The sequence below is a fragment of the Bidens hawaiensis genome, unplaced genomic scaffold (genome assembly GCF_021521415.1).
Source record: "Bidens hawaiensis isolate Kalapana, Puna unplaced genomic scaffold, B.hawaiensis_p1.1 tig00017272_1, whole genome shotgun sequence".
Lineage (NCBI taxonomy): Eukaryota > Viridiplantae > Streptophyta > Magnoliopsida > Asterales > Asteraceae > Bidens > Bidens hawaiensis.
Genome location: NW_027492619.1, coordinates 398859 through 470947, shown reverse-complemented (window position 1 = coordinate 470947; position 72089 = coordinate 398859). Strand labels below are relative to the sequence as shown.

General features: G+C 37.9%; 3 protein-coding genes and 1 pseudogene across 4 annotated transcripts in view; 3 read left to right on the top strand and 1 right to left on the bottom strand.

Moving 5' to 3' along the window:
* Positions 1 to 3742, top strand: part of LOC143553546 (serine/threonine-protein kinase BSK7-like) — a 4515-nt pseudogene extending 773 nt beyond the window's left edge. Inside the window, exons 3-10 of the transcript XR_013138850.1 lie at positions 530 to 665; positions 1036 to 1169; positions 1243 to 1348; positions 1425 to 1510; positions 1591 to 1779; positions 1986 to 2138; positions 2227 to 2340; positions 3252 to 3742. The product of XR_013138850.1 is annotated as a serine/threonine-protein kinase BSK7-like (transcript). The remainder of the gene's footprint in view (positions 1 to 529; positions 666 to 1035; positions 1170 to 1242; positions 1349 to 1424; positions 1511 to 1590; positions 1780 to 1985; positions 2139 to 2226; positions 2341 to 3251) is intronic.
* A 7242-nt stretch (positions 3743 to 10984) lies between these two features.
* LOC143553545 (voltage-dependent chloride channel 1, chloroplastic-like) lies at positions 10985 to 13628 on the top strand. Its single transcript, XM_077043526.1, has 4 exons — positions 10985 to 11433; positions 12088 to 12255; positions 12348 to 12554; positions 13231 to 13628. Exons 1-4 carry the CDS (start codon positions 10987 to 10989, stop codon positions 13453 to 13455), a joined length of 1047 nt encoding a protein of 348 aa, XP_076899641.1. The 5' UTR covers positions 10985 to 10986; the 3' UTR covers positions 13456 to 13628.
* Positions 13629 to 40643: 27015 nt separating this feature from the next.
* On the top strand, positions 40644 to 42924 carry LOC143553543 (rop guanine nucleotide exchange factor 3-like). Its single transcript, XM_077043525.1, has 7 exons — positions 40644 to 40912; positions 41138 to 41254; positions 41329 to 41483; positions 41728 to 41802; positions 41893 to 42186; positions 42273 to 42605; positions 42755 to 42924. Exons 1-7 carry the CDS (start codon positions 40654 to 40656, stop codon positions 42881 to 42883), a joined length of 1362 nt encoding a protein of 453 aa, XP_076899640.1. The 5' UTR covers positions 40644 to 40653; the 3' UTR covers positions 42884 to 42924.
* A 1197-nt stretch (positions 42925 to 44121) lies between these two features.
* LOC143553542 (mediator of RNA polymerase II transcription subunit 12-like) lies at positions 44122 to 55195 on the bottom strand. Its single transcript, XM_077043524.1, has 13 exons — positions 54928 to 55195; positions 53303 to 53470; positions 53166 to 53225; positions 52900 to 53005; positions 52748 to 52816; positions 52620 to 52673; positions 52352 to 52459; positions 52124 to 52273; positions 51714 to 52058; positions 49437 to 51625; positions 46091 to 48613; positions 45751 to 46027; positions 44122 to 45018 (listed from the first exon to the last, which is right to left on the bottom strand). Exons 2-13 carry the CDS (start codon positions 53425 to 53427, stop codon positions 44581 to 44583), a joined length of 6444 nt encoding a protein of 2147 aa, XP_076899639.1. The 5' UTR covers positions 53428 to 53470; positions 54928 to 55195; the 3' UTR covers positions 44122 to 44580.
* Positions 55196 to 72089: the final 16894 nt, after the last annotated feature.

Sequence of the window (72089 nt, the reverse complement as noted above, 5' to 3'; positions counted from 1 at the left end):
TAGAATTGTATGCGTGTTTTGCGGCTTTTGCCCATTGTTTTTGTTTCATGTGGCCATTTATTAATCTTTTTTTTGGATCATGTGGTCAAATATTTATTATTGAAAATTTGAAATCACCTATGTTTTTTTATTTTTCCTGGTCACATAAAAAATTGCAAAGATTGACTAACACACATATTTGGATGTAGTGGTTGACTTTTCAGTCAACTGTTAAAACATCTTTTAGTTAGGAGAATCCTCTGAAGATAATTTTATTCCAATAAATGAAGCTTTCTTGATCAACTTTAGTATTCTTGCAAGATGAACCCATGAATAAAAAAGGATTTTAATGGAAATTATAGTCTGTATATATTTGTTGACTTTTCAGTCAAATGTCAAAAATGGATTTTAATGGAAAATTTGTAGTCTTTAAATATGTTGATTGGGCATGAATGTCATTTTACATCCTATTCAAGATTTACTTGTACTTATCACAAATATGGACTGTTATCAACTGTAACTTGAAAAATGTTATCTTTAACAACATCAGGAAGAAGCTAGATCTGTGGGCCAGCTTCGTAACGATAGGCTGGCTAATCTTCTTGGTTGCTGCTGTGAGGATGATGAGAGGCTACTTGTTGCTGAATATATGCCCAATAACACACTTGCCAAACATCTTTTTCACTGTAAGGACCTCTTTGTTAATTTTTTCACAGATAATAAATCAGGCGGGCTAGGTAATGGGCCAAGACGGTTAATATTACGTGGGGTCCAAATGGACTATGTCAGGTTAACATGCTAACTTGGGGTGTAAACGAGCTGAGCTTGACTAGGCTCGAGCTCGGACCGCTTGTTTATTTTTTCTTAATTAAGTGTGTACATTTTTTATTATTTCATAGCGTTTCTGTAGGTGGGACATTATTCTATTCGACCCTTTTTGATACTTAAACTATTCAGTTTAACCCGTTAGTAATAAAGGATGACCCGTGTCACTAAACGGGGTGAAATTTCTTCTTCGTGTGTTTCTTTTAGTAAAATCTTTATTAAACAATGTAGGGGAATCACAACCAATGAAGTGGGCAATGAGGTTACGGGTTGTTCTACGTCTTGCAGAGGCTCTTGAATATTGTACAAGTAAAGGCCGTGCTCTTTATCATGACCTCAACGCCTACCGCGTCTTGTTTGACGAGGTAAAGTTTTGATTTTTTTTTTTTATAAAATTTTTTTGTTGAGTCCATTTATTTATGCATTAAATTCCTACAGGAAGGCAATCCAAGACTTTCATGTTTTGGGCTCATGAAGAATAGTATGGATGGGAAAAGTTATAGTACAAATCTTGCATTTACTCCACCCGAGTATTTGAGAACCGGTATGTTAACATCAATTGTAGTCATCGAAGGGTATTTTGGTAATTTGACATACCACTTTGCATGATTCTTCTGTAGGGAGGGTGACTCCAGAAAGTGTCATATATAGCTTTGGGACTCTTTTGGTTGACCTTCTTAGCGGGAAACACATCCCTCCTAGCCATGTTAGTATATGCATTTTGGTTATTTATAAAAACGTTGTGCGTATATTATTCTGTCTTGAATTTGATATGTTTTGACTTAGGCTCTTGACTTGATAAGGGATCGAAACCTTCAAATGCTTACGGATTCGTGTCTAGAAGGACAATTTTCTAATGATGATGGAACCGAGTTGGTGCGTTTGGCTTCTCGTTGTTTGCAATATGAACCTCGAGAACGTCCAAATTCAAAATCGGTTGTGTCTGCTCTTATTTCTCTTCAAAAGGAAACCGAGGTTAGTTTGACTTTTTTGCTTCGTTAAAAAGCTAACTTCGTTTGATGTTTAAAGTGGGCTCATGTTGAAACGTGACATTTTAGCATCAGCGTGTACGGTCTTGAATAAAACAATTTAGGAGGCTGCATGCAATAAAAATAGATTTTGGGTCAGTTTTTCTTATTTGACCCGTTATATAAAAGTTTACTTTTTTTTTGTACATTTAGGTTCCTTCATAACAGTTAATGGGAATCCAAACGACTACTTCATTCTTACCTCGCTCTCCACTTGGTGAAGCTTGCTTAAGAATGGATTACAATACAATTTATGAACTTATGGAAAAGCTTTCATATAAAGATGATGAAGGACAAACAACCGAGGTTTAGTCGTTGTTTTACACTTTTACCCCTTTGTTCTCGGAAATGGTCAAAGCATAAATTGCTGATAATTATTTCGTAACTTTTTCAGTTGTCGTTTCAAATGTGGACCGATCAAATGCAAGAGTCACTAAACTCGAAAAAGAAGGGTGATGCTGCATTTCGACACAAAGATTTTACAACCGCAATTCAGTGCTATACACAAGTATTTTTTCTGTTACCTCTTATGCATGTACAATTACACATATACATACATGGGAGAGTTCTTCTAGGCATAACACAGTTTTTGCGAGACTAGAAAGAAAAAACTAAATCGTTTATTTTTTCAATCTTAAAAAAATTTTATTATATGAAAAGTGGTTGAAATGCTTTTTCATTTTTCTTGAAATTCAATTATATGAACAGATTTTATATATTTATAGAATCTACACATATGTACTAATGTAAGTCAGGTATAGGTAAACGCTTAAAAGTTAAAAGAACATATAAACAAATTAATTTACTTGTTTTTTATGTACATAACATACACATTTGTGTGTGAAAAATAATAACCTTAAAATATATGAACCATTGATAAAATTTGTTTTTAACGATTTAGGTTCATTCTTTTTGTTCTCACGATAATTTAGTATTCTGAAATGAACCTCACACCATACCTATAGATATGCATATAAATATACATATATGATAAAATATATACATACACGTATATGAATCCACACACATATACCTATGCACACACGTGCCTAGCATATACGATTTAGGTTCATTCTTTTTGTTCTCACGATAATTTAGTATTCTGAAATGAACCTCACACCATACCTATAGATATGCATATAAATATACATATATGATAAAATATATACATACACGTATATGAATCCACACACATATACCTATGCACACACGGGCCTACAGGTACGTATAAGAACGTCTATTTGAGGAGCACAAAACGCCCGAGTACAATAAAACCAATCATCATAGAAAACTTTTGTTCGAAGTTGTTGCTTATTTTGTGATTATCAAATCAACTAGCCCATACATATACATAAACACTTGCATATATCTGAATCATTTTAAGTTGTAAACAATGTGTCAATATCTTTTTGTTTGTAGTTCATTGAACACGGGCCTATGGTATCTCCAACCGTATATGCTAGGCGTAGTTTATCTTACCTTATGAGCAACATGCCTCAAGAAGCCTTAAATGATGCCATGCAGGCGCAAGTTATCTCGCCCGTGTGGCACATTGCTTCATATCTACAAGCTGCCTCACTTTTTGCCCTTAAAATGGAAACCGAAGCCCACATGGCACTCAAGGAGGGTGCCGGTCTTGAAGCCAAGAAAACCGGACTCACTACAAATGGACAATAACAAAGTTGTTGCCATTTTAGCATACTGTAAATCTTTATCTTGGATTTTGCATCTTTTGAATCAAGTATGAGAACAGATGAAAGATGCTTCCTTTTATGCGTCAAAATGACGCTTTTGCCCTTTGGTTTGAAGTTGATTTTTTTGGTTACATGTTTAGTAATTAAGTTGTATTGAGATTGTAAAGCAAGGATTTCACATGTGTATTTTGTTTACAAAACAAACATTTTGCCTTCTCTTTGTTTCTTGTTATTTTTTTTTTTTTTTACTTTTGGCCTTGGATATGGATGTCAATTGTGTCGGTTGACAGGTTAAATTGTTTAACGCGAACATGATCCATATATTTATGTGTGTCAAAAAATCACCCCTAAAAGGCAAACAATTAAAATTGTGTAATCCAAACATGATCCGTTGAAGTGGCGTTGAACTCATTTATCTAAGCATGCCAACTGGGTTGACTAATAATAATTAGTTGTAGATGTGTTAATCGGGTTAGTGGGTTGAAACAAAATAGGTTAAATGAGTTACTGGGTTAACTTGTTTAACTAAAAAGGTTAAACATATTAACATGTACATGACATGTTTTATTAAACATGTCAACTCAAAACGACCTATTTAAAAATTTGATTATTTTCATGTCGTGTTAGTTTTGTGATTCATATCATGATAAAATTTGTCACCCTTAACAAACAAACATCTTATTTTCCTTTATTATTTTTCCTTTATATTCCCCTCTTTTTCATTGTGTTTATTTTTATTTGTTTATTATTATTATTATTTTAACATTTAACCCATCAAAAATAAAGTAGTAGTAGTAGTAGGGGTAAGGCATAAATTAATTGACTTTCTTGCCCTATTTATTCCCACATTTTTGGCTTTTAAAAAAAATCTCATGCAAATCTCATATTTATACTTAAATTTTTTACCGTACACCTCATTAGAAAATCTATGTACTTATGAGATAGTCAAATTAAAATTGCTAGGGTAGCCTAGAGATGATCAAAAAAACCGGTTCCGGAACCGGAATCGGTGGAACCGAACCGGACCCGAAACGGTTCCTACCCGATTTTTGTAGGAACCGGACCCTATCTGATTCAACCCGATGATCCGTGACCGGTTCTTGTATTTCTGAGTGGGGGCGAGTAGGAACCGGAACCGAACCGGAACCGGTTAGGAACCGATTCTAGCCGTTGGATCGATATAGCCGTGTTTTGGCCTTTTTTTGACCGTTGGGGTCAAAAATAGCCGTTTTTTGGCTCCCCCAAGCACCCCACTACTAGTATAAATAGGTATTTGGTGTCATGGGTTCATCACAACACTCAAAACGCAAACCCGAACGCAAAAAAAACAAAAAAACGCTATTACAACGTTTTGAGTCTCTAATCTCTTGTTTTCTCTTCTTCTATATTCATATTTGTTGTTATGGCTACCTCACAATCATCGGTTGGTCAAGGTTCCAACGCCGAACCAAGTTTCGTTCGTATTGTACCTCATAATCGTAATCAAGAGATTTGGTGCAATTGGGATTTGGTTGAATTGAGTGACCATTCATTGAAGGCTCGGTGCAAGTTTTGTGGGGTTTATTTAAACCCACTTTCGAATTCAAATTTGAAGAAACACATCGAAAAACCGTATTGCAAGGCGTTGAAAAAGAACGTCGATTCGCAACAAACGCAAATGGATAGTGAAGGCGGAATATTTACATACCAAATTGATCGAGTTCAAGATCGTATGGCGAAGTTTGTGATTCAAGAAGCTTTGCCGTTTAGCCACTTCGACAACCCTCGCTTAACCGCCATGATTCGAGATACGCTTCAACCACAATACACTCACGTAAGTCGTCATACTCTTAAACGTTATTGTTTAAAATTGTGGAAGAAGGCCAAAGAGGTACTAATTGCATATTTTGAAAATATAAATACGGGAATAAACTTAACTAGTGATGTTTGGTCGGCTCCACATGGTCTACCCGAATCTTATCTTTGTGTCACCGCTCATTGGGTAGACCCGTCATCGTGGGAAATGATGAAACGCACCATTGCTTTCGAACTCTTTGAGTATCCACATACGGGAGATAATTTGTTTGAAATTTTAGATTATGTTATAAAAACATATAAACTAGAAAATAAAATATTTTCAATGGCATTTGATAACGCGTCGAATAATACATCGGCGGTTGATAAATTACAATTAAAATATACGCCGATTTGCAATGGTGTATTTTTTTCACTCAAGGTGTGTTGCACATATCATTAATTTAATCGTGCAAGACGGACTTGCTTCGGATGAGGTTACATCGGTTATAAACGATTTTAGACTAATGATACATGAAGTTTTTAAGAAAAGTAAAAAAAGACAAATGGATTATAGAAAATTTTGTAAAGATACGGGAAGAAAAGCTTTGGGAGCTAATTGGGATGTACCTCATCGATGGAATTCCACTTGCATAATGTTTCAAAGTGCTTTGGAACAAAGAGAAACTTTACAAATGTTTCATTCTAGTCTTGTCGAGAATGATTTGGCAATCCCCTTTTCAAATGAGAAATGGGAAATTATCAATGACTTATCGACTTTTCTTGAAGTTTTTAAAACATCAACTACGAAACTATCGGGAACGTATTATCCGACAAGTCCCTTGGTTCTTTCGGAGTTATTTTTAATGGTTAACAATCTTAAAGAATTTGAAAATAAAAGTCCAATGTTTTCAAACATCATATTACCAATGAAGTTTAAATTAAAAAAATACTTTCTTGAATTGCCACCGGTTTTTACTTGCGCCGCCGCTTTAAACCCAATGTTAAATGTTACGGGGGTTGAATGTGTGATAGACGAAATTTTTTCAGCCTTAGATATGCATGAAATTGACCCAAACTTTTCAACAGAGGCAAAAAATTATTTTAACTTGAATCTTAAATTTATGTATGACTTTTATTTAAATAAATATGGGTCAAACATACACATGCCTGTGCCGGGGGGGTCTTCATCAAGTTCAAGTGCTACTAGAGTACGAGATCCCATGATTAGCCTTATGAACACCGTTCGCAACGTAACGGCTAAAAAACAAAGGGGTAACACCCCTTCAAGCGAACTAGGAAGGTATATTGCAAATGATTACTCTACCGGTTTATCCGAAGAGGAATATGGCACTTTTGATGTTTTGGCTTGGTGGAAGGTAAAGGAAACCGAGTTTCCGATTCTTGCCACCATGGCCCGTGATTTACTAACCGTCCAAGCTTCTACGGTAGCTTCGGAATCCGCTTTTTCTCTTAGTGGCAGGGTAATATCGGTGAGAAGAACAAGACTAAATTCGGAGTCGGTGGAGATGTGCATTTGCTTAAAGGATCACTTGGACTCAATCGATCATATTCAACACTTAACCACTCTCGAAGATGAAACACCACTTGATGTTCGAGTGCACGACGAACAAGAAGACATTTCTACAAGTAATTCCGAGGAAGAAGTCGCCGCTCAATAATTACGACGAACAAGAAGGCTTTTCTAGAAACAATATGTCACAACTTTATATTTATAAGTTTAATGTTTTGTTAGTTTGTTTTTGAAGATTTTAAAACATGTAACCTTTTTTTTTTAAACTTCTTAAAGTAAATAAAATGAATTTTATGTTAATTGTTTTGTTTATTTTTCATGCTATACAAATACGAATCGTAGTTTAGAATCCAAATCGCAAACGAAAAACGAAAAAAAAAAAAAATTTTTACACTGTAACCGGTTGGAACCGGTTACAGTGCAGGAACCGGTTTAGGAACCGGTTCCATAGGTTAGGGGTCCGAGGGTGGGAGAACCGGTTCGGTTCCCTAACCGGTTCGAGCTTAGAACCGGTTTCAAAGGGGGTTTTGAATATAGGAACCGGTTCCGGTTCCTAGTCCCAAACCGTTTTGAACATCTCTAGGGTAGCCTACCCTATTTGATTTTGTGACATATTTTTTTAAAATTGTACTCTATTTATGAGGCATGTAAAAGTAGTAATAATAGACCCTTTAGTTACAAAAATAACAAGTGAGTCTTTAAAAATTTGAGTTTAGGCTTAGCTTATTTATAAACCGAAATAACCCGCTTTCAGTAAATTTGAGTTTAGGCTTAGCTTATTTATAAACCGAAATAACCCGCTTTCAGTTTTCTTTATCTCAATCTTAATTACTTACTTAGCCTTTTCAATTCGTGTTATAGTAGTTTTTAAGCGTCGCAATGTGAGACAGAGATACGGGGGGGGGGGGGATTTTTTTTTTATAGATGATCCGCGACATGTTAATTACCAACGGAACAAATGGGAGGAGAAGTGTGCTAGGAGAAAAATAAATAAATAGAGTAACTATGATAGGTGGGAAACTGTCATCCCACGTACCATTTGGTCACATGTCTCATCACATCCTTCTAAGCCGATCCTAGTGGTTCAGATCCGGCCTAATGAGTTGAGTCTAATTGGACTCCTTTGAATTTATATAACGTGTTCCTCAATTAATTAACTTTTAGATAAAGTTTATCTATTGGGTTTCTTTACGGAACGGGTTTCAGGGTTGGCATGACATTCCGCACCCATTCCAACCCGACCCCGTTCTAAACCAACCTGAAACCCTAACTGAACTCGAAACTCAATCTGACCCGAACCCGAAACGTGTTTCGAATGAAAACCTGATTCGAAACTCGTCCTGTATGGATACCCGTCCGGATCCGAAACCCATGCTGGCCCTAGGGATGGTGGTGAAACCCGAAACCCGACACAATCAGGACGGGTTTGGGGTTAACTTAGAAAATTTTTTGTGGGTTTGGGACGAGTTTGGGATTTATAATATACATCATAACATTAACCCATTTACCCGATTATATATTTGATATACCTAATTCAATTTATATATATATATATATATATTATGTTTAATTATATTTATACATATAGTATCTTTTAATTTGTAATATAATGTCAATTAATTAATCCATGAGAAAGGTTCAAATAAGAAGTTTGTTTTTTCTAAGAAGGCTAGGAAGGAGGGTAGTTTAGTCTACTACCTTAATATTGAAAACCCACTTAATTTAATTTCAAAAACCCACTTAATTAAAACCCACTTAAATTTTCACTCATCTCCTACAACCACCACCGCCCACCACCATCCACCGCCACCACCTTGCCGGAAAAATCTTTGGAAATTTCGCCAGAAAATAAAACATAATGGAAAACACTATGAAAAAACACAATGAAAAAAAACACAATGGAAAAAGCACTACGAAAATAAAACACAATGACAAAAACACAATGAAAAACACAATTAAATAACAAAACATAAAAAACACAATGCAAAAAACACTATAAAAAAATAAAACACAATTGTATAACACAATTTTGTAAAACACAACTTTGGTAAAACACACCTTGTAAAAATCCCACGAATTTTATTTTATTTTTATATAACAATATGGTACTCATATAAAAGATAACAAAACACTCGTTATTAAGGTGAAATTGTTTTTAAAAAAAACTGTCGTATAAAAAAGTTATTGACGTTTTATAATGATGGGGGAATTTGACATGTGCCTTGCATGTAGAGGGAGAAAGTCAACAAATGTGTTATCTCTATTATGCCCTTATCCTTGTTTTACACTTGATGATCTCTCTAATCTAATCTCAATCATTCAAGTTTAAAATGAATAAACAAGATTATTTCATATCCTTCCTACAAAAACTAATTTTCTTATTATAACTCAACCCTCCATTACCTATGTTAATGTTAATATTCATTATGCTCGTAAAAGAAATCAATATTGTATTTGGCTTTTCATTTCCTTCCAATAATAAGTTGAAAAACAATACAGATAAAAGTTACGAAAATTTCAATGATTGTTCCTAAATGCAACCCACCGTACGTATTCTTGTTAATGCAAAATTTTTTTGGACGGGCATTTTATTAAGGTTTAGTGGGGAATCTGAAACCCGAAATACCGATAGGTTTGGGACATAGTTTAATAACTGGGTATGAGTTTAGAAATATTTAAACTTGACTCATTGCCATCCCTAGCTAGCCCGAATCCTGTCTTGGCCCGAAAAAACCTATTTTAACCTAAACTCGATCCGAACTGAATCCTATCATGTTCAGAAACCCTTTCCGATCTGAAAGCTTTTCGTAGTGGTTCGGATTAGGGTTGTTCACGAGTCTAGCCGAACCGAGCGAAGGGTTGCTCGTTTACAACCGAACCGAACAGCTGATATTTGAACCGAACAAAAAACAAAACGAGCCAAAATCAAATCGAACAATTTTCGATCGAACATAGGAATTTCGAACAATTTATATATCTTTTTCACTTTAAAATTTTCAGCAAGAAATAGGTGTGAAGCTGTAAATAATATATTTTGTAAACAAATTAGTAGTTTTTAGACAAACGTATAATATGTTGTAAATTCTTATGAGAACGAAGTTTAAAGGATATATATATAATGAACATGTAAACAAACTTTTAACATTCAGAAAACTTGAATCAAACTAATAAAACTATAAAATTGACGAAATTGAAAAATTTTAAAAGGGTTTAAAAAATTGAATACTTATATTTTATGTTTGTTGTTAAAGAAACACAGATCTAATCCCTAAGGAATATATTTGTTCATATATAAAATAAATTAAAAATATTCGTGCTGAAACGAATCAAGTAGACCTTTGCTCGTTTACAAACTGAACCGAGCAGGGTGGCTCGTCTACAATCGAGAAAAAAAACAAGCAAGCGACAAGTTGTTTGGACAGCACTAGTTCGGATATGGGTGCAACCGTAGGGTTTTGAAATTACGTAACAATGTATATATTCCTCAATTAACCAACCTATCGTTAGCTGGTAACCCATTAATTATTATTTTTGTATTATTAATATATTTATAAATAAAAAGTAAAAAAAGAAAAAAAGAAAAAAGGGGGTGATATGACAATGAGTAACTGGTATTAACCACTCCCTTGAAACTTGTTTTGTTCCTTGTCTTCTCAACATGTATGTTTCTTCAAACCCTAATAATAATCTCCATGACAGCCATCAAACCCCCAAATCCAGTTCAAACACTAGCCCCACTAACTCTACCTTCTGCTTCTTCCAGATTCAAACCCACCCACAAAATCCTCTGTTCTCAAAACCCTAACCCTAATCTTAATAAACCAATCCTCCCACTAATCTCCATCCCTGACTGGGCTGACGGCATCAAGGTCCGTCCTTTTTAACCCTTGTTTATATATATATATATATATGGCACGTCACCACCACCATACTAATTAACTAATTATTCAATTACAACAACAACAACTACATTAGTTATTAAATTAATTTAGTTTAACATGTTGTATTTACTCTTTCAGTAACTTAAATCATACTCATAGTAACCCGATTATTACCGGTTTGGAAATGATTGTGTTTGGTCAACAAAAGATTACAAACCAGTTTGTACATAATCATCCATCAGAGTTTTAAACCGAATGTTTTGCAACGGCGTATGAAACAACCCCGACCACTCTACACCCACTCCGACTGGATCCGTCACCGGAGCTCCTTACGCCACCTCCGCCATCTGCTCTCCAGTCTCACTTCCAGGGTCATCCTCTCCCTCATCCCCCCGGTCATCGCCTTCACCTCCGTTGCCGCAGTCGTCGCCACCTACAACACCGCCGTTCTCTGGCATCTGCTGCCGGACCTCTTCCCGGTGCTCCGGGCGTCCTCCTTGCCCTACCAGTTGACGGCGCCCGCGTTGGCCTTGCTGCTGGTGTTCCGGACGGAGGCCTCGTATTCGAGGTTCGAGGAAGGGAGGAAGGCGTGGAGCAAGGTGGTGTGTGGGACCAATGATTTCGCCAGGCAGGTCATGGTTAGTGTCCAGGAGGAGGAGGATCACGTGGTGAAGAACGCGCTTTTGCGCTATATCATGGCCTTTCCCGTTGCTCTTAAGGTTTGATCTTACTTGGTTATAAGTTGGAACGAACAGAGTGTTTGGTAAACTGTCTGGCAGGAAGTTTGTTTATGCTCGTTTGTTCAACATTAACATGTTTATGTTTGCTCATTAAATGTTTTAATACTTTTAACGGCTTTTCTAATCTTACACTATAGATTTAAACAAGATTATATAACTATGAAACAAAAATACATATGAATTAGAATGTTATAAAAAACTGGTAGTCCTTACCATTCTCGGTTAGCCAAATCAAATAGAACATTGTTTGTGTTCGTGAATCGTTCACGATCAATTTCATTTTATTGGTGAATGAACACGAACAACAAATTCTGTTCGTGAACCGTTCGCTTGTGTGATGAAAACTTAACGGACGAGCATGAACAGGGCCTTGTTTGGTGTACAGGCTTGTCAAAATGTAATTGGCCAAAAATATTTAAAAAAGTTTATGTTTATGTAAATGGAGGGGGACTTATTGTCACTTTTAAAGTGCCATAGTGTAATATTCCAAACCAACGCGTTAGTTGCATGTACTACAGTGTGTGACTTTTGTGAGAGCAAGAAATTATGATAAATAATAGAGAATCAATTTACCAATACTTATTTGGGATATTTTTCAGCAAGTTGTTAAGAATGTTTAAACTTTGAATGCAGTGCCATTTGGTTTATGAATCTGATATTGGAACTGATCTTAACGGTCTGCTCGAGGATGATGATCTGGCAATACTTCTGAGTTCAAATCATCACCCACGCTGCATTATCCAGTTTATCTCTCAAAGTATGAAGCTACTTGATTTAGAGGAGCCAAAGCGAACTGTATTGGTAAATTGACTCGATATAAACAAAAATGTTATAGGTTTGACTAAAAAGTCAAAATGGTATTTGGTTGTAAAAGTCTGTACTTTAAATTGCAGGAGTCGAAGGTTACTTGTTTCCATGAAGGTATCGGTGTTTGTGAACAGATTATGGGCATTCCTATTCCGCTTTCTTACACCCGGTTGACTTCAAGATTTCTTGTGTTGTGGCATCTTACGCTCCCGATTATACTCTGGGATGATTGTAACTGGATTGTGGTCCCTGCTACGTTTGTCAGTGCGGCTTCTTTATTCTGCATCGAAGAGGTCTCTCTCTCTGTTTTTATTTATTTATTTATTTTTTATTTGAAACTAGTTGACTTGTTAAGTTTAAGATTGTCGCACATTTTAAACTAGTTGGTTTTAGGCTTAATCTCAATGTGCGCCTGTTTGCAGTTTTTGTTATAAATTTGATATAGATTATGAGGATGCATTTTTATATCATTTCTTTTGACTTTAAAAGTCAAACGTTGCATTTTTCGATTTATATGTGCTTTATCGTGGATGCATCTCAATAGGGAAATACGTAAGTGCGATTCGGGTAATATGCAGGTGGGGGTTATAATAACTAGATTGACTCCTTGATATAAAGATTGCATTTTTATGTCTTTTCCGTTGACTTCAAAGGTCAAACATTACATTCTTATGGATCTTATTGCATACTCAATACAAGAAATTGTTAGATGTAACATAATAATCAAATATCTGGTTGAAAGTTGAAAAAAAAAATAGTAACCAATTCTGAAGTGTTTAGATGTTTATCAATCTTGATGACCTTAAAAGTCAAACAATATTTTTGTTGACTCCGAAGGTCAAACACTGCATATTATGGATTTTATCGCACACAATACTAAGAAATTGTTAGGTGTAAATAATAATTAAATAATTGTTCTTGTTGACCTTAAAAGTCAAACATTAACGCTATCAGATAAGAATTTTGCAGGTGGGAGTTCTGATTGAAGAGCCTTTTCAGATGCTTTCTCTAGACGAGCTCTGCGTACGCGTTTGTGAAAATGTAGAAGAGGCAATTAAAAGTGAGAAAAAGATTCAAGAAACTTTGATTATGAGAAAAGAGGCTGCAACCAGGAACCATTCGTTAAATGGGCACCCGAAGTCTGGCGATGAACAAAAGAGTCGTTCTAACTGTAACAGTCCGTCATCAAGATAAGTGGTTGCGCACTTATATCCTATTTGTGGTTCTCTGAAACCCATTATCGCATTCTCATTTCTTTTCACACGGATATAACAGAAATGTTGAATGTCTTGTTGTAGGCATAGGTCTTTTAGTATATGTATATGCTTAGTATTTTTGTTAATAACCAATTTAGCTCTTCTTGTTGAGCAATGTGTTTTGTGTTTGTTTTGAATACAAAGCACAACGAAAAAGTATGCTTATCTCGCAACCAATGACCACAAAACACAACTCAAACCATTACAAGAGAACGATAGTGTCTCTCGGTTTCTTTTCCATGGTATATACGACTATGCGTAACCGGTTAATGTTTTAAGTATATGACCCAACACTTGAATGAAACATGTATTGAGTTTAGAAAACTTAATATCCCTAATGCGTCATCATTTACGGTTTGGTTTTAACCATGCCCAAAAGTTTTGGTAATTTAAAATGTAAGCACAGGCACGGTTATCCTGCCTAATTTCAAACCAAGTTTTAGGGTTTTGCCATAGAACTTGGAATGGTTGTTGTTAACACTTAAGGTGATGCATATTTGGATTTGATGTAGATGATCCAACACTACATGGTTAATTGCGTCATGTTCGCAGGCTATATCCATGTAGCATCATCGTTTTAAGAAAATCTATTAAAAAGACTTGTTTCCTAAGATGCAGCCAAATTGTTTGTTTCAAATGGTTGAGGATTCTAGTCCATTGTGAATATTTTAAGAGTAGACTTAATATCTGAGTTAACCGTTATAGAAGAAAATAATATAAAAGTAACATTTATAAGTTACAACATTAGCATGCAATTTAATTTTATAAGATTATCTATATCTGTACTATATATAAATCATGAGTGAAGGACCTCTTAAATTTTAAGACGTACAATCACTATTGCATAACATACAATCACTAATGCATTCAATTTTGAAAATATAAGGGCAATATAATATTTGTGACATCTTGTACAGTTATAAATTGTTACTTTAGAAAATAGTTACAAAAGTAATCATTTAACTTCAATACAACTTTGTTAATTGATAAATTAGTTACACATAAACCCTCTATCTTTATCCATTTAATTGACAAATTCATTAAAAACTTTTATTTCTTCAATATCTTTTAAAATATTGGGTTTTAAACAAAAACGAAGTTACCATTGCAACATGCTTATTTTTGTTGACGTTTCAATATAAATTTTGTTTTATTTTGAGGTGTTTATTATAACGTACAAGTCAATTAAGCACACGAGTACAACTCAAATATGCAGTTATGAACCTAAAATATAATTACAAATTTAACTCTTCAACTATACTCAACTTTTGTAAATTTAATTAATAATTACTCTTCCATCCCCTTTAGTTTACCCATATAGTCATAATACTCCTTTTCTTTGGTTTTCATTTATATCTTTGAATATAATACGTATTAAGAAATTTCAAACACACAATTACGACGTGTTTATTTTTGTCGGCGTTCCAATGTAAGAATATTGATACGCATGTTATAACTAAAATGATTTCGTTTCATACAGAAAAAAAGTATCAATTTTGGTTCAAGTTAAAATGACATCAAAATAAGGTTTGATCATTTTTTTTAAATACTTTTATTGTTTCGGGTCAATGATTGAGGACTTTGACAGTTCAAAACGCATTTGAGTTATAACTGGATGTAAGCCAAATAAGTTTAGGTCATTATAAAAAAAAGTTTAAAATTTTGTTTAGGTCAAAACATGAAATAATAGAATGAGTTTGAGTCATTTAAAAAAGTTGTCAATTTTGGTTATGATTAAAACATGTTATAAGTATAATGAGTTCGAGCCATCTTAAAAAAATGGTTTTGGTTTGGGTAAAAACGATTCTATTCAAAATGAGTTTAGGTGATTTTAAAAAATATTAATTTTGGCTCAGGGTGAACATTAAATCTTTGGCCGTTTATGAAGGTTTCAAAAGACTCTAAAATAACCGTGACTAACATAGTAGATTTGGTTCATGTCAAAATGCCCAACAAAATGAGTTTCAATCATTTTTTTTAATATTTTTATTTTTTCGGGTTAACGATCGAGGACTTTGATATGTTAAAATGTATTCGAGTTATAACGGGATGTAAGCCAAATGAGTTTAGGTCATTATAAAAAAAGTTATTTTGTTCATATTAAGATGGGTAATAAGTAAAATGAGTTCGGGACAATAAAAAAAACTGTCAACTTTGTTTCTGGTTAGAGCATTTTATAAGAATAATGAGTTCGAGTCATCTTTAAAAAAAATAGGTTTTGGTTTGCGTCATAACAATTATATACAAAAACGAATTTGGGTCATTTAAAGAAAATATCAATTTTGCCTATAGGTGAACGTTAAATCTTTGGTCGTGCATGAAAATTTCAAAAGACTTCCAAAATAACCGTGACTACCATAATAGATTTGGTTCAGGTCAAAATGCGCAGCAAAATGAGTTTCGATCATTTTTCTTAAACTACCATGCCACGAGTATAAAACTTGGTTTTTATGATTCGTATAGTAATTGTAACGTGCAAAAATCAACATTCATTTTTTGTAAAAATCGTATCGTACCATATGTCTAAAAGGTTGCAACTACCAAAATTCGTTTAAATATATTGTCGTCACTGCAGCATCGCGCGAGTATACTACTAGTCTAAACATGAAGTGTTAGTATACTCAAATTAAAAAGGTAAGTAGTTGTGATTTTGTGAATTAATGGAATAAGATATCAACTGAATTAACAAAGAATTAATGGAGATAACATGGCTTAAAAACCCGTTACTTATCATGTAATTTTGATCTTGCCTTCGGTTAGGCTTTTCTTACCGGGTGTGCGTTGTTTATTCAAGCTTGCTATTCCAAAAAAAAAAATAAAAAATAAAAAAATAATCAGATATGGAGATGAAAAGAGAACCAACAATCAGGGCTGACTAAACATTTTGGAGGTTTAAAACCAAATGAAAATTGAGGCTCTCTTCAAATTTTATTGTTATAAGGCAAAACAATCAATTACGAGTATGTTTGTCTTTTAAAATAACTTAATTGTCATTTCATTATTTACTATGTTTTTTTTTGCCTAACATTGGACTAATTTTCATCATTTAATAATTTTTTATCTAATTTTGATCTAAATTGGAGGCCTTATTCAAGCAGGGGCTTAAAGGCTTTAGGTTAAGTTCGCTTCCCTAAAGACGGCATGCCAACAATATGCTTAACATTTTTCTTGCCCTATTCTAACTCTTGTGCGCTATATTCGCATGTGTTTGGGATTGCTTATTTTAGTAACTTATAAAAGTTAAAAGGGTAATTGGGATTGCTTATTACGTGAGAAGATAAGTGGATCAGTTCCAATATTGTAACTTAAAATTTATAACTCATTCTAAAAATAAGTAATTAGGAGGTAAAAATAAGGAATCCCAAACACCCCTTAAATCTATATAGGATTGCTCATGAGCTAAGCTAGCTTGAACTTGGTTCATTTAAAAATTGAATCGAGCTGCTCCTTATAGAACCAAAGGGATTTCAAGCGAACTATTATTATTATTAGGAAAATTGGTTTTAATAATCCAAACTATGCCCTATTGGTAAATAACCATCCCAATTTTATACTTGCCTGCTGGCATGTCACACCCTCAAAATCCACTAACGGAGTTTTACCGTCAGAGGGTGTGAACTGGCAGAATCGGAATCATCAGTTATAATCAAACCATAAAATAAAGTTTCAAAACCATGAAAACGTTTACGAGTAATTAAATGCGGAAGCATAAAAACCTTTAACCAAAAGTTGCGTCACGCAGGACGACTTAAAACCAATGATAACTGTTAAAAACAAGTTTGCATAACAAAAGCGTTTTCAATCAATGCATGTTCCTAAACCGCGCGCCCGCCTCGGCTACCTGAGAATAACATACTAAAAGTGTCAACACAAGGTTGGTGAGTTCACAAGTTATATAAAATAAATCGTTTAGCGTTTGCGTTCAGCGTTTTACGTTAAGCGTTTTGCGTAACCACGTTACGGCGTTTTGCGTTAAGCGTTTTGCGTAACCACGTTACGGCGTTTTGCGTTAAGCGTTTTGCGTAACCACGTTACGGCGTTTTGCGTAACCACGTTACGGCGTTTTGCGTTACCAGATAGTGTTATGTCAAATTATATATCGATAGGTAGCTAATCTATACAACAAGTATTACTAAGTGTTCGACACCGAAGCTGACTCGTTTAGTAAGTGCCTTGTCACCAGGTCCTCCAGACCATGGTACGTGTTAGCCAAAATTACACCCGCTCGACCTCCAGCCGAGTTTAGCGTTGGGTGGGGTTTGTCAAACCCAGTAGTACTACTCAACAGTGACTCGCTATTCTAAATATTAACCGGTTCGATGTGTAGGACTTCAAATGTTTCGTTTGCCACTTAGCCTTTACAAGTGATATATAATTTATAACAAAATCTTAAATGCGTTGTGGAGTATGTTATCTCCCCCAAGTGAAAAGCGTTTGAAAACAGTTTAAAGAGGGGAAAGTGAAACTCACTGTTTGCGAAGAATTTCCCAAAATAATCACCAAGATGCGCGTCACCGAAAAACTCTCTCTAACGTTCTAAAACAACAAAGAGATTTTTCTAAGTGTCGGAATATTATCGAGTCTCTAGACCCGGCACATAATACCTATGCACATAACATGTTTCGTGTTTCGTTCGTGAATCGTGTGTGACTTTAACAAGTGTTTTTGTGACACATCACATGTGTAAGCAATCATATACGTGTCATGTATTCATAATGTACATTACTAGCAATTTTTCCCGTAAGGGCATTTTGGTCAACAAATAACAATTAACTAGCCATTATTCCCCATAAGGGCAATTTGGTCAAATCATGGCAATCACTTAGCAATTATTCCCCGCAAGGGTATTTTGGTCAAAACATAGCAATTATATAACAAGTATCATGTTTCATGCATTTTTACACAACTCAGCAGCTAGTTTCACCGAGACAGAAATCCTACTAGAAAGATTGTACTATTTCACCGATCATAGCATCTCAATTAATTTACCAAAAATCATCACAGAAGCACATATGTCTTAGGTTTCCAGAACATATTTTATTACATTTTTATTCCTCATCGTTTTCTCACAATCATCAAATCATTACAGCAAACTCATAACAGTCAAATTCATGCGCAACAGAATGTTATTTGCAATTCCCGTTAAACGAAATATCCAATAAATGCAAGACCACTTGGGTTAGGTTCCTAACTCAATGAGTCAACTTCCAGAAGTGGAACCAACCCAATTGGTCTCGTAGTTCATGAGATATAACATTTACAACATATCCTAACAGCAGGTCTAACAGCTCAGCTTTGCACAACGTATTTGTAAAATCATAAAAGTTAACTTCTACTTGTCCAAAAATTACAAACTTATACTTTATAGAAACTAGACTCAACCTAGTTTACTGCAGTACCCACAATCTCAACCAACTTTCACGTTTACACTTCGTTACAGTCACTTAAACAACGTATACACATTCTGTCCAGAATCTGTTTGCATCCAAACTCAACATAATAACAATCTATGAACTATCATGCATCCATATAACCCTCTAGACCCATAAACACCATCCATGCACATCAATTTCACATTACATACAAGATTAGGGTTTGTGTTTGAACTCAAATCAAAGACACAACAATCACCATACAACAAGATTCAATCTAGTTATCAAATCATCATTCAATCAACCACAATCATGCTAGCTATCTACATACACAAAATCGGCAGGTCTAGGGTTTGTGGTTAACCCAACAAACATCAAAATTAAGCTACAAGAATGTAAAGGATGATCAATTATACCTTCCTAGCACCTAGTTCTTGGATTAAACACTTGATTTCTTGATGTATGTGTGTGTGGAAGTCGACGGCAGCAAGGAGCAAAGGGGAGGGGGGGGGGGCGATCGGGTTGGGATTAATAATAATAATAGTTAGGGTTTAATTTTTAAGGCTATATTTATAGACACACAAGTTACACTCAAGTCCCTCTACTTTCAAGTGTTGTTTATCTAACTTAACTAACTTAGTTTCTTGTCTAGCATTACACACCATATAATCAAGTAACACCTATGTTAACACATAATTATCCCATAATTATTATGTTGACGTTTTTCGTTTATTCCTCAATCGTTTGCGTTTCAGTGCAAATCCCGAAAGACTACACATGTAGTAAGTGTTAAGCGTCATTTAAACCCTAGTTTAAATGTAATGAAGTGTGCGTTATAGATTCAATGATCTTAAGTTTGAATTGACGGAGTTGAGTTAACGGAGTTAACCTGAAATTGACGATTGTCACATGGCAGTACCAACTACTTGTGCATTTGTTTTTAACGGGTCGCGACTAACGGATGTTAACTCTGTTAGTCTTTGTCTGACGTGGCCATCCCAGTTGACAAAAACTTGATTACGTGGAACGCGACGTGGCGGCTGACTGTGTATTAGCAGACTAGTCATAATAATAATAATAATAATGGACATAATCCTCTGCGATGAACTCCTCCAAGAAATCTTCCACCGCCTCCCTCCTCCACCATCATCCTCCTCCGCCGTCTCCCTTGTCTCCAAACGGTGGCGCCGCCTCCTCCGCTCCTCCACCTCCTCCCTCACCCTCCGCCTCTCCCACCACCCTTACCCTTCACTTCCCTCCTTCCTCTCATACCACACCTTCCTCAACTCCCACACCATCACCACCAGCAACATCATCTCCGACCACCCCCTTCTTTCCATCTCCGGCAACTGCTAATACACAAATACTTATAGTAACAATTTTAAGCAAAATGGAAGTTTAGTTGTTGAGCAATGATCTTACTTGTATCTTGTTTAGTGACATTTTTAAGGTTATAATGTTTAGTGCCATAACCACCCATCAATCACCGTCGTCTTCCACATACGATTAATTATGAGCCGAGCAGATTTGGAGGAGTGTACCAAGTGTCGGGGCTAAGGTTTTACCGAGCAGATCTGGAGAGATAGGATTGATATAAATTAGGGCTTTTGGTAAGGAATTGAATTTGGTATTTTTTAATCTTATAATTGACTGATTGCGAGATTAGGGCAGTCGGAGAAGATGGCCGGAAGATGGCCAGTTGCGGGTGGTGGGTTCCAGTGGTGGTTGCTATGGATGGGATTGGTGGTGGTCGGGGTTCCGACGATGGTTGCATGGGTGGTGGACTGGTGGTGTTGTGGTGGCTGTGGGTTGTAAAGAGTATTAGGTTGAAGATGGGTTGTAAATGTTACTATATACACAGTCAGCCGCCACGTAAACGTTCCACGTAATCTGATATTTGACAGCTGGGATGGCCACGTTAGAAAAATGCTAACGGAGTTAACATCCGTTAGTCGCGACCCGTTAAAAACAAATGCACAAGTAGCTGGTACTGGCAGCAGGCAAGTGTAAAGTTGGGATGGATATTTACCAAGAGGCAATAGTTTGGGTTATTTAAAACCAATTTTCCTTATTATTATTATTATTATTATTATTATTATTATTATTATTATTATTATTATTATTATTATTATTATTCTTATTCTTATTGTAAGGCCCCGTTACCGGTAGCCCTACTTTCGTGTTGGATTTACTCATAAACACAGTTCTAAATATCAGAGTTAATTAAAAAATTCGCGGAATATAAAGGCTTTCATAAAACATTTCATAACAAAACACCTCTTTTCTTAAAACAACATCTTGTCTTTCAAAATAAACAAAACATTAAACTTAAACGTCTTGCGTCTTCCGATGCCAGCCCCTTATTCAGTACCACGTGTCTCCTCACGCGAGCTGCCTCATCCTACTCACCTGCGTGCATACTAAAAGTCAGCTACGCTGAGTGAGTTCTAGTTAATCACATAATCATACAATACCTTCTTACATTTCATACTTAACCTCTTAACTTTCTTACATACACACGTAAGTGCATATACTTTCATTCTTACCTTCATACTTCCTTTACATACATAATCATACGTTTTAAAGAGCCTTTCGCCCTATAACCTCACAGATATTATAAGGGTCTGGTCCCTAACATCACAGATATTATTAGGGTCTGGTCCCTAACATCACAGATATTATAAGGGTCTGGTCCCTAACATCACAGATATTATTAGGGTCTGGTCCCTTTGTTTCGTGTAACTGTACCGTACCTGTTCATATATACTTTCCTTGACAATACGTGCAATCTCCGAAGAGCGTTCACGTACCATCATCATAACATACATACATTATGCATACATCATATATTCATACATACATCCTATCTTTCATCATACTTATCAATCATATCTTAACTACCACCTGACGGTACATGCAATATCCGAAGATCGTTCACGCACCGTCAAACAATCATCATACATAAATCATACAAGGCATACACTTACCACTTAAGATAAGTGTATTAACTATCACATCGAGTATGCACACAGCCCCGAAAACATAACAAGGAAGTGGGGCTAGAAACTCACCTCAAGGCGGTTGCGTTCACCGTTTACGGTTATCCCCTTCTTTAGCTGTGCGCGACTAACTGTATAATAATTATACGTATCAATAACTATCACTACACATATCGTCTTTCTAGTTTAATTATTACCCTCAACGAGTGGGGGTCCGGGGGCAGCGCCCCTGGCAGCGGGGTTCTAGGGGCGGCAGCCCCTAGCGGGGTCCAAGGGGCAGAGCCCCTGGCTGGGGTTAAGCTGCCAGGTCAGCTTGGAAAAATTTTATTTTCATTAACTGTCTTATCACATTTTCCATTAGCATTTTGAATCATTGAATAATATGCTACTTAAAAGTTCAAGGGTTTATTTGTAATTAAATCATTAACTGTCTTATCACATTTTCCATTAGCATTTTGAATCATTGAATAATATGCTACTTAAAAGTTCAAGGGTTTATTTGTAATTAAATCATTCTTTTCTAAGTCCAGGGACCATTCTGTCATTCTGTTAAACTTCTAATTCGTTACTTATCCTTAACGAACTGACTTACCATGACGAACTGGTTCTTGTAACGAATTGGAACCTTTAACGAACTGGACTATTAACGAATCGGTCCATGTAGCGAACCAGTCCAAGTAGCGAATTGGACCTCCTAATTCGTTATCTACTTTAACGAACTGGTCATAACGAATCAAGGGTGATTCGTCACCCCTTTCCCTTAACGAATTGAACACGAACTGTAATCAGTTCGCTATGTTCCCATGGACGAACTAGCTAGCGAATCACCTTTAATTCGCTATATTCCTGTAGCGAACTAGGGTTAGGTCAAGAATGTCAGAACATTCCCTGACATTCCCCCTTAACCTCGTACCACTTTCCGGCGCCGTCATTGCCGGAAAGCCGCCGGAAAAACGCGATTTTGCCGGAAAAACGGGTTTTAGCTCGTTTTTCACCGTTTTTCGTCCCGTTCAATCCAGATCTGAGCTAGGGTGACTCCTAAGCTCATCATAGGTTCGGTTTATACCCGAATCCACCCGGATCTCGTGACTTAAACGGTTTAACGGTGTCGGCTCGTCGTTTCATGATTATATCTAACGGATTTAAGCTCAAACAATAAAATACTATAATTACCTCGGGTCGGTTCTCGGTTTCCTTCTTGATATCGGTTTAGAGAGAGAGGACTAGAGAGAGAATCTTAAGTGTGTGTTTTGGATGATGTAAGGGATATGTGTAAATGAATTAAATGGAGGATTAAGGGTATATATATTTTTGATCATGGGCTTAAACCCATGGTCTTTCCTTCATTCCTCCATAACCCAAGTCCATAACCCATATCCATTTACCTAACACAAGTCCATCTCGTATTCTATTCAACTAAACCGATAACGACCCGCTATAAAATAAACGAACTTTATTTTATTAATATAACCGAAAGTAGGATGTTACAATTATTATTATTATTATTATTATTATTATTATTATTATTATTATTATTATTATTATTATTATTATTATTATTATTACTATTATTTACTTGTTTCAAGTGAGTCACACGGGAGCGGTGTAAGGCCCCGTTACCGGTAGCCCTACTTTGGTGTCGGAATAATATAAAACATCAATCATTCGTTACATATATCCATAATTTGTCTTTCAAAACATAACATAAATCATAACATTCAAAACATCATGACAATCTTCGGATGCCAGCCTCTTCAATCCTGGCATGTGTCCATCTCAAACTAGCTGTCTCAATCTGTTAACCTGCGTGCATACTAAAAGTCAGCTACGCTGAGTGAGTTCTAGTTAATCACATCACTTACTTTACATATACATATACATATACGTTCCCGTAGGTACGCATTACATACTTAACCTGTCCATCAATCTTTCATACACATATATATCTAACCTTAAGTTATAAAGAGCATTCGCCCTACATACCTCGGATATTATTAGGGTCCGGTACCCTCCATCCTCGGATATTATTAGGGTCCGGTACCCTTCATCCTCGGATATTATTAGGGTCCGGTACCCTTCATCCTCGGATATTATTAGGGTCCGGTACCCTTTCTTCCATACCTCCTTAACATACTTTCTATATACATAATCGTAAGTTTGGCACATACATACATCATTCATTCTTCATATTACAACATACATATAACATCAACCATTTCCTGGCAGTACATGCAATTCCGAAGATCGTTCATGTACCGGCAAGAAACCATTCATACATTTCACATAATACATATATGGCATACACCTATCACTTAGGATAAGTGTATTAACTAATCACATCGAGTATGCACACAACCCCGAAAACATAACAAGGAATGGGGCTAGAAACTCACCTGAAGTCGGTTACGTTCACCGTTAATTGTTATTCCTTTCTTCAGTTGGGCGCGGCTAATTGTATAATAATTTTATGCATCAATTAACTATCACTACTCATCTCGCGTTTCTAGTCTAATTATAACCCACAACGAACAGGGGTCCGGGGGCAGCGCCCCTGGCAACGGGGTCTAGTGGCGGCAGCCCCTAGCAGGGTCCAACGGGCAGAGCCCCTGGCTGGGGTCGAGCTGCCAGGTCAGCTTGGAAAAAATTTATTTCCACTAACTGTCTTAACACATTTTCCATTAGAATCTTGAATCATTATTAATTTACTAACTTAAAAAGTTCAAGGGCTTAATTGTAATTAATTCATTCTTTTTCTAAGTCCATGGACTGTTCTGTCATTCTTTCAAAGTTCTAATACGTTATTAAGTCCTTAGCGAATGGGAGTTCATAGCGAATTAACTATTATAACAAATCTGGCTTTGTAACGAATTAGGCCTCATAACGAACTGGTCCTTATGACGAATTGGACCTTATAGCGAATTGGACTCCTTAACGAATCAGTTCCATAGCGAACCAGTCCATATAACGAATTAGTCCATCTAATTCGTTATCTCCCTTAACGAACTGGTCACAACGAATCAAGGGTAATTCGTTACCCTTTTTCCCTAACGAATCAGAGACGAACTAGAGCTAGTTCGTTGTGCTCTCCACTAACGAATCACCTTCCAATTCATTAAGTTCCCATAGCGAACTAGGGTTAGGTCAGAGTATCAGGGAACATTCCCTGACATATTTATTATCCTCGTACACTTTTTCCGGCGCCACCTTTCCGGCGCCGTCATTGCCGGAAAGCCGCCGGAAAACCGCGGATTCGCCGGAAAAACGAGTTTTAACCCGTTTTTCACCGTTTTTCGTCCCGTTCGATCCAGATCTGAGCTAGGGTGACCCCTAAGCTCATCATAGGTTCGGTTTATACCCGATTCCACCCGGATCTCATGACTTAAACGGTTTAACGGTGTCGGATCGTCATTTCGTGACTATATCTAACGGGTTTAAGCTAAAACATCAACATACTATCATTACCTCGGGTCGGTGCTCGGATTCTTTCTTGGTTTCGGATAGAGGGAAATGAGAGAACTAGAGAGAAGCTTAAGTGTGTGTTTTGGTGGTGTAAGGAATATGTGAGAATGAGGATTAAATGGTGATTAATGGTTTATATATTTATGGATCATGGGCTTAAGCCCATGGTCTTCCTTCTTTCTTTCCTAACCCAAGTCCATAACCCATATCCGTTTACCCAACATTAGCCCGACTCATAATAACTCGTATTTTCATTTATTAACCGAAACTTGAAAACGGGATATTACAAGAGGTTAGGATTTATGACTATTGGTTGAAGATAGACGTTGTGTTTGTTTATTTAACTTTAAACCAACACGAATTCAGATAAATATTGTTTGTTTAAAATCTAAACCCTAGACCCCCAAATAAAATAAAATAAAATCAATCAGTCGACATGGATGACCATGAAAAGCTAACGGGGGATGAAGATGAAGATGAAGTAGAGAAATTTTTATTCGAACAAGTGAAGTTGATGGCAGATAGATAAGATAGGTGAATTTAGAGAGACATTACATTAATAGAGCAATTAAACAACACTCACTTCCATTCGGATCATCATGGACCTTCCAATCTAGTAGTAGTAGTAGGTATGTAACAACTAACTAAAAAACATTACATTTTCCCTCTCATATACAATTAAATAATCCTTTTTTTACATATTTATCATTATCTTTTCTCTCTCATTCACTCACAACCACTTTCAAATATATTAAAAAATAAATAGAGGATGAACAGTGGTCCTCCAAATTTCTCTATCTCTTTAAATTTTAGAGTAAGTGCCATTTTAGTACCTGTGGTTTTATCAATTACACAGCTTTAGTACTTTTTCTGAATTTTTTGCAACTGGCTACTCCATGTTTCAAAAACCGGCTATTTTAGTACTTTTTCGTAACCTCGTTTAATTTGTCCGTTTAGTGAAGGGTAAACTGGTAACTTCGTTATTTTTCTTAATATTTTATTTTCTTTTAATCAATTTATCTTTCTCCTCTCATTCTATATTCTCTTTCTCTCTCTGTACACCTATACATCAACACCCCAAGATCCATTTCCTTTGTATCTCCTCCGATGAACCACCCTCTATCACCTCCGGTGAACTACCACCAGTTAACCACCACTGCCCCACGCCGCAATAACCACCACCATTTAACCACCACAACCGCCGCCACCACAAAACTATGCCACCGCGACAGCAGGCCCGACACCACCACACCCCTCCCATCTCAAACCCAACACAACCAAACTCGGCCACCACGACATCCCTCCCATTCTCTTCCTATTGCTCCTCTATACATATTTGGAAGAACCCAACTGCAGTTCTTCATCATGGTAACTCAAATTCAACGAAATTAGGGCTTTATAGTGTTGATGAAGGTGCATATGCTTTCGTTCCAAAGCCATTGATTTGGGTGGAGTTTCGGTGGATCTAAATCCGTTCATTGACGACCGGTTTAGGGATGTGGGGAGGGGGTGGTGACTGGCTCTGATGCACGGAAACGGCAGTTAGCCGCCGTACCCCGTCCCGGAAACTCCCCGGGGACGGAAACGCCTACGAGGGCGGCTGGGGACGTTTCTTGACCGTTTCCTAATATTTGGGACGTTCGTTGACCGTTTCGAAAAGCCGGGGACGGTCAACAAACGATTCTGAGACGTATCTGATGAATTCTGGCGCCACATCAGGTATTCCGGTGCCGAAGAACCGATGAAGAAGATGGAAGAAGAAAGAAGAAGAGGCGGCTAGATTACTTTAACATTTAACCCTTTGATCTTTCAATTGTTTGCATCTAGTCCCTAAACTTTGTTAACATTTACATAAATAGTATTAAAATAGGTTATATATTTTAACATTTAACCATCACTATCTAGACTAGTTTACATTTGATTCTCAACTTGTATTTTTATACATAAAATGTTTAAATGACATTATATATAAATAAATTATATATTTATTTATTTGTTATTAATAATAATTACCTATGTAATATATATTTTTATAATTTTTTTGCCGTACCCGTTTCTTGATTTTTTGAGTTTTGTCGTTTCCCGTTTCCGTACTAGTTCCCGTGCAACATAGGTGACTGGTGATGTTTAGATTTATGGTATGAAGATACAAAGGGGTTAGGGGATTAAAGAAAAAAAGGAAAATAAATAAAAAAGAAATTACCAGTTTACCCCTGACTTAACGGTGTAAAATAGACGGGGTTACGAAGAAGTACTAAAATGACCAGTTTTTGAAACATGAAGTAGCCAGTTGCGAAAAATTCAAAAAAGTACTAAAGTTGCGTAGTTGATAAAACCACATGTATGAAAATGACACTTATCTCTAAATTTTATCTCTCCTCTACTCACAACCGCTCACTATTCTCTAAAAATATTTAGAGATTTTTCTTACAAAATTTTTAGAGGACTTAATATAAATGCCTAACACACAGTTTTCCAGAATTTTGATTTCTGATATGTACTATTATATTATAGTAAGTTGTTACATTTCGTTTTTTTTTTTTTTAGTTATTTCAATTATGCATTGCAAACTCTAATGTTATGCCTTGACTTTATTCATTCTACATTTGTGTTCCGGTGGGCAGGAGGGAAACACGCCTGTGTGGATCTTACAGGAGTGTCTCCTCTTGTTGGGCTCAGGGACCGTGGGTTTGTTGTGGGTCAGGCTGCGTTGAAGGCTGAATCGGGCAAAGTTGTTAAACACGAGAAAGCTTGTTCAGATAATCAACATGTCTTTCTACCATTTGCCTTTGATACATTTGGTTTTCTGGCTCCAGAGGCTGTGAAATTTTTGAGTAGGGTTCAGCGCGTCATACACGGAACCTCTTCAGCTTCTAGGTCTCAAAGCTTCGTTTTTAGCAGGATTGGCTTTGCTGTTCAAAAGGGGGTTGCGGCGCAGCTTGTTGCCCGTTTGCCTGCCACTTTATTGTAATCGTTTTATAGTAAATTATATAAAACTTCGATTATATTATAATTTGTTTGATATAATTTGTTAAGGCTGACTTAATCCCTAATTACTTGTGCAGATTTAACGGCACCACTAGAATCCGGCGCACACTGAAACTACGGTTAAACATAATATTATTACTAACTAATGTTGTAACAGGAGGTTTACAAGGCCGAGTACTCGGCTACAAGGTATGGTGCCGATGAGAGTTTCTTTAACTCCGCCTAGTTACTAAAAATTGTTCAAAGGTGATCAACATTAGTCAGAATCACATCTAGTCGGTTAATTTGGATCTATTTTCACTTAAAAATACAACATAATTCGTATTTCTATAATATTAAAGAACGAATATCGTATTTTTAATTAATGATTAACATTTTTTAGAATAATTTAGTGTTTAAAAATGTATTTCTCTTATTTATATTGATATTCACTTATTTTGTTATAAATATTAGTAAACTTATGATATTTGATATATATATATTATCCAAAAATTAATTTTCTATATATTTATCATCTCCGAGTACTCCCTCCAAAGGGGTTGGCCGCCTAGGAACCGCCTAGCGACTTTTGCAACATTGCTACTAACACTAACAATGTTGCAGCAATGTTTGTTTCTTGTGAACCACTTGCGTATCGAGAATAGGTTCTGAAGAGGTAGGTCCCAGCAGAGCCCAGTTGGACCCGCAAGACTCACCTTAAAGAGGGACGTCTGCGCAGAAACCAACTGGATCCGCAGGACCAACCATGCTCAGAGACGTGACGTCCTTACGCGCAGTACGCAAGCTGGTCCCGCAGGAAATGCCTCCCGATGGTGAAGGACTCCGCCTGTCCCCGCAGCCTTGGATACAAGCCATCAGGGAAGGCCACCCGCGCAGCAAGGCTACACGCACAAGGCACTTAGCTCTCAATCACTCAGTGTCACCTGAAGGAATGAGAGAAGCCGGAAACAATCCCGCACAAGGGCGGGAGGGGGAATACTCCCGCCCAAATAAGCCAGTCCGTACGATACGGGAAGATCTTCTGTACTGTACCTGACGAGGTATGGGAAAAAGATCTGACTAAAGATACGACAGCTTATTGACAACAGTATGGCGAGCAGCATGCTCCTGTACTGTGTCACTATTGGCCGCTGCCTACTCACCAACTACTGCCATACCACGTGCGTAGCCGCCAGTTGGTGGAAAAGGAATAGTACACAGCAGGCCTGGTCACTATCAGCCGCTGCCTACCCACCAACTACCAGCAGGGCACGTGCGTAAGCCACTGTTGGGGGAACAGGAACACTGTTGCAGCCGGCCATACCTCATTGGAAACCTACCTTCGGCTATAAATACCACAAATGGTATGACCATCTCATCCTATCATATCTTATCACATTATCATCATATTATACCTGATATCTGTTCTAGCAACCTCTTAATATACTTTTATAGTTAAAGAGCAATCTAGTCTGATTCTCACGCCGGAGGGTGGTCACAAGGAGGAACCCCCCCTTCTCAGTGACGAGCTCACGGTGTCTGTTTTGCAGGTTATCAGAAGAACCATCTTCCAAGGGTCTAACCCCTCGTGGGAAACATCTATCTAGCCCCCAGGTTACCAGTAATCTGTCCGGGGTCCGGTTAGTGTTTCTTCATTGGCGCCATCCGTGGGACAAACCTAGAACTTCATTTTTTTTTTTTCCAGTTTTTTCAAACTTCTACAAAGATGGTTAGAGAAATTCCGGTAACCACAACCCCAGCTACTGGGGGGAATACCGGTAACACAGTTTTTACAAACACTACCCCGGTTACCCAAGCCGGGGCAAGTGAAGTAAATTTTACGAACACTACCCCAGTTACTCATGCTGGGGCAAGTGCAGTAAATGATCGCCTACTAGGATCCACTGATACCCAGGTTGAGAAACGAAGACTCCCCCGCCAAACTCTCGATGAAGTCAAGGCATGGGCGGAGGCACGACAAAAGGAATTTCAGGCCGAGTTGAACGAACGCTTGCGTTCCGTACAACAGGCCGACGAATTCGAATACTGGGAGGATGACTCGGAGGAATCCGACTCCGACGCGAACCCTCGCCATAAGGCAAAAGGGAAGCGTAAGGAAATGGAATCCCAACCGAAAAGGCATTTTGGACAAGCCTTCAAACCAAAAAGCACAGGTGGAAGTCCACGAGACTTCTCCAAAACGTTCAGACCAAACATTGCAAATGCAGGAACGTCCAAGTTTGCAAGGGACATTGTGGAAGCAATCGCCCCAAAGAGTGCCAAACAAATGCCTAACATAGGCACATATGACGGTATATCTGATCCAGACGATCATTTGAACAGGTTCATAGCAGGGGCAACCGTCAGCAATTGGACGGAACCCACGTGGTGCTACATGTTCCAAATGACGCTTGTTGGGGCTGCTAGAGCTTGGTTTGATCGTTTACTGGTCAACCACATCTACGACTGGGCAGACTTCCAGCAGAAGTTTAGCCAACACTTCAGCCAGCAACGGAAGTATACCGAGGAGCAATGGACAATCCTCAAATGCATACGAGAAGAAGATGAATCTCTGCCAAACTTCATCACTCGCTTCAACTCAAAGAAGCTAAGTTTGGGCAATATCAGCGAAGATCTTGTTCGCGCTGCCTTCATCCAGGGCGCGCATGACCCAGAGCTCATTCGCACCCTAACGGGTAAAGATGGCATGCCATCCACATGGGATGCCATCATGACAGCAGCAAAACGCTATGCGGAAACGGAGAAGCAACTGGGTAGAGATCTCCCCCAGAGCACAAACCTCTATACTCAGAAGACGAGAGAAGACAACGTCCTCACCGCCCGATTAAATAAAAAGCGGAAGCTAGGCATTTGGCAGTCAAGGGTAAACTTTGACACCTCATCCGGCTTGCAACATCGATTGGACGGAAGGGATAATGTACATCCGCACCGGAACTCCAGATGGACGCCACTCACCAAGAGCGTCACTGAGATATTCGCTACTGAAGAGCTCCCGTGGCCAAAGCCTCCAATAATCCGACATCGTCATGATGCTGATCGGAGCAAATACTGTGACTTTCACAAGACAAAAGGCCACAACACTGAAGAATGCATAGACGTAAAAGACATGGTCGAAGCATTTGTCAGAGATGGGACGCTCGCGCACCTCGTGGCGCAATAAAGGCTGAGCAGGCGGGTGCGTGTAGAACCTCAGCTGGGGAAAACACGAATAAAAGTTCCAGCTTCAATGTCGAGACTACATGCTGCGTAAAGAACGAGATCCCGAACCAGGTGCGTATTGGCTCGATGGCACTCCCATCCCAACATGGAAGGGAGCTCATTTACACAATTTGCATGTAAATCAATTCCAATTTGTAAAGAAAAGGCCAAGAGCCACTTCTAATGGAAATGATTCTCTTTAGAACATCAAAGCTGATGATTTTACTTTTCTGAACACTAATATGCCGGCTTTCACCGCATAATTACGTGAAGTCGTTGCGTGGGAAGGCGGTCCTACCCGCACAAACCCAATAACAGGACAAAACCTTCACGCAGGTCAGTTGAAGGAGTTCAGCACCCAAAAATGAAAGTGCCGGTCTATCCGCTCGAATCATAATGAGGAAACTGAATAATAACCTATCAATAACCGCGCGTCGAACGGTTAAACTATGCAACACGGGTAACGGCATTCACATTACGTGAAGTCGTTGCGTGGGAAGGCGGTCCTACCCGCACAAACCCAATAACAGGAAAAAACCTTCACGCAGGTCAGTTAAAAGGGAAGAGTTCAATTATCCCATTAAATGAAAGTGCCGATCTATCCGCATGAATCATGAAAGGAAACTGAACACTAACCTATTGACAACCGCGCGTCGAACGGTTCAAAACAAAATTCTTAAAAGGATGAGGAAAACCTACACGCAGGTCAGATAAGGGTAAAGTTTTGCCATCCTACTAAGTGCAAGTGACGGTACTACCCGCACAATCACGAAAGAGGAAGCAAAACTTCACACCTATTATCAACCACGTTCAAAGGTTAACTTATCCTCAAAAGATGAGGAAAACCTACACGCAGGTCAGATGAAGGTTAAAGTTTTGCCATCCTACTAAGTGCAAGTGACGGCACTACCCGCACAATCACGAAAGAGAAAGCAAAACTTCACACCTATTATCAACCACGTTCAAAGGTTAACTTATCCTCAAAAGATGAGGAAAACCTACACGCAGGTCAGATGAAGGTTAAAGTTTAGCCATCCTACTAAGTGCAAGTAACGGTTCTACCCGCACAATCACGAAAGAGGAAGCAAAACTTTAACCCATTATCTACGTTCAACAGGTTAACTTATTCCACACTTGGAAAATTGCTAATTTAAACTAAGTATGCAAGTCATAAGTTTATAAAGCAAGAAACCCAAAGAAGGAAATAACAATCTTATACGCAAAAAGATTAATATTTCACAAACGAATTATTACAAGAATGGCCGGGTAACTACCAGCCTACGAAAAGAAAATAAATACATCTGTACAAGACTATCCTAGCAATGGGAAGGGATCTTCAGGATCAAGCTTCAGGGCCGCTTCCACTTGGACCCGCTCCATCAGAAGAACGGGGCGGTTCGAGGAAGGCTTTAAGGATAGCTAACCCATCATCAGCAGCAGCTACTTGGTTCACCTTCTCCACCACTGGATGCGGGAAGGCGGCGTATTGATTTACTGCTTGGTCATATATGGCTTCAGTATTAACATTGTACAAAGGGAAGTTGGATGGCGGGATGCCTTTCTCAACAAACCCTAGACCAAGCAGGAAGCCGACCCGTTCCCCATCCTCGTGAGAAGCGTTGAGGGCTGCGCTCATAGCATCGTCGTAGGATGTCTCTGAGAAGACCCGATGCACAACCTACATAAGAAAATATACAAGTGTCAGCACCCTATTTACAAAGAAAAGCGTGAAGACATGAAGATAGACATACCTGAGACAACGCTTCTCGAAGAAGCCATTCCTTGGTAACCAGAGCTTCTTTGAGGGCGGCTTGAGCTTGGGTACAGGCGCGTTCGGCTTCGCTTTTGTTAAGGTTGGCAAGTAGCACTTCCTTTGCGGCAGCCTCTTCGACGCCCTTAAGCTTCCGCTCGGTATGGTCAAGCACGCCCCTCTGGTCCAAGATTTCCTGGAGCTTCTTGGCATCTTCCATCGCCAAGGCATCATGAGCACGTTGGAGAGCCTCTAATTTGGCCTTGAGCTCCTCGTTCTCCACGCGTAAAGGCTCAGCAACGGCTTCAGCCTTGGTGGCCCTCTCGGTTGCGTTCCTCGCAGTCTCCTTAGCCAGCCGAAGCTGTTCGTTAACAGCTTGGGCAGCCTTGGAGCGGGCCTCGAGTCGCGCTTGAACCTCAACCTCGAGGGCCTTGAAGGCCTTCTCCTTCTTCAGCAGCTGCGGCCAACTTTTGGTTCTCCTCCCTAAGAGCCCGCGCTTGAGATACTTCCTTGGCGCGAGCTGCTTTTAACTTGTCGTTTTCACGACAAAGCAGCTCGACGCGCGGCTGCATCCGGGCCTGGAGAACCCGAAGCTCATTGGTTAGCCTACCCTCCTGGTAGCTAGCCATGGCTTCCCCCAACGCACCATGGGGAGCAGCGTGGCGAGCCCATTCCACGCACTCCACAGGGGTACGAAGGGTTGTTCCTCGGGCGTATGTTCCATCGCGGAACATACACTTCATTGGAATCCGACACTGCAAAAAACAAAAAAGCAGTTAGGAAAAGATGATAAAAAATAAAAGTGAAAAAGGTCCAAAGGAACCCTACGCACCTGTAGGGTCTATAACAGGCCGATAGCCGCCGAACCCATCACCTGAACCCAAAGGAAACCCATCCAAAAGGTCAGGCAGATGGGAAGGTGGCAAAGATTGGCGAGTACTCCCATGCGTACCTGATGGGCCGGCCGTCGGTGCCGGTGGCGGGGGCATGGTGACAGCCGCCGCAGTCGCTGCCGCAGAATCCGCAGCAATCGTAACCGCCGGCTCGGTGAAAGAGGCTGTAAAAATCGCACTTACCACCGGCGGTGACGTCATCTCGGCTGGAACAGTCTGCTCAGAATGAGCAACTGAACCAGCGGTAGCAGGCGCAGGCGCCTGGGTCGACGCCTCAGGTAGGCTGACCAAACCTACCGTCATTGGTGGAGAGGTAGTACTCGGCCCCTCACCCTGGAATGCGCCAACATCCACGCCTGCGTAAAGAAGAAAAGTGTTAAAAGACTTGAGGATTAAACTACGAAGATAAAAGCCAAGAGTTGTACTTACGGGTTTTCTTGAGCTTGAACGTACGGACGGGCGGGGACGAACCCGATGGAGCCGGTCTCTTGATGCCGGTCACCGTCGTCGCCATTGATTCTCCGGAGGTAACAGTCGTAGCCTCCGGAACAGTGGTCTTCCCACCACCGGGGTTCCCCGCCACCTCTTCACTATCTGACTCAATGTCAGATAGGAGCACTGGATCGGCTGTGGAGGCCGCCTTCTCCTTCCCTTTCCCGCCGGCAGCCCTCTTCTTCCGCACTAACGGAGGACCATCTGCGGATTCCTCAGAAGAAGACAGGATGTCAGGAATTCCAGCAGCGGGTACAGCACTGAGGGGTGGAGGAGAGAATAACGCCTTACCTGGCCGCCGGTGGCTCAGGATCTCGTGGCCCAGCGGATAGACCTCCACAAACCGATCCGCTGTTTGCTCCAGGATGGGCAACTCGTTCTCGTCAAGAGCACGAGTACCCACCCGCACAGGATCGTCAGCTTCCCGCGGGTACAGGAGCGACTCCAAATTGTTCCCCTCTGAAAGAAAAGAAACAGTTAGAAGACAAACTCATATCAGCAAGAAAGACAAGACATACCATAAGGAGTAGAGTTCAAACCGTATTCGAGAAGGATGGGAACCTGAGACGCCTCCTTCCATACCCGGCTCATCCCCAGCATCACCATCCCGGACTCCGCAAACCGGTAAACCGGAGATTGGACCCGGGATATCTTCGCAAACCATTCCGCCTCCTGGTAGTTGGTGGCGTGGTGGCTCGGAATGGCTTGGCCATTTTTAAACTTCATGGCAATGGGGACGGCGCGGGCAGAAATGTAGAAGAACTCCCGCTTCCACGATCGGAGACTGCGCTCGGTCGCGCAAATCTTCAAACCCTTGATCCGGGTTGTCAGGGTGTACCACCCCTGGATGCACCTCCAAGTATAGAAGGTCATCAGGCGGTCCACATAGGGCTCAACACCCAAAATCCGGCACACCCATTTGAAGTGGCGAATCTTCGCGATCGCCATTGGGTGCAGCTCGGTCAGATGAACACCGTGCCTTTCGAGGACACGGTAAACAAACTTTGTCAATGGGAACCTAAGGTTCCCATAAACAAAGAATGCAGCATATACCCCGATCTTGCCACTGGGGGCATCGTACACGGTCTGATGGGGTTCAGGAAACTCAGGCTCGAGAGGATCGAGCATGAACTTCCTAACAACATACCGGTACTGATCGCCGGGCAGAGCACACTGGCACTCGCCAGCAGTACTCTTATCATCGACTACAGCTTCAGTATCATGTGAAGACATATTGCAGAGGAAGAAGAAACGATTTCGGAGGAATGCTCAACTGAATAAGAGAGTATTCACCAGAAATCGCCTTAGAGATGAAAGAGAAGAAGTGAAGATGTGAATTACAAATGACCCTCTTCCTCTTTATATAGTGATCGCAATTAATACGGTGAATTTAATGCGAAGGAGAGAGAAATCGAAGGTGCAATGAAACTATGACACTTGGGAAAGAGCAGGCTGGCAACAGCTGTTGACAGGACGCGTACCATTAATTTCGCGGCCACGCGCCTGAAAAATCGCGCCCACGCGCCTGAAAAAGCGTCTGGAATGACCATGTACTGTCACGTCACCATAACTTCCTGCACGATCTGACACAGTCAGAAGAAACCGTCGCACGACGTTTCAGAGTTTTGGACTGTTCTTATCTTTCCACCAACTCTTCGAATTTCAAAATTCAAAATTCAAAAAGATCATAAAGTAGGCGGGAAAATACCCCCCCTTACCTTGGCAAACAAGTAACAGTAAGACGGATGCGGGTACAGTGTAAAGGCAAAACCCTCCACATACCTAGCACCCGCATGGAATTAAAGCCAAGAAAACCTTGGCGAACAAGTAACCGTAAGACGGATGCGGGTACAGTGTAAAGGCAAAACCCTTCACATACGTAGCACCCGCAGGGAATTGAAGCCAAGTACCTCGGCAACCAAGTAACTATAAGACGGGTGCGGGTACAGTGTAAAGGCAAAACCCTTCACAAACCTAACACCCGCAGGGAATTGACGCCAGGAATACCTTGGAAGTAAAATAACCGTAAGACGAGCGCAGGTACAGTGTTAAGGCAAAACCCTTCACATACCTAGCGCTCCGCTGGGAATTGAAACCAAGAAGGATCTTCTGGGCAATGCTTGCGGAAACGAAAATAACATCCCCGCATAGCGAGAACGTCGAGAACTACGTTGTTCGAAGCTCCAGGATGGAATTGGTGGTTTAAACATAATTGATCACTATGTTCAAAACCACTAAAACCTCAAGGAGAATCCACACAAGTGAGACTCAACGCTCCTGACTTGCGAGAAGGTTACAACCTACCCGCATCATACCCAAAGACCAAGCAGGAAACTCGGGCATTTCTGCAAGTGACAAGGACTTCCGCGGGAAGAATCCCCATGGAAAACCTTAGAAAAACCCTTTTTCAAAACCCTCTGCTTAAGTCCAAAAGTTCACCTCACTTTATTAAACACGCATGAGAAGAACATTGGACTGGGGGGACTTGAAGAGGTAGGTCCCAGCAGAGCCCAGTTGGACCCGCAAGACTCACCTTAAAGAAAGACGTCTGCGCAGAAACCAACTGGATCCGCAGGACCAACCATGCTCAGAGACGTGACGTCCTTACGCGCAGTACGCAAGCTGGTCCCGCAGGAAATGCCTCCCGATGGTGAAGGACTCCGCCTGTCCCCGCAGCCTCGGATACAAGCCATCAGGGAAGGCCACCCGCGCAGCAAGGCTACACGCACAAGGCACTTAGCTCTCAATCACTCAGTGTCACCTGAAGGAATGAGCGAAGCCGGAAACAATCCCGCACAAGGGCGGGAGGGGGAATACTCCCGCCCAAATAAGCCAGTCCGTACGATACGGGAAGATCTTCTGTACTGTACCTGACGAGGTATGGGAAAAAGATCTGACTAAAGATACGACAGCTTATTGACAACAGTATGGCGAGCAGCATGCTCCTGTACTGTGTCACTATTGGCCGCTGCCTACTCACCAACTACTGCCATACCACGTGCGTAGCCGCCAGTTGGTGGAAAAGGAATAGTACACAGCAGGCCTGGTCACTATCAGCCGCTGCCTACCCACCAACTACCAGCAGGGCACGTGCGTAAGCCACTGTTGGGGGAACAGGAACACTGTTGCAGCCGGCCATACCTCCTTGGAAACCTACCTTCGGCTATAAATACCACAAATGGTATGACCATCTCATCCTATCATATCTTATCACATTATCATCATATTATACCTGATATCTGCTCTAGCAACCTCTTAATATACTTTTATAGTTAAAGAGCAATCTAGTCTGATTCTCACGCCGGAGGGTGGTCACAAGGAGGAACCCCCCCCTTCTCAGTGACGAGCTCACGGTGTCTGTTTTGCAGGTTATCAGAAGAACCATCTTCCAAGGGTCTAACCCCTCGTGGGAAACATCTATCTAGCCACCAGGTTACCAGTAATCTGTCCGGTGTCCGGTTAGTGTTTCTTCAGGTTCCTTCAAACACCAAGTGATACGCCCAAGGAAACGCTACGAGAACATAATCGAGGTGTTATTGTTGGTACTTGTAGTAGTACTAGTAGTTGGTTTATGGTTGGGTTTTATGATAATGAGTTGTTGACTCTTCATTGTTAACGGAAAGTTAACTTGTTTTTAAGTAACTTCTGAGACATTTATTCAAATTTCTGACTTTCGTCATGGTTGTCATTGATTTCCACTCAACTTTGTTGTTAAGGTTTTCGGTTACATTTACGAACAAGCTAAAGACCGACCGGTTGGGCTGGAACCGATAGTCTAGTCTAGACAGTGGCGGTTGAACCGTTAGTTTTAAGAATTATTATATTTGGATTTTTCATTTGAACTAATCTAGAAAGGTGTTAGTTTTACTTTGGATTGTTAAATTAAAATGCCTTTTCCTTCAAAATGTCTCCTTGTCATCTTGTTTTGCTTTTCTTAAAAATATAATAAATATTTTTAGAATTAATTAGGAGGTATTCTGATTTGGTTGAGTCAACCCAATGGTATGTGAAATTGCATTTGTCCCACATCCATACTATACACGAAGGGAATTACAGTTCTCTTTATATGAAATGAAATAAATAATAGAGAGCTCATGTTAATATATTAAAATGGATTATCATCACCATGTTAAACCTCAAGTCAACTCCATATAGCCATTCAATCATTCGTGATGATGAAGATGATTATTTATTTTAACTCATTAAATATTTCCAAGAAATTAAACTCAACTTTAATGGCATGCACGTTGGCCATAAAAAACAAACCCATACATATCTTGAAAGATTTTGCTTCCAAAATATATTCAAGTATTTAAACAATATAATATGCCCCATGATGGCTGTTAGACGTTATAATAATAATAATAATAATAATAATAATAATAATAATAATAATAATAATAATAATAATAATATCAAGTAGTTCATAATTTTGTATCCTTGTTTATTAAGCATATTAGAATACTATTAGCGTCTCCGGACAAAACAATATGGTTTTATTGGAGTGGTATCGTATCTTAGGATAACAACAATTACGAACAATACCAGCTGATGACATACGACACAAGTCTGACACGTACTGTAATTGTGATGAAAGCCACATTGGTGAAACGTTTAAGTTTATTATTGACTTTACGGTTCTCGTAGTCCTTTAGTAATAATAAGACATGGTCCATTTTGGTAGGGGGCACAAAGATAGTTTGGTACCAATTTGTTTATAAATAGGTCCCTTTGGGTAGGGGACGGGATGACTACTTTCGAGCTTTGAAATCTAGTTTGACAGGGATATTGATTACTTATATGATTGTTTGATTGATTGATTGATTGATTGGGTTGTCGGGTCACATTTGATAAAGTGGCGTTAACGTACTCTTTTGTGCTTCTTTTGATTGGGCTGTAACTAAATTAACCGATACAACTGAATTGAGATAATTACATCAAACGTATCACTTTGTGATTAATTTATTTATTTATCACTTTCAAAGTTTAAAAACAAAGTTTTATATTTATGTATTTTTTTCCTTATACTCGTATCTAAAATTGTAATACCTTAACGCATGTTAAATATGTGCAATTTGAAAGCAGAAAAAATAAAGTTTAGCTAAATCAATAAAACAATTACCCTCTTTGTCACGTTAATTTAGGTCAATTATGTTTAATAAAATGAATGTTATTGATTAAATATGTAAAATGTGCCCTCAAAATAAACAAAAACAAAAACTAAAAATATCATGTAATCACTCGGTAAATAAAATGTGATTAAAAAAATCTGAAAGAAAATATTTACAATTGTGTATCATAAATGAAAGATGACAAAATAATTATAAATTCTGTATGAAACATTCACATTTTTAATAAAATAAATTTTCAACCAATTCGTCTCTTATAAGTTATAACTATCACTATGTTCATGTATTTACCAACTAACTATCTTTTCACGCTTACACACTTTTATTTGTTACTTCATTCATCACATTCACGCGTATTAACATAACTAGCATATATTATTATATGTTATAAAGCTTGTTCATCATAAATTATTATCAAAATCATTTTGCTACTACTGTTTTAGAAATAAATAAAGCATATGTTCTCATTTTTAACTAACAAAAACGTATATATTTAAAAAATAAAAAAAAAGAATTGCATTATGTATGTATGTGTATCATAGATTCATATCTACGTGTTTGACTTTCTGAACGTAACAATTAACAATATTTATTTTAAAATTATTTAAATACTTACTAATAACAAACTATGTTCCCATTATTAAAAAAATATATATATATTACTTAAATACAATGACAGTCAGTCTCTATAAGTTGAATATACATACACAACCAGAGTTATGTATGATCATGGTGATATAATCATCAAATCAAGTAAAGTAGTGTTATATAACCATTACTGATTAATACTGGTATATATATATCTTGAATCTGTTTTTATTAGTTTGAATTAATAATATCTTAAGTGTTTGTTTAAATGCAGCACTCAACTCCAAACCATTTAATGGATCTTGATCAATCTTGTTCAACAAACAGTGGCAGTTCTTATTGTAGAACTAACTCTGAGACTTCTGATGATTTTAATAGCTGCTCTTCGGATACGAATTCTCCTCTATGCTGTTCAGGTACTGGAAGATCATTGGATTTCAGGCCAACCCTTTCCAGATTCGGAGCAATCCGGCATAATAATAATAATAATAATAATAAGCTCGGTGATCAGAAACCGACCGATTTGGGTGAGTTTTTGGTGTACTTTAGTTACTTGTTTATTAAACTTTTTCATCAGACAGACTGATGCATAATATATATATTGCCACAACTATATATGTTCTTGATTATGATTTTCAGGCATTTTAGCAAAATAAATGTTTTATATGTTATGAGAAACAGATTCAACAAATTATATTATTGGTCAAATCAGTGGTTGACTTTTTACATTAAAATGATCATGTATATTGCAGAGTTAGAAATGATGAAAGAAAGATTCTCAAAGCTTTTGTTAGGGGAAGATATGTCGGGCGGTGGCAAAGGAGTCTCAACCGCTGTTACTGTCTCTAATGCAATAACAAATCTTTATGGTAACTAGTACGCTATATATATTATTTTCTTCAACAAATAAGTTTTCTTATGGTTCAATCTTCGTACATTGTAGTTTCGGTGTTTGGTCCTCACCAGAGGTTAGAACCGTTGTTTCCGGATAAAAAGAGGATGTGGAAAAGGGAAATGACTTGCTTACTATCTGTATGTGATTACATTGTTGAATTCGTCCCGGCATCACAAAACTTGCAAAACAAACCATCCATGGAGGTAACAATTAACAAACACATAAGCAGAAGTACCCACTCATAGCATTATATTTTTGTAATCCAAATAGTATAAAAAATATTTTTTTGCAATAAAGACTTGGCTGCAGTTGGCAATATTATTTAGCAATGATGGAAATATAAATTCAAAAAAATTTAAAAGAAAACAAAGCCTGTGATCTTGATGTTTTTTGCATTGTCGAAAAGCCAGTCATTGTTCATAAGTAAATCTTTTGAATAATTTTCAGATGATGATGAGTCAGCCGAGATCAGATATTGATATCAACCTTCCTGCATTAATTAAACTCGATGCACTTCTCATAGTAAGGCCATTGCGTTTATTCTTTTGTTTTACAAAAAAAAAAAAAAATCTTTGAATATTGAAAATGACTCCTATGTTATTTGCATTATAGGAAATATTGGATAGTTTCGAAGAAACAGAATTCTGGTACGACGAACAAGGAAGCATGTCGGGAAACTTGCGAAGCGGGTCATTCCGAGGAGTTCCTCAGCCTCAAAGGACAGAAGACAAATGGTGGCTCCCGCTTCCCGGTGTGCCAGCTGGCGGCCTTTCGGATACCGCCAAAAAACATTTGAAACAGAAACGCGACTCAGCAAATCAAATACACAAAGCAGCAATGGCAATTAACAGCAGCATTCTTTCTGATATGTCAATCCCGCATTCGTATATCACTTCTCTTCCTAAGGTACTTGTTGTATAAGTTGACCATCATTATGGAAACAATATTATTGAATAAGATATACTGAACACTGTTTTTATATTTATTTTCAGAGTGGAAGAACTAGTGTAGGTGATACCATATACCGGTACATGATTTCTACAAACAGATTCGCTCCGGAATATCTTCTCGATTGTCTCAACATAAGTTCAGACCACGAAGCACTTGAGTTGGCTGATCGTATTGAGGCCTCGATGTACACATGGAGGCAAAAAGCCTGCTCAAATGACCCAAAATCATCATGGGAAACTGTTAAAGAACACATGGAGGGTGACAAGAATGTTGTACTAGCCGAAAGAGCGGAAATTTTGTTGTTTAGCTTGAAACAACGGTTCCCGGAACTTGCACAAACAACACTAGACACAAGCAAGATTCAATACAATAAGGTAAGTTCAATGGTACTTGGTTTGTGTCTTAAATAGTAATCATTTTTCTTACAAAGAAAGACATATTATTTTTATAATCTTTGTAGGATGTTTATTTACAAGTAGAAGCATAATGATTTGAAATATGGTTATATTGTTTTTACTTGTAGGATGTGGGACAAGCTATATTGGAAAGCTACTCAAGGGTCTTGGAAGGCTTGGCATATAATATTGTTGGTTGGATTGAAGATGTATTGTTTGTAGATAAATCAGTGACAGACCAACAAGAAGAATGTTAGGCCTTCCTTTTGTAACATTTTCTACTTGTTTTGACAACCAATAGGGCCGGTTCAAGTTCAATCGGTCTCAAAAGCAAAACTTATCTAAAGGTCGAAAATTGATCCCGGTTCGCTGTTAAGTTGGTTTAACATGTGAATCTAGTCTGGTATTCAAAACATAACATTGTATGTAATTAGTTATTAATCTGCTTTGTTTGCAAGTTGTTTCATAAACTTAGGCTAGATTAAACATCTTTGATCATATACGTTACAATAGCTGTTGCATGCATAAATTTTAATTGCATTACATTGTCATGACAACAATAAAAATTGTATTATTATTACTATTATTGTTATTATTCAATCTGGACCCTAGTTACGCTTTTGGGTCTATATGTTTACTATAAATATAATGACCAACGCAGAAGGCCAGACGCTGCCACCGCCACCGAGATCTCAACCCTCTCCCATTCTTGATGAAAATTAAGAAATTCGAAAAAGAAGAGGAAAGAAAACAAAAACAAGAGCTCTTTCTCTCTTCTTTGAACACCCTACCCTGCAAATCAACAAACAATAAAAAGAATGCTATAAAATCATGAATCTGATCTTGTGTTTCTTGAAAAAAAAACTAGAATTTAGTAGAGTTCAATAAAATTAAAAATCAAGAATTGGGACAATAAAATCTCCAAATATATATATAAAGACCCAATTTATTATTGTTTAAATCAATATTCAGATTTCACTTTTTGAAGAAAAAATAGAATCTGAACTTCAAATCTGCAATAGCTTTTCAGAATGTATAAAACTTGAATAAAAATATATAAAGTACATTTATAAAAAATCATAAAAAAGAACGAAAAAGATGCAGAAATAATAGAAAATACAGAAAATAGGTACAAGGTATTTGCAAAGAATACCAAAATTGAAACACAAGTACAAACAATAAAAAAAATGTTGATTTGTTTTTTTTAAACCTTTAAAAATTTTCTTAAAATTATAATAGGACACAAGGCTCAACGATATAAACGTCTTCCTAATAATGAAAATAAATTAGGAACTTGAAAATATAATCCAGAATCTGTAACAAAAACTTGCTACTAGAGTTTAACAACAGGTAACAATAATGTCTTCAAATATCCCTTGTAATTCTTCTCAAATCAAAACTCAAAACAAGATGAAAACTAAAAAAAGACAATCATCTTTCTGTTTTCGTACATTCGGTCAGACAGAACAATGTCATTACTTGCTACAGAAATACGACATCTAATAACATGTGATGCATCCACATTCATAAAACAAAGCACAAAACATCTAGAGCAAAAATACTCAAATCCAAATACAAAATAGTCAACTTTCACTACATGTAATACAAGTTTATTGCTCTAGATTCTACCTGATCAAACAACAGTAATACACAGGTGTATGTGAGAGCAAGATATAAATATTATCCAGCTCAGCATTCCTAAAACATCCAACAAAACAGACAACTGCTGACCATTTTTCCTTTTCTTTAACACATATTGTTGTTTGAGTAGTCAAATGATATCCCTATATATACAACAAATCACCGAACCGTACGGTTCAGGACTGAGCCAAAAAGAATAAGATCGACCACAAAAACTGCTTGTTGCTGGTTAGGAGGCTGACCCAAAATGGTAGTTTTACAAGTTAATGATTACCTGAAACTGGGTTTGACTTTGACTTTTGGGAAGTTACAATCAGCTGTCGTCATCTATGGCGCCGATGTAAGTCAGATCCATCCTCCTAATCCTAACGGCGCCCTTGAGCCAGCTTGACGCCTTGAGATTACCATGATCGGTTCCCGCAATTGCAGCTGCGTTTATGGAAGACGGGCCGGATCCTGCTCCGTCTTCCAAAAGGGTCCATGGGTCAATCTCTATGTCAGAATCGGGTTGTGAAGATACGGGCTTGCTGGACTTTCCTGGCCCGTTTGAGATGGCGCGCTGACTATTTCTAAGATTTCCAGAATGTGGCCCGGGAAGTGATACACTTGGTTGTAGAAAGTTTAGGGCGGAAGGCGGGACGTTAGGTGGCTGGCACGAGATTGAGAATCTTGCAGTGTTGACAACGACTGGCATGACGGTTTGAATCCGCCATCTGACTGCATCTGGTAACTGCATGCCATCCAACTCATTCTGTACCATTTAAAAATATATACATATTAAATTACGATAGTTAAATGCAACCATTGTTATCAATGCGTAACTAATACAAATGAAATGTACTGATAGTATAGCATTATTAAGTATATGCCAATTCAAAACTTGGCTAGGCTTTTAAACGAACCGAACAAACACAACCGAAACATGTTCGTGTTTGCTCGCTTAACTTTAACCAAACAACGATTGAACGCCAACAAAGTTATCTTGTTCGTGTTGTTTCACAAACAGTATAAATGAACGTAACTGAAAATCGATCAACTAACAAAACTAAGCTAAAACCAATTAATAGTAAATGCGAACAATGTGTTGGGCATAAAAGGTTACAAAAACTATACTACATTGTAATGGGCCCAAAAAATAAATGAATATATTGGCAAATGCAAACAAAACATAAATGAACGTAAACAAACAAACATAATTGAACAAACGTAAACCAATGAACAAGACATGTGTTCATGTTCATTCGGTTAACTAAAAGAACAAAAAAATTTGTTCGAACGTAACTAACCAAACATAAACAGATTTCCCCCACCAAACGGTCTACTAAACGTTGAGTTTGCTACGAGCCTAAACGAAGTAATTAAACATGCTTATTGATGAAATGTTTTTAGAAGACAAAAACACCCTTGTATAACTATTTCAAAAGGTGATAATTAGATGAAAGAAAAAACAAAGGGTATTGTTGTCATTTTACAATATACAAACCTGTAAACTTTCTGCAACTTCACGATCATACGAACTCGAGTCCTTAGAACCTTCAGGGGTAGACTTAGAACTAAACTTTGACCTGAGCCAGTAGGGATTTGAGGTGCTCAAGAGTGCATGTAGAACCAATAATAAACGATCATAGAGACTTTCACCCAGATCAGCGGTTGCAGAAGTTGGATTACAAAGATCTGCATCCTCATGAAAAACCCTACTTCCAAGAAGACGAAGGACCACCGAAGCTAGCATGTGCCTCACGTTACGGAATGATGGTTCCCTGACAAATCAAAAACATGAGTTTATAAAATTGAAAAGTTAACAAACCTCTATCAAGACTTACCCATCGGCGCAGATTGAAGGAAGTAATCTTAGAAGTAGCTGTAAACGCAATGATATCGAAGCCCGTACCGCAGACGGGGACGGCAGCATCATTTCAACGGGTCCTGCAGGACGTCGGGCCAATGCAGGACTACCTCCTCTTAATCCCTTACGGGTATTCACTTTAGTCACAGGACCTTCAATGGAGCCCGCTTGTTTATTAACTCCATGAGTAACATTACTTATCTGCTGTTCAATATCATTCATCTGCTTTATTATATCATTAGCAAAAGTAACCCGTGAGTCATCAGAGCTTTGGTCAATGCACGGAAGAAGTAATTCAATTAACGCTTTTTCAGTCACGTGCTGTTGACTAACTATAAAGGCTTCAACATCTGAACCTGGACCGAATATTCTAGAAGCATGTCGTTTTGTGTCAGGCCCGTTTCCATCATCAACTACCTCACCTTCCTCAAAAGAAACCGTATCAAACTTCCTCTTGTTTCCCTTTTTAACGGGCCCGGGAATTGAAGATGAACCACACCAACCCCACGGTTTTGAAAACTGAATCTTGGTTGACAAACCTTTGCTCTCGGCTATATTAATTAGCCGTTGTCGGATAGATTTCCGACCAAATAGAACATCGTGACCTCTTAAAAACCATTTTGCTTGCTGAAGTACACCGTCCTCTAACAACCTCCCAAGACGGTGCACTACCTCTGAAAAAAGAGGAGCAGCATCCGGTCTCACCAGCAGTCGGGTCAACACCATCTGAATAAAGTTATTTTCATTCTCGGAAGTCCCGGAACTTTCACTGTTTGATGATAATGATCTTAAAGCATCTACTAACGAAGTGTCACGGGCTTCAAGTTTTCCAATTAGGGCTTGTTCGTTTAATAACAGTCTAAGCTCAACACATTGCCAATGAAACTTTGCTGGCTGCAAAGTGTCAAGAATATGAACAATCTTATCAAGAAGCTTCGTCTCATTTAAATCAGTGTGCCCGGAAGCTCGATTCATGTCATCGTGAGAAATGATTTCGTTTGGTAATTGACAATCGATGATGGAGTTTAGAAAGACTCGAGCTCGTAGAGGGACAAAAGCAGAAATTTTTGAATGAGTATCCGGCCCACTCGAGTCCAACATGACAGCAAACTCAGAGTCACTAGTGTCGGCTGCTACAAGATCATATAAAGTAGCACATTCTCTCATGCATACATCACGAAAAGGCAAATGCTTTATAGCATCACTAAAAGCAGATTTTAAAGAATGAAATAACTGTGAAATGTTGTCACGGGCCATAACATTTGCATTAAGAATGAACCGCTTCCATACCAAAAATCCTAAAATTGCAAAAGCAGGTGGAAAAACGAGGTCAATAGAAAGCATTCTTTGGAGTCTTGTTAACGCTACAATGGAAGATTCACCCAAAAGCTCGACTATAAAGCCATCGGAAACGGTCCTGCAGTTCCCAATAAGAACCCTAAACCAATGAACTGAAACTTCGACCAAATTATCAGTTTTGAAATCGCTTATAGACCGTACATTCCCGTTTGAATTAGACCTTGTGCTCTTCAGAAACTGTATCACATTTATCCCGTCTTTTAATCTCAAAACAGTTACCATTCGTTCAAGGGTAGTTATACCTTGAAGTACAGCTTCAATAACAAGTGCAGAAACCGCACCTGACATTTTAGCAGCTTTTGAAAGCATCGGGTTTTCCGACATCGAATCACGTGTTTCAGGTGAAAGTTGTAGTTGACCACGGGAGGTTTTTGGAGGCGAGAAAACTTGGGTTAATGCAGAAGAAGCTTCGGTTGCAAGAGCAATTTCAAAAACCCGACTCTGACGTTCACCAAGTGCATCTTTTAGCAGTGACAGACATGTGAGATGGACCCGTAAAACGTGCCGTGCAAAGTTTAATGAAGCCGGGGTTATGTCGGTAATCTTACCAATCACCTGCCCAATATTACTAACAATGGCAGAAACCGCAAACGCTACTAAAGTTGGGTCGCCTTCTTGGGCCGCCCCGCCCGTTTGTCTCATGCAATCCAACAGCCCTTTTACAACCTGTTGGGCTATCGGGTACATGTCATCAAGTTTTTCAACTGTCGGTTTTTTCATTGTAAAAGCCTTCTTTTCTTGACCATGAAAAGCAGGAATTGCTTCATCTATAACCCTTTGAACTGTATCGCGCATGCTTACCCCGACCCGTGAAATACGAACACCGGTTACTTTTTTAAGTAAAAAATCATCAAAATCTTGGACGCCCGCGGGAACGCCAAGTGGGAAACCAAATTCTCCATCTGATGATCTTCCAGATTCAAGTTCCATAACAAGTCTTTTACCAGCTGTGGTCTTGAAGGTTTTTATCCAGTCAACAACAGTTGTCACATGGCCATATTTCTTTAACATCTGGCGGGCAAAGACTAAAGCCGCTGAACCAGAAACCCGTCCATTAGATGACATAACTGCCAAAGCACGATGCATCATGGAGGATAATGTTTCCGGTATAAGATTGGCTGCAGCAAGTATGTTCTCATACCTGCACAAAAGGTTTAATAATTCATATCACAAATCTTTACAATAGAAATATAAAACTAACGCATACAGCATTACAACCTCCAAAACTGTTATATTCAAGGTAATCAGGTACTTATTTAGATAACTATGGTAATATAAATGTGTTTCTATAATCATAAGTACCTAATTACCTATAAAAATTTATTTTAAAATAAGATATAGAAGTCGATAAAGAAGTCAGTGGGTCAGTTCAGCCCTACGAGCCACCAGTAGGCTTGTGAACAAACCAAACACAAACAAATGTTTCTGTCCATTTAGCTTAACAAATGAACATGAACACATGTCTTGTTCGTTCATTTAGGTTCGTGAACATTCGTTCCTTTATGTCCATTAATCCTTGTTCGTAACGTACACTTATGTGCATTAGTTTACATTTATGTTCCTTAATTTACATTTAAGTTCATTTATTCACATAATCATCCAAATTTTTTTGGCCTATTATATTTTAGTCTAGTTTTAACAAATTTTTAGGCCTAATATACTTACGTTAATAATGTTCATTCACTAACGTTCGTGAACTGTTCGTTTAGTAATGAATGAAAATAAACGAACACAAACACACTTTCTTAACAAACGAAGAATAAACCGTTTGTTTGATTGTTCGTGCTCGATCGTTTGTTTAGCTTTAAATGAGTAAACAAAAACATGCTACGTTCGTGTTCATTCGATTTATTTGCAGGCCTAGCCACCAAGTCCGTTTGCAAACCTGTTCGTTAAAAAAAACCTTTTTTCAATCTGGACCCATTTTGACCCATTACCCAACCCGTATTGTAAAGAGACAGAACCTTCTGAGAGATGACAAAATAAATGTCTCCCCAACCGCACATGATTGATTTTCAACACTCCTTTGTACAATCATAACATTCCTTCCACTATGAACTGTAGGAACCGGATGGATAGAAATTTTGGGCAACAACCAAACAAGAAACCGGGCTGCAGAAACCAAATCATCACAAACATCCATTAGGTACAAGATGGTTGACAACTCATCTTCACCAAGCTTCCATTTTGTCAACCCTTTATCATCAACCGGAGACAAATTCCTACCAAAATGCCCAACTTTCGGTGCGGTCTCAGTAGCCTTACCAGCCTCGTCAACAAGCTGCCTCACTGTATCCATCAACCACACGACAACGACCCGTTTCTCATCTAATGGTGCCCGTTTCAGAGCATTCCCGACGGAAGAAACATCTCCCAAATGAGCGGCTTTAATTGAATCGGTTGTTTTTGAAACATCGGGTTCGTTACCGTTAACATTTCGGTGGTTAGGACAGTTTAATCTGCTATCACATACATGACTAGTGGATGCACCCTGGCTACCCTCGATTCGGGCAGCGGCTAACTGAGCCAGACTTGAAGTCTTGCGGACTGTCTTTTGTCTGCCTCGTGTGGCTTGTTTGACTGGTTTGACAGGTGGCTCAATTGCTCTAAAAGACTCCATTGACTTAAGAGTAACACCCTTCTTAACCCACCAAATGTCTTCATCATCAGAGAGAGATGGATTCTTTTCTTCTACTTTTTGTCTTTTAGCTCGTCTGCATTCTTCACATCCAGCTGTTCCTTCACTGGTCACCATTGACCCAGTGGGTCGTTTAACACCCTGAGACTCATCAGGTGTAGAATGGGAACTTGAAAAATGTAGCAGAACGACAATAGAATCCATTAGTTCTTCAATCTTTTTATTGGCATTTTTATTCGAGAACGAATCGAATCCTGGTGATGATGGAAGTGTTTGCCACGGATCCTTTACAAACTTTTGATGGTTTTTTTGCTTATTTGAAACAGTATTATTTTTTGGGTGGTCAACAAGTTCATGAAGCAAGAGACGCCGTTCGTTTGTGTAAATATGCATGGCTTCAGATATAAGAGATGCTTCCGCGATTTGTGCTTCTTGGAGTGCACCTTGAATGTATGAACCGGGAAGATGTTTCAAGAGTTTATAGTGTCTCCTCTTTCGGTCAAAGTCAACCACCGAGTCACTCCAAGCCATGATTCCACTAACAATAAGTTCCCTCACGTATGCCTGAGGATAGAAAAGTCCTGATCGAATGAGTTCATTTATAAGTAACTGAACACGTTTAAAACCTTCCACATTCTGGGCTTGGTGTTGATCAATCCAGCACACAACAATATCATGTAACGGTCCTGGACTTTGAAAAAAATGTGACAGGTCTTTGACTTTTCTAATGCCATGTTTTGACTTTGAACTTCGCATGTTTCTTAATTTCATCTCTAGAAGCCGAGTGGCAACGTATACCTGAGAAAAGTCTCGTTTCCCACTGAATTTAATACCATGAGGCGGGCCCACTCGAAAATCCCGAAAATCACAAGTGGCCCACTCGCAAATAAAAAACACAGAACACATGAATGAAGACCGTGTTGTACCAATCCACTTCAGAGACGCCTGTAAACACGTGCTGACATCAGCAATCCACCTTTTATAAATAGTTTCATCACCAAAATCCTCAAAAATACACTTATAAGCAACCGTAATATCTCCATGTATAAGAGCTTTATCTAGCTCATGTAGTGTTTTCGCCACATTATGACCTGAATAGCCCGGTTTTACAGTTCTTGAAAGATTGATTGCACGTTTCTGAACCGAATAAACAACCGAGTTAAAGGATAACTGCTGCTGCCCTTTATTCCCACCTTCACCAGTTACCCGCGTGATTAAACTACCATCATTTGCTGCATTTGTAACCACACACGAAGGAAGCGGAAAGCAATTTTGGGCAACAAAAGTATCGGGGACCGCGAGTATTAAATACCGAAGAATTTCAACCAAAGCCGAGATAGTGTACGCCCTCCTTGAGTTATCCACGAGATCTGAACCACCCGGAGACGGTTCTTGAATAAACCGAACTGCTATTCCCACAAGGGTATGAACGTAATTTTGTGATAAAACCATACTTTCTATAACAACATATATGATAGGAAGTAGCAGTTGCAATATCACAAGTAATTCCTTCTCCTGCAAGTAATAAAAAGTTCATTTCTTTAGTTTGAAAAGAAACGGGTCATAAAAACTGGCTTGACCCGAACTTGTTTAGAGTGATTACCTGCAGTTGATTCAGAACCCAGTCAATGATTAAAGAAGTGAGAAGCAACCCTTCTGCATAGTGCCACTGTATGAGTCGAACCACATACCACCACTTGAAATGCAAAGATGGTTCCTCACCATCAACCACTGACACCAAGTCATTCTTGTGTTGGATGGACCCACCATAAGCAAACTGAGGTGATCGGTCCTTAAAATGGAGGGTAGAATGGGAATTTGTCTTTTGAACAAATTCATCCAAAAGTTGCTGTAAATACTCAATAACATCTTTCGTCCACTGTTCTGAGCGGGAAAGCCGAGTTTTATCTGGTGACCCTGAAGACGTACTAGAAGATCCGGGTCGAATCTGCATATATAAATGAATAAATAAATATACGAAGAGTGTGGTACATGTGTAATAATAACTTGTACCTGATTAAGATATGTAACTTTGATAAACCAAGTTGCTCTTAGTAAAGGCACGTTGTTTCTAATAAGAACTTCAAAAAGTGCTTTCCTTCTATAACCATGAGGAACATGATCCGCCAGTGACCGCAAACGTTTATGTTGTTGAGACAAACCCTGTAATATATCAAAGAGTTTTTTATAGACGAGTAGTAAGATAATTTCAATTATCTCACTAATAGCCGAAAGACAAACCTCGATCCATTTCTTCCGAAAATCATCGCCACTAGCTTTCTGTTCTGGGAAAACACCGGGCTTACTCAATAAATTACCAGTAAGAGGTACACCATAAACTTGACCAGCCTGCATACATAAATATACTTCAAGCATTCAATTTAAACGTTATATGAATATATAACTGGCTGAAGTAGTAACATTATATAGATTGCAGTACATATCACAGATGGACATTATATAGATTGCAGTGCATATCACAGATGGAAGCATAAGGCATAAATAATACCTTGCGTTTTTGAGCACGAGATTCATTGATTGCTCTGTGATATTTTCTGATTGCCTACAGAATAGTATAATGTCTCAAGTCAGAATAATGTGAAAACTGAAAAAGACTCAAAATTGTAAAATATTTACCTCCTTGCACTTTAGAACAACGGGCTTGGTGAAAGTTGAAATCTGCGATAAAGATATCTCTCTGGATTCCTGTAAAAGCACGCTCAAAACAGTTACAAATAAAATATGGCATCACTGACAGATTTAACCTGTAAACAGTTCCTACAGCATACCTCAAGCCCCTCAACTGTCTCTCTGTATCCAGCAAGCACATAGTCCTTTGTAAGTGTCTCCTCAGGACGGTTTGTAGTTGGCGGATGAAAGTCAGGAGGTGGAAGCCTAACAACACAAGGATAATAATTCAATAACAATTGAAAAGTACAGTTATTTATGCAAAACTAGGACAAAAAAAGCAAGCTGCTAATATCAAAATAATATATAAATCCTGTGGAAGTACTTACTGACATGCAGATTGCAAAAATAGAAGAATATAAAATACCTTGAATTCAGGGGATCTTTCTCACACTTCAATTTGTATGGTGCAAGTTGTGAAGAACGTCTGTAAGATAAAAACAGGAAATAAATATAATACAGAAGATACATTTGCATATATGTTAACAGATGAAAAATAAATACCGATTTGATGGAAAGTTAGAAGAAAGTGCAGATGACTCAGCTCGAGAAGTATCTCTGCCTAATGAGCCACCAACCGCACTGTTATTGACTGCACTAGTGCAGTTGGTAGCATGATACCTTTGCATTGCTCCAGACTATGGCCCGCATACTGTCTCACACATTGAATCACTGCAAATTGCCATGTTAATAACGATGAATTAAATACTACCAACTGTCATCTCCAAATATGAAAACTATTTTCTAAAGCACTGTTCACTAACAAGTGTTTACTCATTAAAAAACACACCTTAAAGCTCCAAGACAAGTATATCTATATCACGTAACTAACCTTTTCATAGTCAACACAAGGTTAACTATTGATATAAATGATGAAATCTGGTTGGAACTACTAAGAAACTGAATTTCAAACAATGATGCTAAAGGCAAAATTTGATACATTTGAAGAACTACCATGTTATGCACTATACCTAAACATAAATCCATATAATAAATAAAGTGATCCATACAATACTCTTAAAAGTATTAACTTAAATTCCAAATTAAGTTTCCCAATGAAACTAGAGTTAAACATCATCACCTACCAAACGCATCCTCTCCACACCGAGACATTAAGTAAAAAACAGAAATTGGAACCATACGTGTGCCCAAAGTCCGATTTTTTGTATCAAAATTGTGAACAGCACTCAGCTACACATACAAAGCATAAACCTAGAATAAATTTAGTTTCAACTCGATGAATGCTGATCAAAGAATGTAAAGATATACAAGCATAATTAGGTTTTCACCTCTTAACAAAAAGAGAGAACTTTATAGAAATGTAACGAACTTTCAGCACTGTTCCATTTAGGTCACGCGAGCTTTTTTTTTGTCTCATTATAGCTTTTTACCATGTTGATGTTGCATTATTCATTATAAAAAAAGTAACATTTTTTTTTTCTTTTAAATGTCTTAAAGTTTCAAAAATCAAATATAACACCCCATGTAAATAAAAAAAGATTTAAAAAAAACAATCGACCGCCTTTCCACGTGTTAAAAATAAAAAAAACATAGGATTAACACATATGAAGCATAAACCTAGAACAAAGTTATTTTCAACTCAATAAATGCTGATCAAATAACGTCAATATTTCCAAGCATAATTAGGTTTTCACCTCTTCACTCTTAAGTCCACGCATAACACAAGTTTTAAAAAGAAAATTATTATAATAACCAAAAACATACGCGTATGCCCTAAAATCTAACATATGATTATAACCAAGGTTTAACATTTTTGATCAATTAAACATGTACAATCCCATCCGTCACTGATTATCACAGAAACCATTAATCAATCAACACTGCAACTTCAGTAAAACAATCAGATCATACACAACACAACAACAGAATTAACTTAATCTGTTGGTATTTCTAAGTAAAAAATTTTAGCCTAAATTTGATTTTGGTTATTAACCGAACCGAACCGTAAGTTTTACAATCCATCAGTCACTGATTATGACAGACATCAAGCAATCAGATCACAATACACACACTCCCAACTGTTGAAACAACAACATCAGCTCATACACCAAAATCAGCTTAATTTGAAGTGAAATTGAACCGATTAGATGAGTGGAAGTTAATCATACCTTTGGAATCGAGCAGAAGATTGAGGAATAAAGCCTAAATCAAGTTCGAAACATGCGGAACAGTAAGTTGGATGACGGAAAATTAGGGTTTGTGATTGATTAGTGAAATTAGGGTTTTGAACAAGTGGTCGATGTGAATTACAGATGTGATAATTAGAAGTTGTAATTTGATTGATAATAAGAATATTGGTGAAGATGAAGATGAAGATGAAATTAGGGATTTGAAAATTTGGGGAAGATGAATCGTGTGTGTATTCAGATATATCAGATACATTGGGGCTTTTGACCTCTTTTTATTTTCATTTATTTTTTATTATTTTTTTACTGTTATTATATTTTCTAGTTTTCTATTTTTTTATGATGGTCGAAATTGAATGTGTATAGGAGAGGGGTATTCTTTAAAGATATTTATGTACCGTGTGAGTGCATAAATGTGTTATGTGTTTCGTGCAATTTTGAATAGTTAGCTTTAAAAAGGAAATAGTTTTAAGGGGTTAAAAGGTAATTATATGCATGGATACACGTTAATGATACAAACTAATTAAAGTTGCGGGAATTCAGTTACAGGAAATTCAACAAGAAGCTTTCAGGTTTGAAGGTGTTCGTCTTAGAAGAATTAAATCGAGAATAGAAAGACTTTCAAATCCAAAGCAAAGGCATTTATTTAGCAGGAGTTTATGTTGCAGAGACGATTCGTTCTGGCATCACCTTATCTCAAACAGCCTGCTACTCACTAAAGTTTATGTGAGAAACCACCCTGTTTCATGTGGGATTCAAAGTTCAAACCCAGTGTATTGGTGGCATTTTGATTAGGCCTTGATTACGTCGAGTAATGATGTACCAGAGAGAGGCTTGCTTCTGTAGTGATTAGTGCTTGAAAAGCACAGTCAATCACTAACTTTGACCAATTTCTTTCATCAATCTCGTGGTTCTTGCTTAACTTCCATTGTTAAATTACTTTTTTATATAGAAAAAAATATATATGCTAGCATTATTGTTTATTAGAAGCAAAAATAAATGGATGGTTCATGTCCTAAACTTAAAAGAGGATTCATGATCAAACAACATGTTATGTTTAAAAGATCAATATGAAACATGTAGAAGAAATATCATATGGGCACAACTCTACTTCTACTTCTTTGTTGTTAGAAGATATGAGTAAAAAGCTATTAATATCATTACGTAGTCCTATTATTACATGTTTTAAAATGTGTAAAGATAAATTTAAAGCAAATACCTAATATTTTAATAATTGAAATATTATAATTTGAGAACTTTATAGCACGTAATATCAACTTATAACAACGAAAGTAGTCCTTGATAACTATTGTAATATTCTCCATTTCATCAAGTACATGACTACATTAAATTCTTTAATACTTTAAAACAACCAAATTTAGGATATGAAAACTTATCACACATTTTAGTAACACATGGGAGTCCACCAAATCTGATTAAAGTGAAGCTAGAATTGGAAATAAATCACGTTCGGTTAGATAAGAGGATAAAATTGGAATGGAATTTATTCTATTGAAGAATGTGATCACTATACTGGCCTAATGAAACGTTGGTACTCTTCCGTTCAAGAGAAACATTTAGTGGAGTAACTCCTTGATCGGAGAATCATGAATTTTGCGGCTTTGTTTGTTTGTTGTTGGTGATTCATTATAGAATAATGGAATTCTCTCCGAGAGCTGCTGAGCTAACGACTCCGGAAATGCTCCCAGCAAAGAAGCTTATGGTTCCATCTTGTTGTTGGAGGTATGCATCCATCTTCAAACTGTAAGCCTTAATTATTTTTGTTTAAAAGGAGAGACAGAACCGAAATCAGGGGAAGATATAACTGAATTAGTTAGATTATAATTTATAACTAGCTATTCAGGGGTTCTTATTAATATTTTGTAAACTATTGATCAAAACCAATATTATGAGTTAATAATTTAGAAATGCATATTCTGCGATAGATATAAGTTTTGGATCAAATGAAGACGATCATGTAAACAAATATTATTGGTATATGTTGTACTATGAATTCACTATTGAAGGTAAGGCTTCACACTCCAGGTGGCTACTTGGCCGAATAGTTTACACCCAGTCCATGGTACAAGTTGATCTTTGTACTCTACTATGAATTCACTATTGAAGGTAAGGTTTTGTTGCTTTAGGTAACTATAGCAATTCAATATTTAATTATTTATGCACTAAGTTCTGTAGCTTCTGATCTAATTGTATAAAATATTTAGTCAACTCTTCGCTTTATGATTTAACACAGCTTCTTACATTCTCATAAAAATCCTTTGAAAAACCTTTAATTATTCATATCATTATACACAATCAATATGAGAGTACGAGAAAAGTCAATTTTTAGATTCTACTTGTAATCACGGGGCAAAATGGTAATAACCATACACGTTGTTAATCAGAGATAAATTATATGAAAAATCTTTAGTTTCTAAAATGAAAACCAATGGAGATGCTGAAGAATTAATCAAAAACAAAGTTATTAACTTTTGTTGTTCATGTTTCTAATAACATAGTATAGAGACTTAACTTTCCATTTACAGGTATTATAATCCATGAAAGACATTAGTGCTAATACGAAAGGTTACTTCTTACTTCGTACATTTAGTTCTCTAGTAATATAATCATCTACAAAGAAACCCATTAAAATGTGTTATTTTGGATTTAAAACTATAGGTGTACAAAACCACTTTTGGGCAATGTTTGACATACTCGAATGTTAAGAAGCTTTGGTATCACTTTTGGACATAATTTGGATGCAAACAAGCTTAGCTAAATTATTTTACAGCTACTAAATGTATATAACTAGCCCGCGTCACGAAACATGGGTAAAAATCCTAGTTAATATAAGTAAATAAAAATCATCATCATCATCGTACTCAGTATATCCCACCAATAGCAAAGCTATGGTAGGGTCTGAGGAGGGTAAGATGTAGACAGCCTTACCTCTACCCCGTAGGAATAGAGAGGTTGCTTCCGGTGAGACCCCCAGCTCGATGGTAGTTTTGCATCAAGCCTTGGACATAAGGCACATAACACTCAACCATTGGGACACCGGCCGATTGGTGCATGTACCATTGTCTTTCGGCTATCAACGCTACCACATGATGCTTGATTAACCTTCCGCCACTTTTAACGTTATTTTCACGAGATTAGTAAAATAACGTCAAAATTAGTGCAATTTCACTTTAGCCCACCTGAGGGTTCACACATATACACATTATATGCGCGCACCCAAGCAGGATATAAGTAAATAAAAATAATTCTTTTATAAAATAAGTATTGAAAAAGAGAGTTGGTGGCTAACACCTCTTGTACATACATTTTGAAATAAGTTATACTATTATATTTTTTTCTTATTTTGTTTTTTAAAATTAGAGTTAAGTGTCATTTTAGTACCTATGGTTTGGTCAACTACGCAACTTTAATACCTATTTTTTAGTTTGTGCAAATAGTTACCTCAGTTTCAAAAAACTTGCATTTTTAGTACTTTTTTTCTAAGCCCGTTTATTTTTTCCGTTAAGTCAGAGATAATTTGGAAACTTTGTTTTTTTCTTTTCTTTTAAACGTTTATATCTTGTAAACCCCAAATCCACAATCATAACATCAAAAATCCAAATTCTAAATCCCCAAACCTTTTTTTCATTTCATCATAGGGTTTAAATTTGTACGATATTTGGGGATTTAGGATTTGGATTTTGATGTTTTGATTTGGGATTTAGGGTTTACAAGATATAAGCGTTTAAAAGAAAAGAAAAAACCAAGAAAATAACGAAGTTACCAAATTATCTCTGACTTAAGGGAAAAAATAGACGGGGTTAGAAAAAAAGTACTAAAAATGCAAGTTTTTTTAAATTGAGGTAGCCAAATGCACAAAATAAAGAATATGTACTAAAGTTACGTAGTTGACCGAACCACATATACTAAAATAACACTTAACTCTTAAAATTAACAAACCATCAAATATCAGTTCTTTTTAGATTTTAGAATAATTTGCTTGATTAGTTCATGTATCTTTAATTCACAGTTTCCATATTGATAATAACGTCATATTATTTTACTTTTATCATTAACTATAGGTATAGATAAATAGCAATAGTCAATGCCACACCTTTTTTAAATACCCTGAGGTTACCATTTAAGAAATAAATTTAACACTAAAAGCAGCTCATAACTCCGTGGTAAGTTGGTTGATGTTGAGTTGTTAAGTCTTGGTGTTCCTTGATGCTCCTGTTTGAATCCCACTCGCTACTTAATCTACCTTATGACTTCTTTTTCTCAATTTTTTTTATTAATTTCGTTATACTTAAGATTAAATGTCCGGCTTCAATCACTAACTATTTTGTGTATCTGTGCATATTCCATATCTTCGAGTCTCTCTCCCTGAATTCGCGACACGTTGTTGTAACACCCGGGTTTTTCCCATGCAACGAATGTAACCTATCACACCCCCATCTTAGGGCTGGGCGTATGACCAACGGTTGGTATCACATTTGTAAATATATCAGAGTTACGTATTAAAAGCGGAAGTCTTTAAAACTTGTGGATATAAAATATAATATTTACATATACAAAAGACGGGATCAAAAGTTCCCATTAATGTTTTAAGATTACTTGTTTTAATTACAAAACCACCATTCTTATAATATTTAAGTTTAACAAAAAGATCCGAGCCATCGGATATCTTGTGCACTTCGTCTTTCCAAGTCATATTATTGATTACCTGCAAAATGTTTAGAAAATACGTCAGCAACGAATGCTGGTGAATATGTTGCCGCTAAAATATTTTCTTTTACTTTATTACCTCTCGAGACTACGTAGGTCTCGGCCTATCGTGGCTTAGGAATAACAAAGTTATAAAACAAATACAATTATAAACTCAAGTCTCTACACTAAATACACCACCAAACAAACCAGCGTTCGACATTAACACCCCGCAGGAAAGCATCAATATAACCAGGTGTGGTGTGCCCACCACATATGTAAGGATCCAGACAAACGTACACGATAGCCTGAGGGCTAGTGCTTATACCTTTGTTTGTAAATGTTTTAGAGACACGTAGTCTCATGTAAACCTTTTCATTTAACACATTGACTCGTTTTAATACAAGTTTATAAAGTTTGGACGTATTCACCTTTTTGATTTGGATCAGCTTCAAACACTGTCCGAGGGTCTTTCCCATTGCTATCTCGCACCTTTAGTACGAGTATAACCTTTTATTAGTCTGATATACATTACGGCTTAAAACCTTTAGTCTTTTATAATATTTAGCTCGATTATATTTTCTTCACTTTAAAACCTTAGTTAAAAAGTATTCTCTTTCTTTTCAAACCTTTAGTTTAAAAATATCATTCTTTCTTTCTTTTATAAGATAACCTCTAGTTAATCTTATTTTCTGTAAACCCTACGTTTCCTCTTTTCTAAGAAACGTTTTCTTTTCTTTTCTTTATTATTTAAAAATATTCATAATTACTTAAATAATAATCTTATAACAAAGAAATATATAATCACAGAGGAAGGTTAAAATAAAAAGACAAATATTTGTGAGAAGTGTAGGAAATAATCTTGACCATTAAATTAATAATAAGATAGGATTGTCCATGTCTATTTTTTATTTTTAGAATTAACCTGTTATCATTTTCCTTATTTTTAGCAACAGTATGTTACGAAAAAGATCACCATCAGATTATTTTTGTGATGAAAAAACAAAAGTTTCAACCACACAAACTGTTGGGTCAAGAATTTGACCCAAATGAGGAGATTTGACCGAAAACGAAGAATATGGAAGATTGGAATCTTCTCAACCTCCTCAGAAACTGCTAAGTATTGAATCCGAGCACACCTTGGACCTTCGAGTAAGCTTTTACTTAGTCGAGTACGAGATTTTGCCTCCCGGGCAAGGTTTACTTCAAATAGACTTCTTAAGTGGATATCCGAGCAAGGTATGCTTTTTATTGATTTTCCGAGTAAGGATCATTGATTTGGCATATCCGAGCAAGGTTCACTTTGTCAAGCAGGATTGTTCTTCAAGACCAAGTATTTTACTATTCCGAGTAAGGTATGGTCAACCAAGTCCAAGAAGCCAAGTAATTGGAAGACCGGGCAAGGTATTCTTTAATAATTATGGTCCGAGTATACTTGATGAGTTAATGGAATATCTCTAAGTTATATCGAGTAAGGTTCTGCTCAAGTAAGGTACGTATTCTCGAGTACGCCTTATCAATAAGTTATTCAATGACAATGAGCCGAACAGGACCATAGAAGAACAAGGTTGCTTGTAAGGATTTGTCGGGCAAAGTTTGATAAGTCCAAGAAGATTGAAGTCTACTCGGTGAATATTTTACTTGGTAAAATATTCTTTAAGTAAAGTCTACCCGAAAACTGATTCCGAGTACACTTCTATATTTACCAAGTCTGAAGGAAGGCCGAGTACACTGCGTACTCGGATACTGAAGTTTAATGAAAAGCCTACCCGGAAGACTTGTTTTACACTTAGTTTTATTTTTGAATATGTAATTTGAATATGTACTATCGGATAGGGTTTCTAGAAGGAATGACAGTTGTCTTAGGTTGGCAGGCCTATAAATAGAATAATTAGGGCACGCCGCAGACAAAGAGACAGAGAGACAGAGAGACAGAATACACACGACACATTAATTGAGAATATTTTGTGTGTGTAACGGCTGTCCGAGGATTCCTTATAAACCCTAAATCGATTACTCCTTTTGTATGACTAACATTATATAAATGGAAATCTTTTGAGTGAATCCTGTGTGTGTCTTCTATCTTTAAATATTCATTGCAACCGTATGTTTGTTTTTTGATTCCGCCTTTAACAAACGGTCATCTTTCTAAATATAGTAACCCGTCATTAACTCTCTTGTCAACACGATTAATTTTGTGTGAGTTATGACATGATTGATTAAAGATCCGAGCCGAATCGACCATAAAAGTGGGACCTGACAAGTGGTATCAGAGCTCGTTACTGCTATTTTTTTAGAAAGATTGTTGTTGATTGAAGATTTGAAGAAGAATAACGTAAGCAGAACACTGTTCGATTGATTTGTGACGTCAGCTGCCCTGTTTTTCATTTTTCTTTCAGATCTACAATTTTCCGGTGTTTTCTCTTCCTTGTTTCATTTAAAGTTTTAATCTTTATATCTAAATCTTGTTCTAATCACATCAGACACATCAGATCTGAGCATTCTGGTTTCAGATCTGATTATTTTGAAAACTTTTTATAAGAAATTGATATTTGTTTTCTCAAAATGTCTGGATATGAGGAACAAGAGGTGTCTACTAACAAGATACCTAAGTTGTATGGACAAGAAAACTTTATCAAATGGAAGGTACTCTTTGAAGCAGCCGTATGCTACAATGACATTGACATGTGGAACTCCATCAAGAATGATCCACAAACTACTGTTGAAGAAGGTGCAAATGCTACTACAACTGCTGCTATAAGAGAAAAGATGAGAAAGGTGGATGACAAAGCCTTGGCTATGATTAAGCTAGGTTTGTCTTGGGAAATTCTGACCAAGGTGGCTCATCACACAACTGCCAAACAAATGTATGATGCCATCCTTGAGATGTATGAAGGGAACACTGAATTGAAGAACATTAAGAAGCAAAGACTGAAGCAACAGTTGGAAAGGTTCAAGTATAGAGATGGAGAAAGGTTGAAGTCAATACTAGAACGTTTTCTGAGTATTGTGAATGAGTTGAGAACAACTGATTATGTAATGACTGACTTTGATTTGAATACAAAGTTGCTCAACTCAATGCCAAAAGAATGGTATACTGCTTGTAAATTCATCCTTCAAAAGCAAAATTTCAATGAATTGAAATTGGATGATGTGGTATCTTTTCTTCAAGCTGCTGAACTTGAAATGATTGAGAATGAGATGATCAAGGAAGATAGACCAAGTTTTCATGTTTCAAATGCTTTGATTGCACCAATGGGAAATCTGTCCATCAATAACCAACAGCAAATTCCCATAATAGAAGAACCAGCTGAACATAATGTTGTGACTCCAAAATCTTTTATTGGGGGTAGCACAAGCACTCAAGGAAATCAGCAAAGGTTCAATGTGCAATTGATTGATAATTCTGACTCTGCCTCTGTGTCTAATGGAAATGTTCCTAACCCTGGAACAGGACATGTTCAGAGCAATGAGACACAAGCTTTGTTTTCGATGTTTACTGAGTCATATAATGCCTTTGTTGCAAAGAACATGATTCACATAAGTGTGGTTCAAGATGATTTGGAACAAATTGATGCAGATGAGTTAGAAGATATGGATTTGAAATGGCAAGCTGCTATGTTGGGATTGAGAAGTAGAAGGCTGTACAATAGAACTGGTAGATCTCTGGTTTCTGGTCCAAATGATAGGATTGGGTTTGACAAGTCAAAAGCAATATGCTACAATTGTCAGCAACCTGGTCATTTTGCTAGAGAATGCAATCAACAAAGAAATTTTCAGATGAATCAATTTCAGAATCAACAACCAGGAGGTCAACCTCAATATCAAAACAATCAATCTAGAGGTCACCAGCATTACCAGCAAAATCAGCCAAGATTCAACAACAATAGCAATCAGATGAACAATTTCAACAACAACAGCAGTTACAATCCAAACTTCAATCCAAACTTCAATAACTTTCAGTCTCAAATGAACAATCAACAACAGAACATGCAACAGAGTCAAGGATTTCAGCCTCAAATGAATCACAATCAAACCTTCAAGGAACTCAAAATAGTCAAAACAACACTGTTCCAGCAAATCAAAATCAGATCAGAAATCAAGGAAATGTAGCAGTGACTACACAACATGAAGGAAGTTTTGATTGGAGCAGTCATGAGGAGGATATTTCTGATGACATCAGAAAGGCAAATGTGGCATTCATGGCCATAATTGAGAAAGAAAAGGGAACCTCCTCTCAGGTACACTCTGCTCCTACGGTTGATTTGAATGAACTTATTAGTGAACTAAAAACAAAAGTAGGCAAGCTGGAAGGTGAGTGTTTTAGAAAGCAAAGTATCATAAATGAGTATGAGGCAAGTGAAATGATAAGTGATGAAAAGATTAAGAGCCTTGAAGATGATTGTATGATCATTTATAGATCTCAAACAAGATACATCACTGAGATTGATGGTCTAAAGAAGATGTTGATTGAAGAAAAGGTGCAAAACACAAGACTAAAGGTTGAAACTGAATTTCTTAAGAATTTGGTCTCAACTGGGAACATTTGTGGAATACTGAATCAAGTGAAAGAACAGGACAAATACAAGACAGTTCCACCTCCATTCAACAACAACTTTATGCCAAAGGTTGACAAAGAGAAAAGAGATGCATACTTACAACAATTCAAAGATGTCTTTCAAGACAGGGAAGAATTTGTTGATTTATACAAAAAGGTAGAAGTGAATGAAGATGGAGAGTTTGTGATTAAGAAAGAAGTGAAAATAGAAAAGTCAATTGGAGTTCAAGTCTCTGAGGATGACTTTGATTCAGATGAGTTGGATCAAGATGATCTTAGTGATTTGAGTGATCAAATCACTGAAAAGGAAATTCAAGTTGCTGAAAAAGGAAGAAAGTATAAAAAACCTGAATCTGTTGATAAGCTTCCAAAGTATCCACCAATACCACCAAAATCAAAGAAACAAAATGATAACATTAAAAGGGAACATGTCTCTTTTGATATCTGTGAAAGGAGAAAGATAAACTACAATGCAGTCAGACCTCCAAGCAAGACTGTATTGAATAGGATAAAGCAGAACAACAAGAAGAAGAAGGTGAATGAAAAGACTAATACATAAATTTTTATCCCAGTTTATCCAATCTTTTCTAGTCATGAAGTGTTGGATGTTGGAGAAGTGGAGACAATGGAAGAATATGAGAAAAGACAGTCAAGGGTTAGAGAAAGCAGTGATGAAGAACCTATGATTATGAAGAAGATTGTCTTTGTCAAAAGCAATGTTGAAAGACAAGACATCAAGATTGAGGAATTTGTTCCCTTTTCAATTGACTTTGATGGTTTGAAGAATCAGAAGACTTTAGGAGTCAATACACCTAAGCCAAGTGAAAGATTCAAGAAACCAAAAGAACATGAAGTCTTCAAAGGAAAGGTTTGGTGCAGAAAATGTGATGAATATGGTCACCACACAGATTCATGTCATGAAAGATTCAAACTCAAACCATTTCATGTACCAGATGGAAAAATGTATGGTCAAGACTTTGCATTGTACAAACAGAAATATGAAATGTATTTGGGAAAAGGGAATGTCTGTGGAAAGAAGACAATTAATGAAGAGTGTTGGTACATGATGTCAGTAGTTCAGTATCTAGTGTCTGTAATCGAGTTAGTATGTTTTGTATTTGAAATTAAGCGAAGTTGTGTCTCAAGTTCGCCTGATATGGGCGAACTTGTGAAACAAGCGAAGTTAATGACAACTTCGCCTAAACATGTTAGGCGAAGTTGTCGTATGTTATAAATGTTTAGCTGCGGCTAGGTTTTGGTATGAGTTGTTCAGTTTTGTGTAATCGGTGATTGATATCACGTGTTACTAGTTGCAATACAACGTGTCTTTTGAGTATTGTAACGTGTGTTTGCTTGTGTTTAACGTGTATCGTCTTCTACGCTCGTATCGTCTTACGTAGGGATTCCGCACCTACGTAGAACGAGATATTCCGTGTAGATCCGGCTGGGAACCTACAATTGGTATCAGAGCATTTGCTCGTGATTGTGTGGTTCGGGATTATCACACGGGTGTAGAAATCGTTCCGTTCGACTATTCGCGGGATGATTTTACGTTAATATACCGAGTTTTTGTGTCTTACTCACCTCCCACCATCAAATACAACCCATTACACCTTCGCATACCTCGCAAAACGTCAAAATCAAACCTGCAAAAACAATTGTTCATCAGGCGAAGTTGCCGCTACTGTTTGTAGGGTTTAGGCGAAGATATAAGGTTAAGCGAAGTTATTAACAACTTCGCCTACCTCACAAGTTCGCTTAACTTAAGCGAAGTTAAGAATTCAGGCGAAGTTAAAAAGGAGCGAAGTTAAGAATTCAAGCGAAGTTAAGACTTAAGCGAAGTTAAGTTTAACTTCGCCTACAGTACTGTTCAGAATAAAATTTTTATTTTTGGTTTCTTTGAGTGCTCGTTTGTATTTCTTCCAAAGATGACTTCTATAAATATTACGGAACTGATGAAAATGGAGGTGGAAGCAGGTTCAGCTACTAAGGCACCGAAAATGCTTAAGGGTACCGATTTCGTGGCTTGGAAAGATCGGTTTGAGCAGTGTTAAATATCAAGATGCTAAGATGTGGGTGTGCATTCAAGATGGATACATTCCACTAACGGCTTTGTATGAGGGTCGTGAACAAATTAAGAAATACAATAAGATGGAAGAGGAAGAAAAGAAGATGTATGAGGCTGAAAGCAAAGCTCATGCTGCGATAACAATGGCTCTTCCACAAGAGATTCTTCACACCTTCAGGAAATATAAAACCGCTAGAGAGCTATGGGAAGCGCTTGAAAACCGATTTGAAGGTAATGTGGGGATACGTGCATCCAAGATTAAGCTACTCAAAACCCAATTCTCGGTGTTCAAGTACTTGAAGAATGAATCACTTGATGATATCATCACAAGATATTATCACCTGATGACCGAACTCAGCAATTATTCCATTGTTTACAAAGAAGAGGAGATCGTAGAAAAACTCCTTGATGCTCTCCCACCGAAATGGGAGATGTACACTGTCTTGATGAGAGAAGATAAAGAGTTTGCCAACATTGACTTGGAAACAGCAGTCAACAAACTACGAACTTTTGAACTTAACATGGTTCGAAAAGAGACACCAACTGATCAGGTTCAGGATCCGGGAATGTATGGTGCGAAAGTTAATTCAAGTTCAAGTTCGAAGTCAGAATCGTCTGCTTACTACTCAAAGGGAGACTCGAGCTCTAACTCAACTCATGATGGTCATGTAACTCTCAACATGGATGGTGATGTGTGTTTCGTAGCTGGTGGATCAAACACTTCTAAACCTCAAACAACAAAGGGTAGTTTTTCTTCAAGCGTTCCGAACAACAACTACTCTCAGATGCCCATGAGTGTTAAATCTGCTGAACAGCAGTTTGCTCTCTATGCATTTTTCATTGCTTCTTACGAAAATTACATTAAAGGTAAAATTGTTGACCCTGCAACTTTAGACGAAGACTATGATCAGATCGATGCTGATTATCTGGAGGAGATGGATCTGCAGTGGCAGATAGCGATGATAGTAAGAAGAGTTAAACGGTTTATGAAGAAGACTGGTAGAAAATTCGTTGGTGAAAGACCAGGGTTTGATAAGTCAAAGGTTCGGTGTTATAACTGTCAACAGAATGGACACTTTGCTAAAGAATGCACAAATGAATGAGTGGAACGTAGTCAGAACAGGCTAACACAACCAAATGGGGGAAGTAACGAGAATAGGGCGATGATATCTAGACAGAACGGGGAATACAATTGGAATCTGCAAGTTGAGGAAGTGTTCGAACAGGCCAACTTGGTTAACATCGAAACTGAAGGAAAAAACAGAGAGACAAGAGAAGATCCAGCTTATATGGCAGAGGTGACAGATCAGCTCTCTGAGGTAAGTTCTAAACTCCCTTGTACAAAATGTGAAAATCTGTCTGAACAGCTGAAAACAATAACTGATCAGTTTGTTAATTTGGATGCTCAATTTAGAACATTAAAAGAAGATCATTATTACACTAAAACTAGAGAAAAAAATTACACGGTAAAAATAAAAGCTAGTGAGAAAGATATCAGATGTCTTAAAGCCAGTCTAGCTGAAAAAATACAGGTAATTGATCTTAGCTATGAAGTGTTAGAAGAGAAAACCAAACTAATTGCTGAAAGGGATAAACAGATAGCTGATTACCAGGTGAAAGTGGTGGAACTAAACAGAAAGCTTGAGCAATTTAGAAATTCCTCCGTAATACTTGATCACCTCGTAAGTGATCAACGTTCCCCAGTTAAAAGGGGAGGAATTGGATATTCTGAAGTTCCACCTCCTTATAATCATAACTATACTTATGATCCTAGTAATCAGAAATCTGTTGATGTTGAAATTGGTCAGACAGTTCCTGTTAAGGTTACGATTAAAGATCCAGAAGTTAGTAAAAGCGAAACAAGTAAGCCTGTTTCTAATGTTAAGATTTCTGTTCCTAGTCATGTCTCATCAAATTCGGACAAGACATCTGAGTCTAGTGAGACAAAAGAAGAGGCTGTGTTACTAAAACGTGGAGAGGAACATAAACCAACTGAAAAGAATTCTCCACTAAACCCGTATGTCCCACCATATGTTAGACAAACGGGCAGTAATGCAACCTCAACATCTAAAACAACTGTTGAGACGAAAGTTGAACACATGAGCTGTTTCAGATGCAATCAAATAGGACACCTGATTGCTGATTGCCCTCTGAATCAGAGATTCAGAGGTATGAGGCCTTCAAAAACTGAGAGTAGAACTAACAGTAATTACTATAATGGTAAAAATGAAAACTCATCAAAGTTCAGATATTGGACTAATCCAGGTTTTCAAAGAAGTCGATCTCAGTTTTTCCCTGTTAACAACCAAATCATTAGTAATAATTCATTTAATTCACGAAGGTTTGGATGGCCTCAGAGTCAATCTACTAGAAGGTATCCTTTTAGGACTTACAGAAATCATTCTAATACTAACTTTGGACAGCCAAAGTACGGGATGCCTTTTAACAGATTTAATCGACCCAAGATCAATAGGTCTTGGGTCCCCAGATTTTAATCCTTTGCTTTAATCGTGCAGGAACAGTTGAACAGGGCTGCAAACAATCTATGGGTTGTGGATAGCGGCTGTTCTCGGCACATGACGGGTAACAAGAATTTGTTACACGAATGGAAACCTGTTCAGGGAGGTAGAGTAAGTTTTGCTGGAGAGAGTGGTGGAAGAATTACTGGAATTGGGAACGTGACTAATGGTAAAATGAAGTTAGAAAAAGTGAATTTCGTTGAAGAGTTGAAGCATAATCTGCTGAGTGTATCTCAGATCTGTGACAAAGATTACACCGTGCACTTTACCAAAAATGAAGCGATCGTACTGTATCCTGGTTTCAAGATACCAGAGGAATGGATAGTAATGAAGGCTCCAAGGGAAAAGAATACATATGTTATGTACATGAGGTCGACTGAGATGGCAACAGAAGAATCATGTCTTCTGTCAAAAGCAACTGAATCGGAGTCCGAGTTATGGCATCGAAGAATGGGGCATATTCATCTTCGAAAAATGAACTACATTGTCAAGAATGGACTGGTGCTAGGTGTTCCCTTGAAAAATTTCAACTTTGAAGACCAATGCTTATCGTGCAAAAAGGGAAAGCAACACAAGAAATCTCATCACACCAAGAAGGTTAATTCAATAGTCAGTACCCTAGACCTACTTCACATGGATCTCTTCGGTCCCGTGAATGTAAAAAGCCTAGGTGGAACATCATACTGCTTGGTGATAACTGATGATTTCTCTAGATATTCTTGGGTATATTTCCTGAAGACAAAGGATGAAACGGTTCAGTTGGTAATGAATTTGATTACCAAGGTTGAGAATATTATGGGGAAAAAGGTTAAATACATCAGGACTGACAATGGGACAGAGTTCAAAAATTATCATATGGAGATATTCTGCTTACAGAAAGGGATAGACCACCAGTATAGCGCTCCGTATACTCCGCAACAAAATGGGGTGGCTGAGAGGAAGAACAGAACGCTAATTGAAGGAGCCAGAACCATGCTGGCTGATTCTAAACTTCCTGTGGTGTTCTGGGCTAAAGCTGTTGCTACAGCCTGTTATATCCTTAATAGAGTTTTAACTGTTAAAAGATTGAATAAAACATGTTATGAACTTATGCATGGTAGAAAGCCTAACTTGAGTGGTCTCGAACCATTCGGGTCCCCGTGTTCGATATTAAAGACGAACTCAAAATTTGGTGAGATAGCCGACGAAGGTATTTTAGTCAGATATGTTGTGGGGACCCCCAACAGACGAGTCTTTAATCTATCGACCAGCAAGGTTGAGGTGGTGTGTAACATTGACATCACCAGTTACAAATCACCAAAACCAAGCACAGGACCCGCTGGGGCTTTCGACTATGATAGGCTTTTTAAATCTTTTAATTTACCTTACTTGGATTGTGCAGAAGTTGATGAGAGAATTGCTACGAAGATGCTTTATGATGAGGAAGAAAATTTTGTGCAACGACCGCAGTACGATGAATGTCAACCTTCCTCGTCAAATGCTGTCGATACCCCTGCTGCCTCTACAGAAGAGGAATTCTTCAATCCGTTTCATTCTCAACAACAATCACCCATTGATGAGCTACCTTCGAACCTGGAAGACAATCTGCAAGTCAGTTCGGTTCCGACTACGAGTGTTCACAAATATCACCCTTTGGAGAACGTGATAGGTGATCTGTCCGACGGTGTACAAACAAGACGAAGCTTGAATGAGCACACTTGTGTTTACACAAGCATTAAAGATACATGCATCATTAACGAATGCTTGTACACCTGCTTCATCAGCCAGATTGAACCAAAGAACTATCAAATGGCTCTCAAGGACAGCTCGTGGGTCGAAGCCATGCAAGAAGATTTAGCCCAGTTCAAGAAGATGGAGGTATGGAATTTGGTTGCAAAACCGAAAAATGTGCATGCGATTGGCACAAAATGGGTTTTCAAATGCAAGAGAGATGAAAAAGGGATAATTATCAGGAACAAGGCGAGGCTGGTTGTAAAAGGTTTTAATCAGCAAGAAGGGATCGACTACAATGAAGTGTTTGCTCCTGTAGCGAGATTGGAAGCGATTCGATTGTTTTTGGCATTTGCTGCACACAAGGAGATGAAGGTGTTCCAGTTAGACGTGAAAAGTGCGTTTCTTAACGGTAAAGTCGATGAGGTTGTGTACGTTGAGCAACCTCCGGGTTTTCCTGACCCAGACTTTCCTGATCACGTGTACAAGCTAAGTAAAGCGCTATATGGGCTACATCAGGCCCCTCGTGCCTGGTCCGCAACTCTATCCGATTACTTGCTTGACAATGAATTTGAAAGGGGAAAGATCGATAGCACACTGTTCGTTAAGAGAAACGGAAGCGACTTTCTTTTGGTGCAAGTCTACGTGGACGACATCATCTTTGCTGCATCAAAAGTCGCCATGTGTCAGGAATTTGAAGCCGTCATGAAAAAGAGGTTTGAAATGAGTGCTATGGGTGAACTAACTTTCTTTTTAGGACTGCAGGTTGATCAGAAGAAAGATGGGATGTTCATTCATCAGACTAAATATGTCCAAGACGTTCTCAAACGCTTCAAGATGGAGGACAGCACTCCATTTGATACTCCAGTTTGCGTCAACCATAAACTGGGTGCTGATTCAGACAGTGATGCAGACGTGGACCCCACCCAATATCGGGCAATCATAGGTTCTTTAATGTACTTAACTGCATCTAGACCTGATATTATGTTTGCAGTTTGTCTTTGTGCTCGCTTTCAGGCAAACCCAAAGGAATCTCACATGAAGGGTGTGAAGAGGATATTGCGATATCTTAAAGGCAAGCCTAAGCTAGGGTTGTGGTACACGAAATGAGGAGACTTGGAGTTAGTCGCCTACACAGATTCTGATTATGGAGGATGCAATCAGAATCGGAAGTCAACAACAGGTAGATGTCAGTTTCTTGGAGGCAGATTAGTGTCATGGCAGTGCAAGAAGCAGACCTCAGTCGCCATTTCTACCTGTGAAGCAGAATACATGGCAGCATCGAACTGCTGCTCCCAGGTTCTTTGGATACAATAGCAATTGCGCGATTACGGTCTGAATTTCACTCATACTCCTATTTGCATTGATAACACTGCTGCTATCTCAGTAACTAACAATCTCGTAAAGCATAGCAAAACTAAACACATTGACATCCGTCATCATTTTATACGGGATTGTGCTGAGAAGAAATTGATAGTGCTCGAAAAAGTTGATTCGTTAGATAATTTCGCTGATTTGTTTACTAAAGCGTTCGACAAAACTCGTTTTCAAAACCTTGTTGAGCTAAACGGGATGATAAATC

What these genes read in the sequence shown, in the direction of transcription:
- LOC143553545 (XM_077043526.1), top strand. Translation starts at nt 10,987, where the DNA reads ATGAAACAACCCCGACCACTCTACACCCACTCCGACTGGATCCGTCAC. An exon ending in CCTTTCCCGTTGCTCTTAAG is followed by an intron (nt 11,434 to 12,087) that starts GTTTGATCTTAC and finishes CTTTGAATGCAG; the next exon opens with TGCCATTTGGTTTATGAATC. An exon ending in CTTTATTCTGCATCGAAGAG is followed by an intron (nt 12,555 to 13,230) that starts GTCTCTCTCTCT and finishes AGAATTTTGCAG; the next exon opens with GTGGGAGTTCTGATTGAAGA.
- LOC143553543 (XM_077043525.1), top strand. Translation starts at nt 40,654, where the DNA reads ATGCAGCACTCAACTCCAAACCATTTAATGGATCTTGATCAATCTTGT. An exon ending in AACTCGATGCACTTCTCATA is followed by an intron (nt 41,803 to 41,892) that starts GTAAGGCCATTG and finishes TTTGCATTATAG; the next exon opens with GAAATATTGGATAGTTTCGA. An exon ending in ATATCACTTCTCTTCCTAAG is followed by an intron (nt 42,187 to 42,272) that starts GTACTTGTTGTA and finishes ATTTATTTTCAG; the next exon opens with AGTGGAAGAACTAGTGTAGG.
- LOC143553542 (XM_077043524.1), bottom strand. Translation starts at nt 53,427, where the DNA reads ATGCAAAGGTATCATGCTACCAACTGCACTAGTGCAGTCAATAACAGT. An exon ending in AGACAGTTGAGGGGCTTGAG is followed by an intron (nt 52,817 to 52,899) that starts GTATGCTGTAGG and finishes GTGCTTTTACAG; the next exon opens with GAATCCAGAGAGATATCTTT. An exon ending in TTGTTCTAAAGTGCAAGGAG is followed by an intron (nt 52,674 to 52,747) that starts GTAAATATTTTA and finishes ACTATTCTGTAG; the next exon opens with GCAATCAGAAAATATCACAG.